Source organism: Podarcis liolepis, assembly GCF_965112155.1.
Source record: "Podarcis liolepis genome assembly, chromosome: 14".
NCBI classification, from domain to species: domain Eukaryota; kingdom Metazoa; phylum Chordata; class Lepidosauria; order Squamata; family Lacertidae; genus Podarcis; species Podarcis liolepis.
The window spans coordinates 32,204,187-32,276,275 of NC_139569.1; the positions used below are offsets into that span (position 1 = coordinate 32,204,187).

Genomic DNA, 72,089 nt, shown 5'->3' on the forward strand with positions numbered 1-72,089 from the left:
AAGCACTCTATCTCGTGTCCACAAGTTCCAAGGGAGAATGTGCTCTTATTGCCCCGTCTCCATTTGACTGAAAACTCCCATTTCTTTCTCCTGTTAATTGATTTTCATGATCCTTTCTTCCTGCCATGAAGAAGCCAACAGAATTATCCCAAGGATAATTCAAAGAAATTAGTTTGTGTAAAGCACATTGGCCTCTGCTGCACAAGAGGTGATGTTTTCAATGCGTCATTATCATGATTGCTAAATGGCTTCCAAACACCAGCAAAACACTGTGACCCTTTTTTAAAAAGAGGGGGGCAGACTGCTTCTGTGTCCCCCCCCCCCGTGCTGGAGCCTTTTGTGGAAGTGAGAAAATGAAAAGTTCTCAAAACTGAGGAAGCTCAAAAATATATTTTGAAATGTCAAGCATATGTCGTAGGTGAATATATTCTTTTTCGGAATAAAAGCACAGTGTACCAAGTACATCAGCTGCTGTCGAGGTGCAGCAAAATGGCCAAGGACATGATCTCTCAGCCAGAAACTGCCTCATTCAGATTAGTGCTTTGCCAAAAATGTCAGCCCTTTTTTAAAAAAAAACAACAAAACCATTTGGCACCACTCAATGAGAAAAGAAACAGCATTTGAAAATTATCAATGGAGAGAGAAACTTCTGGTGAAATTTTCAGGGGTGGGGTGCAGGCTTTTTGGGCTACTTGCTTGACTTTCAAGATGCTGAGGGGTGCTTATGGATATCTTTTCTTTCATTCCATGAATCAACTCCCCAGTGTTCTTCACTGTGCAGCCTCCCTAGGTGCCCTCCCTCCAGTTAAAGCCTAGGGGAAGACATCATGCATTAACAACCACCTCTTGGCTCTAAGAGAGGGTGACGAAAAATTATGCTACAAGGCACAACATTTTCAAGCCTCCCAAACTGAATTTATTGCTATTTCCTCTGATTCAAAGGGATTGTCACTTTCACATTTCAGTTGTGGTCTGTAGAATGCTTGCTCTGGAGCAGTCGTCTTCACTTTAGCAGGCTTACTCCGAATTTCAACATTCATTGTCCTCTCCATGTCTGGGAGCAGTACAGTGGCTATGTTTTAGGCCAGGTGGTGGAGAACCCCAGGCCAAAGATGGCCCTCCAGGCCCTGCTAACTGGCCCTTGGAACTCTCCCCAGACCATGTCACTAGCCCTGAGCCAAACCCTCTTCCACCGCTTTTGCCTGGTTGGAATGTGCCCTTGAATAGTAATAATGCTTCTTGCTTGGCTGGAAGACAAAAAGGTTTATAGATATGTGGTGACGTCTTCCTTTTGCTCGACAGGAACGCAGCCCATGGTACATCCATTGCTCTACCTATTTTTGCCTCTGGCCGCACCAGAGAGTGCAGCCCTCAAAGATTGTCAGTGAAGGAATTTGGCCCATAAACTCTTCAAGGCGAAGCACTATTGGAATTAAGGCCGAGTCAAAAATCCACCTCCTAGTTTCTTGAAAATAAAACAGGGGCGTATTTTCTTCTTGGGGGAGAAGAAATTATTCTAAAAAATACTTGAGATGGAGTTGCTCCTTCCATTGCTAGGTCTTGCCCACACTGGAAGCTGTGGAAAGATACACTTTCCATATGCCACACTTTCCATAATGCCTTGCAGCCCGACATAATGTCTCTCTCAGAGGATTTCAGGAAGTGTATCCAGAGGGTAGCTGTAACAAGGAATGTGGAGGTGTAGTGGTTAGAATGTCAGACTAGGGCCTAGGAGATCAGGGTTCAAATCCCCATTTGGCCATGAAGTGAGTGTGCATGGGTCTGTCACTGCCTCTCAGCCTAACCTACCTCATAGGGTCATTGTGGGGGTTAAATGGGAAGGGGGACAACCATGCATGCCACCTTCAGCTCCTTGGAGACAAGGGGCAGATAGAAATGTAATCAATCAGTAGGAGATTTGCACCACTGTGAGTAGTGTGGTGCTTTGGAAACAATTTTCAAAAAGCAAGGAGAAATGGAAAATACTCAACCATCATAAGGTAAAGCAAGGTAAGTTGGACAGACCCACATCTTCAAAATTTCAGAGAAATTTCTTTCCACTTGCCACCCCATTATTTTAGGGTGAGGGTTTTATTTTGCCCCCATCTACCCAACAAAAGAAAATTTCAAAACTTCCAGCCCATCTGCAGTAGAAATGGAAAGCAGCAAAGGAGCAAATACACATATTTTCCCTATTAGATTTAAATAAAAGTTACCCTTTCTGGAGTCTTTTACAGCTGTCTCAAGAGACCGAAGAATTAACTAGTAACAGATGATTGCAACTTTTAAATTAGGCCTCCAGCTGAATGTGAATTAAGAAAGATAACAAGCTAAAATGAAAAGCAAATTAACAGCTAAATTCAAGCAGAGGATCAAGAACAGAGGTAAGATCTTGGCAGAGCATTCAGAGATTTAACAGGAACTTAAAAGGCATTCGTGGGATTGTTCAATTATTATTTCAGGTGTGAACCAAACCTAAGTGTTGTGCTTGTTCTTACATCCACCCCCACCAGTCCCTGCGGGGCAGAGGGAAGAATGGAAAAATAGCCTCTCCAATAAAGAGTCTGTGGTGAATAACTGTGTGCATGTGCAGGGCTAGGTTCCATCGTCAGTATCAACATCATCTCTGTCCATATTGCCACTCCTGTTCTTTAGCAGGGGTGAATGCACCCTGTGGAATTATAGGGTTTAAGGGAACTCTTAAGTCACCTTCAACAGGCTTTAGCTTGTTGGGGGGGAGTCATTGGGGCTGCCCTTTAGGCCTGCCTCATGCTCCTCAGTGAATGCTTGACAAAGGGTCCTGGGTGCACATATCCAAGGCTCACTTAGGAAGAAAGAGTTTTCTCCCAATCCCTGCATGGGGAGCCACAGAATGTGGCTATTTACATGCCTGGGGGAGTAGAGGGATGCTTCCTTTATCCAGTGGTACTTTGGTTTACAACCATAATCTGTTCCGGAGGTCCATTTGTAAACCAAAACAGGTTGTAACCCAAGGCACGCTTTTGCCAATGGGGCCTCCCAAAAAAATTTGTTCATAATCCCCCCCAAAATAGGTTGTTGTCAGGGGTTCAGGGACAGAGGGACAGGGGAGGCAGGAGATGGAGAGCGATGGGGAGGAATCCCAGGACAGCGAGGAAGAGGATGACAGTGGGTCGGAGGATTCCATGAGTCTCTCCAGCGAATCTGAGGATTCCCAGGAGGGGGCGCCTGTGGTCAGAGCAAGGGGAGTCCCAGGGGGGACGCAGCGAGGGCAAGGGGCCAGCAGGGAATCCCAAAGTGGCAGCTGGGAGTCAGGACCAGCTTCTCCACCAGAGCGCAGCGAAGGGGGAGGAGGTTCCAGTGTGACGGGGGAAGCAGCTTCGGCAGCAGAAAAGGAGGGGAGGTCAGAGCAAGCCGTCCTCCCGGAAGGGGAGGGGAGTAGTGAAGGGAGTAGTGTAACTGTCAAAAGAAAGGTTAGAAGTTGGGCGTGCGCGCCAAGTTCAAATGTGCAGGCGCGCGGAAGAACAGGGAGCCCGGAGGAGGAGCCAGGTCCCAAAGCCCGCAGGAGGGAGGGAGAGCAGTCTGGGGATTCAGCGTCAGGGGAATCCAGGAGGGGCGAAACCCCAGCGGGCAGGAAGACCCTGCGGAAGAGGAGAGAAAGGAAGAGGTGGAGCAGCGCAAGCTTCTTAAACTGGTGCAGGGGAGGGACCGACTCAGAGGGGACTTCAACGGTCTAAGGCTAACAGACCCGGGGCTGCGCGCCTCAGTTGTGGAACCAATAATGAACTGCAATAAACATCCTTGTATATAAGAAGAACTTGGCGTTGGTCTTTTGTGAGCTGAGACCTGAGGCAGCCCTGACAGTTGTAATCCAAAAAAAGGTTGCAAACCAGGACACACACGTCTGGGTTTGACGTGTTTGTAACATAGCTGTCAACGTTTCCCCTTTTTTAGGGGAAATTCCCTTAGTCAGAATAGGATTCCTCACAAGAAAAGGGGAAAGTTGACAGCTATGGTTTGTAATCCAAAATGTATGCAAACCAAGGTACCACTGTATATCATCATCTGTAAATTCAACCCCACAGGCCTGTGAATTGGGACGTCCTATTTAATGATGATGGTGTTATTATTTATACCCCACCCATTTGACTGTGTTGCCATTCTGGGTGGCTTCCAACATATATAAAATCATACTAAAACAATAAACATTAAAAAACACCTTTCTTATACATGTCTGCCTTCAAATGTCCTCTGAAGTTTGTATAGTTACCTATCTCCTTAACTTGCGAGGTCTCATAGCTCCATATCCTCCAATATTTTTCCTATGAAAATAGGGACGTCCTAAGGAAACATGGGATATTCCGGGATCAAATCAGAAAGTGGGACAACTTCTGTAAATCCAGGAGTGTCCTTGGAAAATAGGGACACTTGAAGGGTCTGCATAAGCTGGTTATTGTTTGGCAGATCTTCTATTGTTATATTTAAATAAATATATGTTTAAATAAATATAACCCTGTAACCATTACTCGCTCTCAAGTCTTCTTCCATGGGGTGATGGCAAAGAGTTGTAATTTTATTTATTTTAATTTTATTTTTTAATAATCTTTATTTACACGGTAAAAATTACACAAAATCAGATACATTGTTCTGTTATGAAAGAAAAAAATTACACAAAAAGAAAATAGAAAAGAAAAAGAAAAAGTAGAAGAGAGGAAAAAAGATGGAAAAAATAAAAAAAAGTTTAACGAAACATCTTGTCACCAACATAGTTTTTTAGGAAATACAAACCATCATCGACATTATTTTAAACATATAATTCCAGTAAGCAGTCCTTTTATTTTCACCTTATTGATTTCTCCTCACTACTCTTACTCTCTTATCAGTGCCTATTCTCTGGTTTTATTCCCTGATTTGTTTAATTACTTCCTTCTACCACTATGCGTCTTAAAATTCCTGCGTCCATTCTTGAACAAGAACAAGAGCTGTAATTTTAACAGACCAGTCAGGCCACCATGTTTGGTAGAAGAAGTAATTACATTTAAGGAAACAGAAGAGTGGGATAGCATGATGACAGCAATCCAGGAATTGGTAACTTAAAGACTGGATTACTGCAGAGCGTTCTATGTAGAGCTTCCCTTGCACTTGACCCAGAGTGCAGAATACTTTGCATGATGGCTGGTAGGAGTGAGAACCTGTCAGTATATTGCATTGCTACTCAAGAGATCTGCACTGCCAATTTGTCACCAGGCCAAACTCAAGGGCTTACTATTAGTATAAAAACCCCCAGTGTCATTAGACCAGTTTACTTGCCTTGTATATGTCCATTGAACCACTTTAATCTGCAGAACTGGCACATTATCAAATGCCACAAAATGTTGCAAGGAGTCAATCCTTTAGTGTAGCGGCACCTTCTCTCTGGAACACCGTGACCATTGTTATTAGGCAGGTGCCTTCAGTCCATTGTTTTCAGCCTCAGCTAAAGGCTTTTCTTCTGCGTGTTTTATATTATATTATGCTAACCACTTGGTAGGCTTTTTGTTGATTTTGTTGATTAAAACTTCTTAAATAAATAGATAAAACAAGTGACACTGCTCGATAGGAATGGGCCGATCTGTCCTTTCTGCATCAGTTTGTGATGCACATGTCTCCTTGTGAAAACTCGTCAGTATTTAGTGCTAATTTCTCCTCATGTATGCAAGGTTGTAGCCAATTTAGCTTTAACCAGTGTAGACACTTTGAAATTAATGGATCTAAGTTAGTCTAGTCTATTAATTTCAGTGTGTCTACTCTGAGTAGGACTCACACTGGATGCAACCTACATTTCTGTGCTTGGTTTTGCCTAACAAGTATAGTTTTGCAAAGTAGTTTCCCCTGACAGCTTGCATTATTGTATGTTATTTTTAGTAATATATGGAATTCATGCACACTCTACCCTAGTATATGCATTTCTGTACACCTTACTTGGCTAGAGAACTGCATTGCAAAATTTGGAGAATGGCCAGTTTCAAAGGATTGCTGTGTTCTGTTTTGCTTTGCATATGGTTCTGAAAAGTGCAAATAAAGGTGGCTGTCCTTTAAATGCAATCTAAATTTGCATTCCTGTTGGATTCAAGACCCCCTCCTTCCCAAAAGCCCTACAACCTGTTCCTTAAGAAGGATGGAAATCCCTTCCAAAGCAGGTTGACACCACCCCTTCTTTGAACCAAGTAGGTTGATAGTACTTGAAGAGCTGACATGTATATATGCCCACAGAAACAAGGTGAGTGGATCTAGATCAGGGTTTCCCAAACTCAGCTATTTTTGGACAACAATTCCCATCATCCCTGAGCACTGGTCCTGCTAGCCAGGGATGATGGGAGTTGTAGTCCAAAAACAGCTGGAGACCCAAGTTTGGGAAACCCTGATCTAGACCATTGCCATAAAGGTGAGAGGGAAAGTTCCCATTTCTACCAGGAAACCAATCATAATTCTGATATTTGGGCCTTGACAACTACCAGTGTGAACTAAGGAGCAGGGTTTTTTGCAAGCAAAAAAAGGATCCACTGGGTCAGATAACGTGGCTGAAGGCAAGCTGGAGGAAGAGGCAGACAAAGACTTAAAATGGCCAGAGGCAGATGCAGGTTGAGTATTAGGTTCTGAAGACAAGTTCGGGAGACGAGGAAAGTCTCAGCAGTCTAATGGCTACCTAAGACTGCCAGCTATGATGGCTATGCCCTGCCTCTATGGTCCAAGTCATGCTTCTGGTTACCAGTTGCTGGAAGCCACAAGAATGGAGAAGGCTCTTGAGTCTGGGTCCTGCATGCGATTTTCCTTCAGGCACTGGATGCTGAACTAGGTGGGTCATTGGCCTGATCCAGCAGGCTCTTATTAGGTTCTTCATTAGGAAGACACAGTGCTCAGACTGAGAAGGGTTTTATAATGGCTGGTGCATTCTGCATCATTAGTGGCTTATGGGACCATGGATTATTCTTCAAGCTGATTCAAACCTCGAGCTAATATCCTTACCTTTATACTGCATGGCAAACTGAGCCATCTTGGTGAGGAACGGCACAATTTCTTTGAGACATTTTCCCCCTCTAACATAATTACTTTCTTCTACCAAACACGACTCTTTTAAATAACCTTCCTTTTTTTTTGGTCTCCTAGAAATGAAAAAGAGTTCTGCAATATTTATTTATTTATTTGAAAAAAAGGCATTTCTTCAGCCTCGGTGTCCTTGAATCAGCTCAAAATGTAAACTAGACCTTTCCAGCTTTCCTTTGAAGAGAAAGGGGTTTCAATCTTTCTCGGCGAACACGGCCCATTTAAATAAGGAGATGGAGTCCCATCTTTTCGATCAGCCCTCTCTTTGTTTGACTTGTCAGTAATAACACTTGAGCTGAAATTGTACAGGCGTCCTGCTAATTTAGTAATTATTGACACGGTGCCCGGCAAGAGATGATAGCAAACAGAGGGAACTGTTAACAGGAAATGGAAGAGGAGGAAAGGGGGGGGAGGGAAAGATCTTCATATCATTGTTGAATAACGGTCGAGATCATTTTATGCTCGAAGCAGGCCCAAGGCACCGTTTTCCATTTTCCCGACACATTTATAATTTATGCTTTGTAATAGTTCCAAATATTTTTTAGGACTCTGCACTTTGTTTGAGAATCTGGGAGGACTGAATGAGAATCACGGAATGCACACACACGGATGAGTGAGCAATATGACCTACCACATATTTAAAAAGCGACCCCTCATTTCTTTTTACTCTCCATTCTCAATTTACACTTGTATTTAGATTGGAGCTGAGGCTGGTGTACAGTTGACACCCACCCACCTATCCCAGGCAAAGAGACCATGAGAGTGCTTATAGAATCTGCCCCCAGAGATAAACTCATCAGGGCAACTTTACTTTGTTAAAATTCCTGCTTTGTGGACTGACATGAAGAGGTTTTCATACGCATATAGCTTGGAAAGGGCTTCTTTGGCAAATGAACAGAGGGCAGATATATTATTTCAAATGGCATAATCCATGGTAGGACTGTAGTTCGTTGGTGGAACATCTGCTTTTCACACAGAAGGTACCAGGTTTAATCCCTGGTATCTCCAGGCAGGGCTAGGAGGGACCCCTCTCTGAAACCAGACAGTGGTCTGACTCAAGTTTGAAATAGGAAATAAATAAAATTGAAGGAAGGTTCAAGTGTAATGTATGAGATCTGGTCAAGTATGTGCAGTTGCAGTTAGGGCTTATCCACACTTCCTCTTGTTCCTCTGCTCCCCCCCCCCTGGGAAAACAACTCTTTAGTGCTCAATCAGAGCAAATAGCAATCTGGGTTTTCCCTGGATTGCCATTTGTTGTGATCTGTCGCTAAAGAGCAGGGAAAGGGGTGTTAAGTACAGTCGTACCTTGGTTTTCAAGCAGCTTAGTTCTCGAATGTTTTGGCTCCCGAACGCCGCAAACCCAGAAATGACTGCTCCAGTTTGCGAACTATTTTTGGAAGCCGAATGTCCAACGGGGCTTCTGTAGCTTCTGATAGGAGCTTCCTGCAGCCAATCAGAAGCTGCGCTTTGGTTTCCAAATGTTTTGGAAGTCAAACAGACTTACAGAACGGATTCCGTTTGACTTCCAAGGTACGACTGTATAGTGATTTAATTTACTGACATTGGGACTGCTTAAATGCATGACAGTGTGCTTAATTCTGGAATGCTCCCCAGTAACTCGCGTGTGATTAGTTAACTCTGGTCACATCTTATTACATCCTCCATTTTGTTTTGTGTGTGGGTGACCTGACTGTAATGACTGCCTCTCCATGAACAGCAAAGAAGAGACAGTGTTAGATAACTCTCTCTAAATGCAACAGAAGACAAGAGTGCTAACATTTCTGTGTGAATGTATGTGACAGAAAGAAGTCCGGAAGTTGATGTTCTCCCAAAGAAGCAGTAAGGAGAAGTCTGATGGAAGGAGAAAGTGGAAACCTCTCAGAAGGAACTGCATGGCCTAACTGGGTCATGATCAAAAGGCTGAGTACTGGAAAGAGAGAAAGACACAGTTTGTTTGAATGTTTAAGGAAGAAACTGTAATCTTCATCTAAGTAAAGCTAAGTCCATGCATGTGAACGTAAATACTTTCCATATATTCTTCTTTAGCTATACATACAGTGGTGCCTCGCAAGACAAAATTAATTCGTTCCGCGAGTCTTTTCGTCTTGCAATGTTTTTCGTCTTGCGAAGCATGGTCCGTCGCAACTGCGCCTCTTCAAGCAGCTTTAAGAAAAAAGCGAACAAACTTGCAAGACATTTTCGTCTTGCGAAGCAAGCCCATAGGGAAATTCGTCTAGCGAAGCAACGCAAAAACCGAAAAACCCTTTCGTCTAGCGAGTTTTTCGTTTTGTGAGGCATTCGTCTTGCAGGGCACCACTGTACTGCAAGTAAAAACTTTTTGAGTATTTTAACAAATGTTTGGACATTGTTTTAATTTCAATAAAAGAGTCGGTATTGCACATGATGTTGGCTTCCTAGCTGCAATTTAGCTACTCTGCTAACAAGGGGAAAACAATTTGGACCTGTGCTTTCTAGCCACGGCACAAGCGGAGGTGTGGACAAGCCCTAGTAGCTGCTAGTGATAATATAAGATCCATGAAGCAAAAATAAAGGGCTCCTTGCCTGCATCCACATGGCAGTTTATTTCTTTTTCACGACGTTTCCCTACTTTAATTTCCACATTGAGTTTTCACACAATGTAAAAGCCACTTCCAGGAATACAGTGGAACACAGCACAAGTTTAGCTCTCATTTCCACATTACAGTATTTGCAAACATATGTTTTCTGGAAGCAAATTAGTACTATAGAATCATAGAATCATAGAATCATAGAGTTGGAAGAGACCACAAGGGCCATCGAGTCCAACCCCCTGCCAAGCAGGAAACACCATCAGAGCACTCCTGACATATGGTTGTCAAGCCTCTGCTTAAAGACCTCCAAAGAAGGAGACTCCACCACACTCCTTGGCAGCAAATTCCACTGTCGAACAGCTCTTACTGTCAGGAAGTTCTTCCTAATGTTTAGGTGGAATCTTCTTTCTTGTAGTTTGGCTCCATTGCTCCGCGTCTGCTTCTCTGGAGCAGCAGAAAACAACCTTTCTCCCTCCTCTATGTGACACCCTTTTATATATTTGAACATGGCTATCATATCACCCCTTAACCTCCTCTTCTCCAGGCTAAACATGCCCAGCTCCCTTAGCTATGCTTGCACTATATTCCCCAATAGTTCTGTAAGTGGCTTGCGCATCATGTGAAAGCTCAAATGCAATGCAGAGCTTAATAGGTAGAGGTTGTGAAAAGAGAATAAAGTGTCATGTGAATGAAGCCTTTGTTACTCAGGAATCGGTGTGTGTGTGTGTGTGCTGCTTATTGCACAGCACCAACAACAAAACATTACACCAGAAACCTTAGTTAGTCTTTCACCCCTATACCTAGGTGGTTTGACCACTTTCTACATCAGGACTGATACAGCCAAAATTTCCTAGGGATTTGGAGAATGCCACTGAGAAATGTTGCTAGCCCTATCAAAATGGTTTCATCTGCCTTCAGAATTACATTGATGTTTTGCCTGAAACATCAACCCCCCTCCCCCATTACTTCAAAAGCCACTTTCAATGAAATTTGGTGGCAGATCTTCACGGATCGCAATGACATCTGTGCCATAGATTGGTCATCCATCATCTGGGACCATGTTTATCAAATTGAAGACACCTAGAAATGAGTTGCAAGCCCTATGGCTTCTGTTAGCAGCGGTGATAAGTGAAATAGCTATCTGCATTGCTGGGTGGTTGCTCTTAACATAATCCTGTCAATTTGTGGAATGGTAACAGATTCAGCCTTAGTCCCTGAAGGCTCCATTTTGTTCTCAGGTTATATACGCATTTCCTAGAACTGTTTGCATACACCGTTTATGTGACCAGCTCAAAACATATCCCTAAGGACCATTTAAATCTATTTGCGCTCCAATCAACTGCTAAGAAGAGGCTGTTAGTGCAAACATGAATGATATACTTTAAAAGAAAAGAAACTGTTCCTGTATCAGAATGCATTTTACAGTAATGCTGTCCTCTCTTCCTTTTTCCTTGGGAAAAGCTGCCTTATTGAGTCGCAGCATAAGTCCATCTAACTAACGTGGCTTCCAGCCATGATGGTTTTGCCGTGCCTCCGCAGCTGGAAACAGTAATGCTTCTGAATACTGTACCAGTTGCTGGAAACCACAGGAGGAGGTCCTGCTTGCAGGTTTCCCACAGGCATATGGGTGGCAACGATGAAAATAGGATTCTGAACTAGATGGTCACCCTTTGGCCTGATCCAGCAAGTTCTTCCTAATTTCCTTTGGGTCCCATCAAACTCTACAGTTCTATGATTTTATGTTCTTAACTCAGACCCCATCTGTGTCACACGTTTAAAGCAGCATCATACCACTTTGAACAGTCCTGGCTTCCCCCAGAGATTTCTGGGAAATTTTAGTTTGTTAAGGATGCTGGGAGCGATGAGCAGATCCCTATTTCCTCTCCAGAGCTACAATTTTCAGAATGGTTTTACAATATGTTCTCCTTCCCCAGGGAACTGTAGCTTTGTGACGGGAATATGGGTCTCTTAACTCTCAGCACCCTTAACAAACTGCAATCCCGATTATTCTCTTGGGGGAGACAGGACTGTTTAAAGTGGTATGATACTGCTTTAGATGTATAGTGCAGATGTGGCCTCTGGTTCAATCCCCAGCACCTATAGATAGGGCTAGGAAATAATTCTTTCTGGAGCCCTGGGGAGAAGCTGCCAGTCAGTGTAGGCAGCACTGAGACCTTTTGCATGAAAAGCACGTGCTCTGTGACCTCTTAACCACTAACAAAGCCCATGCTAAAAATATAAGACAAAATGTGTTGGGAACGGAGCTACTATCTACGCAACCAAAAATGGTATATTAACTGTTGTGGGATATAGAATCAGAAAACAATATATGGGTGGCTTCATTCTGTGAGTCTCTTTAAGATTCCTGATGGTGCCTGACCCTCACCTGATGTGACATGTGATCTCAGGTGTGGGGTGGGTCAGTGCAGTTTAGAGAAAAATGACCTTGCGAGCCAAAATGAGACCTCTGTCAGGCCAAATTTGACCCGTAGGGTGTATGCTCCCCACCCATGCCCTAAACTCTGTGGGACAGGATATCTAAAGGTTTATCTCATCCCACATGGGCTCAAACGCACATCGGGCTCCCTGCTCCCCTGCCGTCAACAGCCTTTGTGTTGGTTATGCCATGATTATGGGACACCCTTCAAAGGCTGCCTGGCTTGGTCAATTGTCTTAGTCCCCAGATACCCTTCCCTACAGACCCTCTCAGATGTTACGATTGTCAGAAGGGCACCTCTTGGTAGTTCCACTGGCCTCAGAAGTTCAGGGGGGAGAGATGAAGACATTGTCTGGGACAGCCCCTAAGAATTCCATTCTCACAGAGTTGGGCCTGGCACCTTAATTTAACATTTTTCATTGTATGATGAAGACACACCTTTTTAGCTGGCTGTTGGGCACCGTGCCGTTGGACCTTACTGCCAAAGGCCGGGAAAGAAGTCTAAATAACAGTAATAACAACAATAACTGCTCAGCTCCAGGCAAGTGCTTCAAACATGGTTATTTGCCTTTGCTGCTTTGCATGTTTCTGTAGTCCTTTATTTTTTGATATTACTCCTAATATTTAAGCTGCTTTGGGGATCCTCCAGGACTAAAAGGCAGGGTATTAAATGTTGTAAATAAATAAATAAAATGGATGAATTTGCCAGATGGCTTGATGCAGCAAATCCCTCTCCTCCTCTCCCCCCGCTCCTTGCTGCCTTCCCCCCCCCCCGACTCTGCCCCTTGACTGTCATACAGGAATAATACAGATAAAATAATACTGACCTGTCTTATATGATTGGTCTTCCACAAATTTTGTACGTTATTTTGATGTAAACAATAAGTTTGCTATTGGAATACACGGACATGCACACACCCCATAAAAATTAATCTGATAAATTAATTGTAACTTCTGAAGGAGAGAGTGGGGAAATCCTACAGGCTTAATAAATGAAAACAGGACATGCAAGTCAGTCCGACCCTTGAAGAGAAAGGGGTTGGTGGCTTGCCCACTTTTAACTGTGCTGAAAATCACAGGTAAACAGCAGTGAGGAGAACCTTAAGGAACTGGCTCCTTTTTTCAACCCTAAGGATCCTGACAAAATACCATAATAATAATAATAAAAGCAAACAAACCCTTTCCGCACCAACCTCCAGCTCCCATGCTCAGACTGGGTCCTTTTAATCTTAATTTTGAACAGTTGCTACTCCAATTAAATTCTACCACCTAGCATTTTCAAACAGCTCTCAGTTGTCGTGGCAAACTCTTTTTAATGGACAGCTGTTTTTGACAGGTCTCTCTGATTTGCCAGCTCTCTGTCATCTGCCAGCACAGGCGGCCCCGTTTGGAATTTTTTTGCTGCTGGCATTGAGGGGATATGCAAATGTACACATGAATCAGTTGTCACCAGTACAGACGCGGTGCGGGGAGATGATGAGAATGTGTTGGGAGTTCAGTCGGCTTAAAGTGGGAGGGAGGGAGTTGGGGGGGGAGAACCCTTCCTGCTTAGATTTCTTGAAGTGATTCTTTTTTTAAAAAAAAAATACATTTCAAGTCCCTCCAGGTTCTCCCCCACTTTGTGGGGCCTTGTCAGTTTGGAGTTTGGCAGAGTCCAATCTGTTGCTTGCAAATCAAACCATTGCGGAAACTTATCTTTATAAAAAAAAAAGTTTCAGGAATTATAGAAACATTTCAGGTCCACAGTCTCTGAGCTTTGATTGTGCAAATGGATGGAACTTGTTTGTTTCCGGAGGGGGGGGCACACACACAAACTTTTTTGAATGGGCTGCCAACCGTCAGAAGAGACATGCTACAAAATAAACTTCTGTTTGGCTTTCCTGAAGCATTCTGGGAAATGCACCATCATGGCTGCCCCCAACAGATACTACTCAGAGCAGAAGAGAGATATGGCTATGACAATCAAATTTTAGAGTAGTAATGTCTGTTTGGTGTGGGAAGGTATTTTCACAATGTGTGGTCCATCAAACAAAACAGAACCTACTGACCATATATGGTGGCCTCCATTTGTTTCACAACCCCCTCATCCCATTTTTGCCAGAGGGCAGCAAAATCAGTTGGTGGCTGTGCTATACATTTAAAACAGTATCTTACATCTTTAAATAGCCATGTCATCCCCCACAGAATTATCAGAACTGTAGCTTGTTAAAGGTGCTGAGAGGTGTTAGAACACCCCCTAATCCAGTCACAGAGCTACAATTTTCAGAGTGGTTTAACAATCCCTCTTCTCAAGGGACTCTTGGAATTGTAGGTCTCTTGAGAGGAATGGGGACTCTTAACAACTACTCACGGCACACTTAATAAACTGCAGCTCCCATGATTCTTTGGGGGAAGACATGTCTGTTTAAAGTGGTGTGATACTGTTTTAAATGCATTAGTGCAGATGGGGCTGTAGAGTCAAACAGATCCAGAAGACCTTGGATCCTCCAGAAATTTGTATTGGGACCAGTGCTTTTTCAGTTTCTTCATAAATGATCTAGAATTCAGGTTGAGCAGTAAGGTGTCCAATTTTTCAGATGTCATAAAAATTTTCAAGAGGGTAACAAGAAAAACGTATTGTTAAGAACTAAAAAAAAAAAGACATCTCCAGTCTGGCTTACGGGTAACAAAATGAGAAACGTGGCTCAATGTAATTAAGTGCCGAGTGTTGCACTTGGGGACAAAAAATAAAATAAAATCCTAGCTTCACATATACACTGAAGAACTCTTGCGTTGGCAGTGACAGAACATGAAAGAGATCTTGGGGTCGTGGTAGATAGGTCAATGAAAATGTCGACCCGGCGTATGGCAGCTGTGAAAACTGCAAATTCCATGCTAGGGGTCGTTAGGGAATGGATAGAAAATAAAAATGTCAATATCGTAACGCCTTTATACAAAATCTATGTTGCAACAACTGCACTTAGAATTGTGTGCATGGGTCTGGTCACTGCATCTCAGGATATTTCAGAAGTGTTAAAGATGCAGACTACAGGACTACAATTTGACTACAGGGCTAAGGTAACTCCTCAATGAGAAAGGTTACATTTTGGGCTTCTGTCCAAAGGTGACAAGGGAGGCACATTATAGACATTTATATAATTATGCATGGTGTGGATAAAACAGATAGAAGTTTTTCTCCCTCTCCTATAGTACCAGAGACCAAGACCACCCAATAGAGCTGAGTGGTTAAACAGAGAAAATGAAGTACTTCTTTACCTAGCACATAATTAAATGATTGATTTTTCTGCTGCAACAGACCCTCCAAATGTCCCTATTTTCCAGGGACACTCCCAGATTAACAGAAGCTGTCCCAGTTTCTGATTTGATCCTGGAAAGTCCTACATTTTCTTAGGACATCCCTATTTTCATCAGAAAACTTTTGGAGGGTATGGAGTTATGCAACCCCTGACCCAAGGAGATAAGTAACTTTACAACCTTTAGAAGATATCTGAAGGCAGCCCTGTGTAGAGAAGGGTTTTTTAATGTTTATTGTTATATTACATTTATGTTGGAACCCAGTCTGATGGGTGGGGTATAAATGTTGTTGTTGTTGTTGTTGTTGTTGTTATGGAATAGGATGTCCCTATTTTCAATGAAGAAATGTTGGAGGGTATGCAACAAGATGTGGAGATGGCCACAAACTTAGATATTTTAAATTTAATTGTTTCTTTTCCCCCATGCTGAACTGTATTACAAAAGTACTATTAATAAAAGTATAAATGGAAATGGAAATTAACTCCTGCTTTATATATGCTCCTACTCTGAATGTAAGGTCATAAGAAGAGCCTTGCTGGATCAGGCAGGTGTTCCATCCAGTCCAGCATTCTGTTCTTATAGTGGGCAGCCAGATGCCTCTGGGAGGCCCACAAGCAGAACCGGAGTGCAAGAACAACTCTCCCCTCTTGGGATGCCCACAATTGGCATTTGGAGATACATACTGCCTCTGACAGTTTCTTGACCCGAACTCACTTCTCTCTGACTGACTTGACTATCTCAATTGATTACCAATCAATACAAAGGCTGGCCGATCTGTTCCTCATCAGCACGCTGTTCTTTATTGAAGCTTCCTTTTCTATTCCTTAAAAATATGAAAATAAAGCTGCAATCAAGAACAGAACAAAACAACAATAACAACCCGTAATTGCAGAGGGATCTATACCTATTTCTATATCTATAATATATAAACATACACACAAACAAAGTTATTTCCTGTAATGGAGATATTCTGTAGTTGCTCAGTGTTCTGAGAGCAGATCATGAAAAGAGGGAGGGGCACCTCTGATTTTAATCCAGAAATGTTCCTGTGCCCCAGCTATCAAAACCTGAGCTGTGCACTGGATTCAATGGAAGTCTGAATCGTGAATGCAAAAGGGCTTATTCAAGGGATCGGGTCTTGGGCCCAGTCACATTAAGCCCGCCCTGGGCCAGCCTAGTGTGATCTAGAGCTGTCAGAGAGTTAGGCATTTGGCAAGGAGTCTGCTTTCCCAGCATGTTCGCCTCAGAACTAAATCCTCTGTTTTAAAACTCCTTAAAAAATATACCGCAGAACTGATTTGAGACTGGATCTTAGTTGGGGTGGATGTTCGCTGGGGCAATTTGGGGTGGGTTGGCCCAATATGGGCTGGGCTGAGTACACCATGAATCAAAACTGTCACTCAGTTTATTATTATATATGGACTGTCTGGATGTCCATTTCAAATCACTGAGTGGCCGGAGTTGTAAATCCTTAAAGAGCTTTCAAGATGAAGAGACCTTTGCCATCCCATTTCCAACACAGCCTTATGACACTTTTTCCAAGTGAGGAGACAACTCTATTCTCAGACTTTTGCTTTGCCAGCATGGTGAGAGTTGCTAGAAGACCCCTCACAGTGTTGTGGTTCGCAGCACCCTTAGCAAACTACAGTTCCCAGATTTGGTTCTCCACTCAGCCAGGGACATCAGTGGTTGATCCTGCCTTGCCTACCTTGCAGGGTTGCTAGGAGCATGAAACGGGGTAATCATAAATCTCTGATTATTTCATGGGCATTGATAGGTAGTAGGGTTGCCATACGTCCGGAGAATTCCGGACATAGCCAGGATTCGATTGTTGGAAATAGTGTCTGGGCAGAAATTGCTGAAATGTCCAGGAAAGTCCAGACGTATGGCAACCCATGTTGGAAGTGTAGATTTTGGTGAATTTTGTTAAGATATTGCAATAAGATACTGCAAAAAAGCTCCGCAACTTTTGTCTAGATTTTCACTTCTTGAAATATAGCAACACTAATAGGTAGAGGATGCTTGTTTAAGTCAGCACTGATGGCATTTGAGATCTGCTGGCTGCAAATCTACTGCAGATCTACTGGACAGTCCTCCAACAGCTTAGATGGAGGCAGGGGAGCAACAGTTTGGCAACCGAAATATTGCCATTTGCTTCTGGAGAATTGGAGACGCTTTGCAAATTTGCGCTGCCTGCCTGAGTCTTTGCCTGCTTCCCTGGGCTAAGCCTGTATATTTGTAAATAATGCGACATTACAAAGTACCATATGCCTCCAGTGCTGTCTGCTCACAAGGCAAGTTGCCCTATAAAAAGGCTGCTCCCCCCTTTGCTCAAGAAAGCTGGGAGCTCTGAACATGACACAGTTTGCTATTACTATGCTATTTTCTGCGTCGTGGTTGCAACCCCTACTGTTCCTGATACTAGCGCTTCACTGGGGGCAGGAAAATCATCAAATAGCTCTTCATTTTGACAGTATCAATATGTTCTGTGCGTGTGTTTTTAGAATAAAAATAAAAATCAAATTGTTCATTCTTCACACTTAATTTTCTTTGAAATGGCAAAGCATCTTTGGGAAATTTAGCTGCAGGGGGTAGAGGGCAAAGGAGAGGCTATAGATGCATCCCCTTTATGAACAATACTGATAATTAGAGGAATAAAGAAGTAAGTGTGTTTGTTTGCTTAGTGTAAAGTAAAATTGAGGCTTATTTTATGCCGTGATGACTAGGACCTCTTCATCGATGTTTTTTTTTTTTTTTTTCCAAATGGCAATGTCAAGAAGCAAAGCAAAGAAAAAACTGAGAACAGGGAAAGGGATGATGGAGAAGTAGGGAGGGCAGGAATCCAAAATTAAGGAAAGGAAGCATTTAATAGCACCCATCTGTGGCAGCAGGCACATTTTGAACTTTGAGAAAATGTTTGTGGGTTGCCAGTCACAAAATGGCTGCCATGGGGACGTGGCATAACAGCATGGCTGCCGTGTGGGCATGGCGTAACACAAAATCAGATTTCTGCAGATCAATAGTGAAGCCACACTTGGAACACTTTGTACACCTCAGAAAGGATATTGTAGGGTTGGGAAAGGTTGAGAAAAGGGCAGCCAATGTGATCAAGGGGTTTGAACAACTTCACTCTGAGGAAAGGTTGCAACGTTTGAGTAAAAGGAGACATGATATTAGGGTATATGATTACACACAGTGTGAAGAGAGAGGTTTTCTCCCTCTCTCATACTTCTAGAACTCAGGGCCACACAGTTGGAAGATTCAGGACTGTTTAAAAAAGAAACACTTTTTCACACGGTGCATAAATGATGGAATTCTGTCCCACATATGTAATGATGACCCTCCAAGTGTCCCTATTTTCCAGGGACAGTCCTGGATTTAGAGAAGCCACCCCAGTTTCTGGTTTGATCCCCGAATGTCTCGCTTTTCCTTAGGATGTCCTGATTTTCATCGGAGAAATGTTGGTGGGTATGGAGTGGTCCCCAAGCCAAGGAGATAAGTAACTATACAACCTTTAGAAGACATCTGAAGGCAGCCCTGTATAACCTTTGTTATATTTTAATAGATGTTGGAAGCCACTCAGAGTGGCTGGGGCAACCCAGTCAGATGGACGGGGTATTTTTATTATTTTTATTTTTATTTTTATTATATTATCATCATCCCTCATTTAATCAGATAAATGTTGGAGGGTATGGAGTACTACTGCACTCAGGTTCTTACTATAGGCTTACTATAGGAATCTAATTGATCACTTCAAGAACAAGATGCTTGATGAGGTGGGCCTTTGGCCTGATTCAGCTGGGCTCCTCTAATGTTCTTACAACTCAGATTGGGGTAACGAAATTTCTAGTCCTCACTTAGGGCCAGGCTGGATGTGGCAGGGCACCCAGGTTTATTTCATGCATGCTTCTGGCCTGTTCATGTGTAAAACAGGGTGAGGCCCCCTATTCTGTACACGAAGCAGAAGTGAGCGAAACCCACTGCTCCCTCAGCTTACCTCACTGTCCTCCACCACATTCAGCACCCAAACTCACTTATTGCTTGGGAGGGAGGCTGTGGGAGAAAGCTGCTCATCATAAGATGATAAGCACAGCCATCTTGTCCTCACAATGGCCAGTCACGTGCCTATGGGAAGCCTAGGATCTGAGTGAAACAGCACTCTCCTCACTTGCCGTTTCCAGCAGCTGGTATTCAGAGATAATAATGGCTCCAATTGTGGAGGTAGAATCATGGCATTTGCTTAAGAATACGCTGCGTCGAACTTAGCGAAATTTACTTTTGAGGTGGCATGCACAGGATTGTGGTGCTAAGCAGTGGAGAGAAGCCAGGTCAGGTGGTGGCGTGAGTATTCCTCTCCTTCTCCATGTGAGCTTTTTGGTGCAAATAATACTCTCCACCCTGTTTTGCATGTGGCTGGAGCAGACATGTAGATGGCTGACTCTACTGAATTTACGCTTCCCAAAACAATAAGTGAACTACAAAATTCACGTTTCTCCAAATTTCGCATTGGATTTCTGCAGCCTGGTAACGTTTACCAAAATGCACTTACTGGAGGTAAAGTGTGCAGCATAAAAATGCACATATTAGTGAAAATAAAATACAAAAATTAAGGGAATTTTCTTTGCGGAAATGTGTATGTTGGGCAAAATTGCATACAAACGTATTGGCTTTCAGATGAAAAAAAAATCACTAAAAGGCTCAAAAAAATTATAAGGGCTTTTAAAAAAATTAAAAAGCCACAAACAGTTGTATAAATGTGGGCACCTGAACTTAAGACAGCAAAAAGGAGAAACGGAAACTGGCAGATAAGCCCGTTCCCACGCATCACATATACTAGGTATGGGGAACCTTTGGCTCTCCAGATGTTGCTGAACTTCAATTCCCATCACCCCCAGCTATTGGCTATGCTTCAATATTGCCAAAAACTTTATCTGGGACACCTTAAGCACCTGGGGGGATGACAACCAAGCTTTCTCACCCCAGTTCTGAGGCCCAATCTCTGGAGAGGTGTGCTCATCCCCGTCCCCACCATCATGAGGCTGATGTGAGTTGTACATCAGCAACATATGGAAGGCCAAATGTTTCCCATGCCTGACATATAGTTCATAGTCACATAGCAAGTTGAGTGAGCTTTGAACTGCTTGTTGTCTCACTGTGTAGCCTACATTGTGAGGATAAAAAGGGGGGGAGGGACTTCACATTAATCCTTAGAGGGTAGGTAGGAAAAAAATGCAACAAATAAAATAAGGCAGCTTATTCAATTCACTGAACTTGCTTAAAACGAACACAATGATATCTGACAGTATTCAAGAGTTAGAAGTCTCTGTAAGAATTACTTTGTGCGTTTCCACCAATGACTCCCTTGGTTAGCTTCGCACACACACACACACCAATTGCCACTTACTTGTAGTACTCAAACCATTGCAGAAAGGAAAATGTGAGCTGTTTAGACAGAATCTATAAGGCAGAATAGAGTGGTTTTAAAGCATTCTCAACAGGGGGGATGAATACAAGAGAAGGGCGGGAAGAAAAAATCTATTAAAAATGAAAATAACAAAGTCTTTTAATGTCTAAGGGGAAAATAGAGACTGATTTTGTGCAAAAACGGTACGACGTGTTCATTGATCTTTTCTTTTCTTTTTTTCTTTCCGAGAGACAAGAAGAAATTGGCTGGTGACTGAATAAAAGAAAATGAAGTCCCATTAATATGATCTGTCGAAAGAAAACTTGCGTAAATTGATCAATGCTATACAAGCCGTTCCTAACCTTTCCTCTCGTTTGAAGAGGATATTGTGTGTGTGTGTGTGTGTGTGTGTGTGTGTGTGTGTGTAGATGTTTCCCCCCTACAACAGCATAAACAATACACACCAACAATTTCAGGTTGCTTTTTAGACAGTTTCCCAGTAATATAAGAAATATAGAACTTCTGAAACTCGACCTGGCAATAGATTTCTCTCTCCACATTTGCCCACAGAACCAAAGTTTGAAGCTAGCTTTTGAAAAAGAAAAAGAACCTGATGGCCTTTTATTTTCTTCTCTGGGTTTATTTTGGATTCAAAACAAGAAGTTTATAGAAGCTATGTAGAAACTCTTAGGCTACAGGACATAGCTGCTGGGAGGTAGCACTGCATCATGGAGCTTGTGGTCTTAAAGCTGCATGAAGAAGACCCTGTGTAATGATTATTTATCATCACACCTCTGGATTGCAGACTCAGCTGGTGAATTCCAACAGGACTATATCAAAAACAAGAGTACAATGAATAATTATTATTGTTGTTATTAATTACCCGCCATTCAGCCTAAGTTCCCAAGTGGGATGCAACATTAAGAGGAAGACATCTCCATGCTCAGGGGAACACCAAGATTTGCAGACATAAAAAAAAAAACTTAGGGGGAAAATTCTAAGGAGATAAACCCCTACCCCCCAAAAAAAAAAATCAAAGAGGACTGAGTATGTTCAGCAGCTACAAAATGCATCTATTGGGAGGGAAACAGAAAGATGGAATATTCTGGAAAAGAGAACTGCTGGCTGGCCAATATATTGAAAAGGGCAACCACACAATGAAACATGTGTTTCAGTGGCCCGCTGTTATTTTAAACAAGTACTTCTGAGTGGGAAGTAAGAGAGCCAATGTAGGTAGTGTCTATCATGTTGGGCTTTCAAGTAAAGCAGGGAAATATAGGCCGTTAGACCTTTAAAATATCACCTCCTAAGTTTATTCCAAAGTTCCCCACTTCCCTCAGCATTGACCACATTTGGTAAATGAAAAATGGTTTACTTACAAATCCTTCAAAAGTCAAATTAATGCACTTTTCCATACAGCAGCAGGAAATGTTTAACTTAGATTAAAGGCAGTTTAACTTAGTTTCAAATTTGGTAAACGGCTTGCTAAAGCCACATGGTCTACATACTGGTAGGGTTCACATGGTAGAATGAGAGAGAACAAAGAGTTGCAACCTTTCTTCCCAAGGTGAGGGTGTGTGACCTAGCTAAGCCTGTCAGGACAGCTTATTCTATGGTCTTAACCCCTTCATTCATTCATTCATTCAAGTTAAGCTTTTTGGTCATTTGAGGCTGGATATATCCCACATTTAGGTCATTCTCTTGTTCTCTGGTCAATGTGTTCTCCACACTACATAGCAAATCACAGTCCAAAAGTATTGCTTTGACCAGGAGGTCCCATCCGTCTTGAAGCAGGAAAAACAATATGATAGTAAATATGTATGCTATGGAACTGCTGGCTCTTAGCTCTGGTTATGCAGTTTCCCCCTCCTTTTTTGTCATGATGGAAATCCAGCTACATTACCAGCTCTACATTGCTGTTAGACCCAGGATCCAATATACTGGTATATGTTCTGAGCATGCTCAGTGCTGTTTCCTTGAATGCCATATCTACACACTAGCAAAGCTCAGGGCCCAGCTTCCCTGACTAGCCTTGTTTTATTCTTTAGCACTTCTTTCACTGGTTGCATAAGTGAGTTCCACAGGAACCATTGTGAATCTCTTGTTTGCAAAATAAATGGGTTGGGGTTTAGTTTTGTTTTTATACCATTTTTAAAGGATGGCAAGATTGGGGTGTCAAAATATTTTTAATATTTCTTTTTGCCACATTTCCTGTAGCAGTTCATCCTCATGAAAATGCTAAGAGGGTCCTATACCCATCACAGAGCTACAATTCTCAGAGTGGTGTAACCAGTGCCAGATTTATGTATAGGCTAAGTAGACTGAAGCCTAGGGCCTCTATATCTAGGGGGTCTCGCCAACCTGCCCACCCCCCAGTGCCGCAGTCTCCCCTCTCCCAAAATTGTAAACCCAAGACTTCATGCAAGGGCAGGGCAACTCAGGCCCAGGAACTATGAGACTCAGGGCTAGCCAGTGGGGCCCAATTTGAAGCAGTGGAGCGCAACTTGAATTTTTTTTCTGTAGGTCCCCAGTTCACAGCCAAAGGCTGCAAAATCTTATAGATATAAATAAAATCCATCTAGATTGCCCTGGTGCAGGGGGGCCCTTAGGAACGGCACGTGGGGCCCAATTTGGCCAAATTGCTCCAATTGCCTTAAGGTCAGTCCTGATGAGACTGTGCAGGGGTTGGACTTACAAGCCATGCACCTTCTAGGTCCCTGGTGTCACTATTCAGAGTACAGACTCAAGGACTTGTTATGGAAATAAAGGGGGACACTTATTGGAAATCAGTTTTGTCACCTCTTCCCCCCCTAAACCCTGAGACAATGAGTCCAGCCACCTTTTATTCACAGTCACATAAGCACTACACAAACTCAATATTGCAACCTTACGTATTACTCAAGCCCTCTTACTGTGGCATTGTAGCTCTGTGCAAGGTAATGGTAGCAACTCTCAGAACCCATAACAAGCTGCAGTTCCCAGAATTCTTTGGGGGAAGCTGTGAGTGTTTAAAATGGTATTAAAGGTAAGGTAAAGGGACCCTGACCATTAGGTCCAGTTGTGACCGACTCTGGGGTTGCGGCGCTCATCTCGCTTTATTGGCCAAGGGAGCCGGCGTACAGCTTCCAGGTCATGTGGCCAGCATGACTAAGCCGCTTCTGACAAACCAGAGCAGCGCACGGAAACACCGTTTACCTTCCCGCTGGAGCGGTACCTATTTATCTACTTGCACTTTGACGTGCTTTCGAACTGCTAGGTTGGCAGGAGCAGGGACCGAGCAACGGGAGCTCACCCCATTGCGGGGATTCGAACCGCCGACCTTCTGATCAGCCAGTCCTAGGCTCTGTGGTTTAACCCACAGCGCCACCCGCGTCCCTAAAATGGTATTACAAAGCTTTAAATTTATGGTCTGAATGTGGGCAACCACTCCCAGTTGTGGTCCAAAACAATTGGAGGGCAATAAGTTGGCAAAGGATGCCATAACAGCTGTCTAAACTATACTAGATCCTGTCACCAGGCCTTCCTTGGAAGGACAGAGATGAGCTTTAAGTGTGTATTATTTTGCGTCTCCTTAGTGTCACCCATTTACTGTTCTTTGACATTCGTGGGTAATATTCTTTCCCCCTCCCCTTCCAAGAGTTTAATTTAATACCAAAATCCAATTATTATGTAAATACAAGCCTGGTTATAATTGTCAGAAAACAAGTTAGCATAACAATGGAAAGCAGGGACTTCCTGAAAGTAAAAGCCAGCTCTGATTTATGACAGTCTTTCAAGTATGATTGATAAAACCAGTTCTGAGAAAAAAGTAATGTGTGTGTGTGTGTCCCTGTAGTGTTTTCTCTGCCTTGCTGTTTCAGAATATTTCTCCAAAGTGTTTGTGCAAAGTAAAGTTTCTTTGGAAGGCAAAACTTCACCGTAAAATTCATTGTCTTGGTGGTTCATTTGTTTGTTTTTCCTTTTGTTTTGCTTAAAAGGCAACCCCCCCCCTCCTCCAGCAAACCACACCAAAGTCATTATTTAAAGTGCCTCTTCTCCGTTCCTCCCCTCAAATGTTCCTAGCAGATGTTTATTTAGAGAATGTGCTGGCTTTCTCTTGCAAGACACAGAAGTGACATTTCTTGAGGGTTTTAGCTGGAGAAATTTGTCTTCTTCATCATGTCTTTAAACATCTGTAAAAGGCAACGGAATCTTTATTATCTTGCTAACTTGAAGTGAAACCAAAAAAAAAAAAAAAGCAAGCAAGCAATATCTTAGCTCTGAGTCCAAAAGAAACTGTATTTAATGGGACTGACAGATGAGAAATATCTATCCTGAACGTTTTGCTTCAGTAGAAACTCACCCTCTGACCTCTTGACTTCTGAATAAGGCTGGCGCTTTCTAAAAAAGAACATTCCATTTCCTTCAGATGTGTTTCTTTTTAAAAGAGAAGATTTTTGTTGTTTTGCTTCTCTCCATATTTCTGTTATCTGCCTTAGGAAATAAAGCATTACCCAGAGGATTCAAAACTGTAAAAACAAAGAAGGGGTCTGATGCCCTAGATGGATCTGTTTATGTGGTGCCATTTTCCTGGGTTGTTCTACACAAACACACCACAACTGGGTTTCCTTTTTGACTTTAAAGGAGCATATTATTATTATTATTATTATTATTATTATTATTATTATTATTTCTTAATGAATGTTTAATATGTAGTACTTTTCAAGTCCCACCCCCGTGCATCCTGTTTGGCCTTAACGCTATTCATTTTATACCTCTGGTACCAATCGCAAGTGGGGAGAGGGAGTTGTTGCTTTCAGGTCCTGGCTGGAGGCGTCCCATGGAAATCTGGTTTGTCACTGTGAAAAGAGGGTGCTGGGCAAGAAGAGCTTTTGGTCTGATGCAGCAGGATTCTCCTTACGTTCTTACGGACTGCAGCTCCTGTAGGGAAAGCTGATTTAGGATATAGGAAATTATCTCATGCTAAGTCAACAATTGATCCCTTTAGCTCAGGATTGCCCCTGAATACTAGTTCTTGAGGATCTGGAGCAGGAAGAAGGCTGTTGTGCTCATGCTTTCTGTGTGGCCATCTCAGAGGCATCTGGTTGGCCACTGTGAGAGCAGGATACTAGGATCATCCTACTCGGGTGTAGGACCCTGGCAGAGACACATGCCCGACTGGCATGTTCTCTCCCTCCTGGTCAGTTGGGAGCTTCAAAAGCTTTCTCCAGCCCGAACATCACAGCGACTGATACCAAGAAGCATCAGCACACTTAGGATCCTGCAGAGTATTTGCAGTTTGCATAACAGAACTCAGTAGCACAGCATTTTGGCTAATCTACTTTATTTACATATAACACACTCGGAGCATTCTGACTTAGCTCCTTCCTCTTTCTCATCAGACAGCAAAGAGAGAAAGAACAAAAGACAATAGTCCCACTTCATGGAACACAGTAATACCAAAACATCCTGTCTCTGTCACTTCCCACACTGTGGAATGAAAACATACACTGTCATGTGATAGACAAGAATCTCATGACTGCAAACACGGAGCAAGAATCCTAACAGACTAGACTGGTGTTTGACTTGCTCCACTTCTTAAATTCTCATAGGAACACAGTTCCATTTTTGATGGGCTGCCGGTCATTTCCTTTATCCCAGATGCAATGCAGTTCCAGGTAATTGAGTACAATGGAAGGAACCACACTACATCTGGGTTATTTTTCAGGAAGTGAAATAGTGGCAGCCCAGCCAAGAAGATAGCTGGGATTCTGCTGAAGCTGCTGCTGCTGCTGCTGCTGCTGCTGCTGCTGCTTCTGCTGCCACAAATAGTGACAAACTAATTAATAAAAAAGTTTAAAAGAATATAAAAAGCCCCAGCCACTACTGCAAAGGTAAGCAATGATTTTTTGCCCACTTTACCACAGAATATGAACTTTTGTACACTGTGTGGCCAGGAACTCCATACAGACTGCCCAGGCTTGCACCCCAAACAGATCACTTCAGTGTTGCTAACACAGTGGTTTGACTTCACCTCCTGAAGCGCACTCCATTGTGTCTTAAGACAGATGGATGCTAACAACTTGACTGGAGAACTGCCTTGCAAAATTCAGAGAAGTGCATCTTCCAAAGGATGGCTGTGTTTCAGTTCATGCACTGTTTCGGAAAGTTTGAATTAGGTTGATTTGCCTTTAAATGTGAACTGAGTTGAAATTCTCCCCCGTTCCTGTTTCTGATCAGGTCAGTCATGAAGCACATCAGAGGCAAGCACCAGCCACCTCCAGTTCCCCACTGATGCAATAAAATAAAATAAAAATCACAGGTCTACAAAGTAATAGCCAAGTGTCTAAGCAATGTGCAGGAGTTATTTTTCACCCCACTGAAATCTCCAGCTTGTTTGTTTGTTTGTTTGTTTCCAGTCCAACGTTCAGTGAAGGCCTATTTAAAATAAAATAGACTCTTTGCCTATGCTTAACTCCAGGTCTAAAACCCTTGCAGCAGAGGGGTGGGATGAGTAAGGTCGAGGGAGTCAGAAATTTGGAACGCTGCTATGTGTTTGAAGAGTCTTCCCAAGTTATGCTTGGCTGAAGCACTCCTGATTTAAGGATTCATTCTTCCACAAAGAAGCATCCATTAATTGCTCATGTTTAATTCTACTCTTTCTGTGCCAGCTGGTAAGCTTGTTGTGCAACAGTCGTAAATATTTGCAATGCCCGAGTTTCGTAAAAAAGAAAAAGAAAGAAATCAGCACTCATAATTAATTCCTCATCCAGGGTACTCCTGACCGCCGGTCTTTCACCTGACTGATTCGTACGGCCGCTAACAGCTCATTACGTATTAATCATTTCCTCTGCAGAAGCAATCGCCAAGTGGCTTGGTTGGCACAGGTCCAGGGATTGGCCTATTCTGAGTTGGATGGTCATACTGGGATTCCCTTGGATCAGTTATGGGTCAGAGGAAGTCAGTGATGGTGTCTTTGCTTGGCTGCAGTTCCAAGAAAGTTGTGTGGTGGAGGGAGGATGGAGGGACCCACCACTTACTGAGGGAATGGGCAGCGTTAGCACTGAATGCAAACAAATAGCGGGGAACAAAAGTGGTGTACTGAAATGACTCTCTGTCCATTCACTTGATGCTGTCACCAGAGGCATCCTCTTAAGTCCCATCAAGGCCACCTTCCCTTTTCCATTGAGAGCCAGTGTGGTGTAGTGGTCAAGAGCAGTGGACTTGTAATCTGGTGAACCGGGTTCGATTCCCCGCTCCTTCACATGCAGCTGCTGGGTGACCTTGGGTTAGTCACACTTCTCCGAAGTCTCCCAGCCTCACTCACCTCACAGAGTGTTTGTTGGGGGGGGGGAGGGAAAGGAGACTGTTAGCCGCTTTGGGACTCCTTAGGGTAGTGATAAAGTGGGATATCAAATCCAAACTACTACTACTACTACTACTACTATTCTTCTTCTTCTTCTTCTTCTTCTTCTTCTTCTTCTTTTTCTTCGTCTTCTTCCATTGTAACTGTGGCATCTGTATCTGTCAGAAGCCACATGAATGCCATACATTTAAACCATGGCTTTTTTTAAAGCCGGAATTTGCTGGCACCTCTAATGGTTCTATAAAGTCCCTGTCACAGCGATCTGCAGTTTGGTGTCCTCCACATTTTCTAGACTCCACCTCCCATCTTCCCTAACCATGTTGAGTGGAGTTGATAGGAACTGGAGCCCAGGATATCTGTAGGGCATCAACAGACATTGTGGGGAAGGGGACGTTATTGTCTGTTCACAGCCTAAACAAAGGGGCAACATTTCTCCTGTGATTAAAAGGTAAAGGTAAAGGGACCCCTGGCCATTAGGTCCAGTCATGTCCGACTCTGGGGTTGCGGCGCTCATCTCACTTTATTGGCCAAGGGAGCCGGCATACAGCTTCCAGATCATGTGGCCAGCATGACTAAGCTGCTTCTGGCGAACCAGAGCAGCACACGGAAACGCCGTTTACCTTCCTGCTGGAGCGGTACCTATTTATCTATTTGCACGTGCTTTCGAACTGCTAGGTTGGCAGGAGCAGGGACCGAGCAACAGGAGCTCTACACTACACTTGATCTTAGCCAAAAGGCCGAGAAGCGATGGCCGCAATAAAACTTGAAACTTGAAGCAACAGGAGCTCACCCCGTGGCGGGGATTCAAACCGCCCACCTTCTGATCAGCAAGTCCTAAGCTCTGTGATTTAACCCACGGCGCCACCCGCGTCCCTCTTCTCCTGTGGTTACCAAATAACAACAACAACAACAACAACAACAAGAACAACAACAACAACAACAACAACAACAACAACAACAACAACAACAACATTTTATACCCCACCCATCTGATTGGGTTTAATATGATACATTTAAAGAGCTATGGTACCCCTGTAAACAGTTATGGCTCCCTCCAAAGAATTCTAGGAAGCATACAGAGCTATACAGGGCCTGTCCAAGACATTTTGACACCTGAGGCAAACCACAAAATGGCATCCACCACCACCAGGGAAGAAGAGGAAAGTGTGCATCAGGAACAAAGGAAGATCTACATGTGGTGCATTCCTTGGAGGCTGGATCAGCTGCCCTTGTGGATTCTGCCACCAAAGGGAGAACCAGCCCTTGAGCTATAATTCTCAGTGTTCCCTATGAAGGCAGATTGATTGATAAACCACTCCGGGAAGGGAACAGCGTCCTCCTAACAACTCTCAGCATCCTTAAAAAACAACAGCTCCCAGAATTCTTTGGGGGAAGCCATGCCCATCTAAAGTGGCATCATGGTGTTTTAAATGTATGGTATATATGTGGCCTTAGTTACTCCTCTCAGAATTCAATAAATCCACATAGTTAAGCAAAGAGACTCAGAGACATTGGTGTAAACCTTGCCTGTCACAGGATTTGATTATTGGTTGATCAATAGATCTCTCTCTCCTGCCCCCCACCCCTCACAATACCACGTTTGGAGCTTACAGGCTCCTTTTCATATATATGAAAGCCAGCTCTGTACAAAGCATGTGAAATACGTTAAGGCCACACATTTTTTATATTTATTGGAAACAGCCTAAATAATTAAACTCAATGGGTTTTTTTGGTGGCTTTGGGGCTCTTGCCTAGAGTGAAAGGTCACAACCTGACATACCATCGGCCTACATGGTCCCGATGATTGACAGGAAGAGGAAATAAGTTGATATCCTTCACGTGGGAATCACAGCTTGCAGCGCCTCAGAGTAAGTGGATCGGGAGGCAGCTTTGTGGGAAAAGTTAATTGTGTTATTATTCAAAATCTTCATTCCCAAAGTTTGGCTCAATGGCGATTTATTTACTTAGGCGATAAAACAGCTGTGTGTCATAATAAAACACAGGTCACTGGCTGTTATTTAATGTGCCGAAGTGGGAACCTTGAGCATTGTGTGGGTTACATTGGGATATATGAGAAGCTTTGAATTCTTGCACAGTTCTCGACGTTGCATAGGAAATAATTAAAGTTATTCTTTCGTGTTTGCTTGTTTTATTTTTAAAGGTACACACACTGGCTTGAACGATGTACTTTTTTGGCCCCACAGATTTCAGTGGGGACATTGGGCTGCCTCAGAGTAGACCAATTTAAGCTGATAGACATGACAAGCATAGGTTCATTAATTTCAGTGAGTAGGATTGGAAAAATCTGTCAGTTTTGCTTCTCCTCATTTCCACATAAGTTTGTAGGGGGTGGGGTTAAGGTCCTCATGAAAATTCATCAGCATTTTAATGCAAATTCCCATTCATATACTGTACACATTTTGGTGTGCGATTTTACCTAACACTCCCAATATTAAAAGGCAGCATTCCCTAATACAGTGCATTTTAAATGTTATTGTTGCTAATATTTTTATGCACACTCTGCCCTAATGTATATGTTTTGTATACATTATTTGGTTGGAGAGTTGCACTGACACACTTCTTTCTTTAAAAGCATTTATAAAGTTTTAAATAATTTGAGTTCGATAATATCTAAGCGGTGTACAATATTATACACACACAAACACACAGAGAGACACACAAAAATCACTGAAACAAAAATGTAACAAAATGCAGAAATATGAAACAAAAGTACAGTGGTACCTCAGGTTACATACACTTCAGGTTACAGACTCCCCTAACCCAGAAATAGTGCTTCAGGTTAAGAACTTTGCTTCAGAATGAGAACAGAAATTGTGCTCTGGCGGCGCAGCAGCAGCAGGAGGCCCCATTAGCTAAAGTGGTGCTTCAGGTTAAGAACAGTTTCAGGTTAAGAACGGACCTCCGGAACGAATTAAGTACTTAATCTGAGGTACCACTGTACATAAAAGAGCCTGCTGGATCAGACCACTGGTCTGACTGGTTCAGCCTCCTGTTCTCACAGTGCCCAAACAGATGCCTGTGGGGAGCCAGCAAGCATATGTAATTAAAAACAGAAATTCAAGGGCTTGAAACACGTAAAACAGAGTCCAATGTTGTGAGTCAGGGAAAGCCTGGCCAAACAGATAAGGCCCCATCTGAATTACAGATTTAAAGCAGCATCATGCCACTTTAAATAGTCATGGCTTCCTACAAAGAATCCTGGAAACAATAGTTTGCTAAGGATACTGAGAGATTATTTTGGAGAGCTCTATTCCCTTCACAAACCCAGAATTCCCAGAGTCCAGCCACTCTGGTATCATCTCGTTTTCTCTTCACAACAACCCTGTTAGGTAGTGTAAATCAAGAGACTGGTCCAGGGTCACTCAACGAATTTCATAGCTCAGCAGCGATATTAACTCTATTTTTCCTGGACTCACATGCTTTCTTCATGGCCTCAGACAAAGTTCAGTTGTTTATCAGGTGAGAACAGGCACGGGGTGAGCAGGAATGGCTGGAGAGGGCTGCTACAGCTTACCTGAGGTAGCCATTTCACTCTGCCTAATGGCAGAGCAGGCTCAAAATTACTCTATTTATGCAAATCTAATGCGCCATCGAATCTAATGCACACCTCAATTTTCAAAATCTTGAAACCAAAAAAAGTATTTGCTGGCACCATTAAATCTAATGTGCACCCTAATTTTTGTGACTTAATTTGGCCATTTGAGTACATTTGAGTAAATACGGTATGCCATGCTGCCTAATCCTGAGACATTGTGTTGCAGCCAATCACAGTGCCTGATGGTATGCTTTGATCCCGTCTGGATCAGGAGAGGGATCTGACGTCTGAGCACACAGAGGCCCATGTAGCTCATAAAACCAGCATCCCACAACCTCCCCCATTTTGGGGGGGACTACAATTCCCATCAGGCCTAGTCAGCCATGCTGGGAGGCTGTACTAGACTATGCCCCGCCCTCAGGCTGAAATGTTCCTGCATTGCTTTCACAACTTGGCCCCTTGGACAAGTTGTCTCAGGCCTCATGGCACTGCTTGACCTAATAAGATGCCCCCTTAACATGTTTTTATAATGGTTTGTTGAGGAAGATGCTTTTCTTCCTCGCGGTTTATCACTCCACCTGCTTTAATAGATTGTAATGATCTTCACGGAGACTTGCAATAGAATGAAATCCATGACGCCGCAGAACAGTGAAGTGTAAAGGGAGAAGACAAGGAGGGGAAGGAGAGAGGAAGGGGGGGGGACCTTTCAAATTATTGTTCTGGTGCCAAAGGTGCCCAATCACCTTACACCTGTGGATTAGTTCGTTGCCATGGAAATGCACCGTCGCTTTACAGGGCCATGATGCGGTGGTACCCAGATTACTGACTCTGAGAAACACAAAGGGGACGGAGGAATTGTGGGTTATTATTAGAGCTGCAGCTGGAGATTATGTTGTAAACCTGGGATTGCATGGAGTGGCAAATGGGTGGCGGGGGGGGGAGAGAAATGAATATAGCTGTAGCCTTGAAACACAGCAGAGGTGGGGAGGCAGAGATGGAGGGGAAGGAGGGGTGCTCTCCAGTGATTACTGCAGGAATTGTCCCCTTTTATAATTTCCCCCCACCCAGCCTGAATAGGTATTTTCCTGTCAGCCAGAGTGAAAGGGTGGGAGGTAGCCTGCTGAGTCTGCATGCCGGTACAAAAACCTAAGTCTGGAGCCTTTGTTTTTCTCCCTGAGGATGTGAGCAATATAGTAATACATTAGCAAAGTGTCCATTGCGCCTCTCTCTCTCTCTCTCTCTCTCTCTCTCTCTCTCTCTCTCTCTCTGTGTGTGTGTGTGTGTGTGTGTAGAGAGAGGTTAAAATCCAGAGAAGAGGGCACACAAACACTCATCAGGCACCACCCTGTGGGGTCTCTGGCTACAGAGGATGGAACACCCAGGGTCAGGGATGGAGCACAGGATGTGAGACAACAGCGCTTTCATATTCCACGTAGGAATGAAAAGCAGCCACTATCACTGGATTCCTCTCTCTGCTCCTAGCCGAAATGCTGAGCAGCTCACAGGCTCCTATTGCATCCATCTGCTGCTACTAATGGGCTCCATCGCTGGGTGGGTGAACAATATAAGAAAGGTCTCATTCAGCCAGGGGGTCCTGAAACCCAGAGCTATTAAGCTCAACAATGGGGGTTTACAAAATGCTGTCAGTATAGTTAGTCGGGACGCTGGTGGCGCTGTGGGTTAAACCACAGAGCCTAGAACTTGCCGATCAGAAGGTTGGCAGATCGAATCCCCGCAACGGGGTGAGCTCCTGTTGCCCGGTCCCTGCTCCTGCCAACCTAGCAGTTCGAAAGCACGTCAAAGTGCAAGTAGATAAATAGGTACCGCTCCAGCAGGAAGGTAAACAGTGTTTCCGTGAGCTGCTCTGGTTTGCCAAAAGTGGCTTAGTCATGCTGGCCACATGACCCGGAAGCTGTATGCCAGCTCCCTTGGCCAATAAAGCAAGATGAGCGCCGCAACTCCCAAGTCGGTCATGACTGGACCTAATGGTCAGGGGTCCCTTTACTTTACCTTTATACTTAGTCCTTGGCCCACAGAAGTATCCAAATGCATCATGTTACTGTGTAAATTAGTGGCTTCCATTCATATGATTTCCATCTGTAATGATCTAAATCAACAGTCACGAGCCTGGCAAACCATCATGCCCATCAATACTTCCTATGGTGCCTGCAAATGGTCTCAGCAAATACCCTGTTAAAAACCGCCCACTGTTTGCTCTTTCTGCTCACTTTCTGTTTGCACAGGTTCAGGATCTTCTGCATTGAAGATGCCCTTGTAAACATGCCCATGTTTCACTGGAATTTTATGTGGCCTCCCAATCTCTAGACAGGAGACCTGCAAAGAGCTTCTCTCTGTGAGCAAGTGGGGGGGGGGTGACTGATGTAGGTTCCTTTTTCCCAATGATGAGTGGGGTCGTGCCCACACAATTTTGTGGTCCTTTCTCTTTTCCTCCTCTTTTAGATGTGGCAGCCATTTTGTGTTGCTGCTGTTGTTGTTACTAAGTACATTCCGCAGCAACCTTCCCCCCCCCCCAACTTGCATTTTCTCTATAATTCCAAATGTTTGCTAGAGACAAATGATGGCTGCCTCCTGTCCTAAAGGGCCTTGGACCAGAATAGCAGAAAAATCACTTCTTCCTGAATAATCCTGCCACCTCCTTAAGATAACCATCTGAGACCCTCCTCTAGTACCATTCCCACATTCTGAGATTAAGTGGGTGAGAAAATAAAATGGAGGAAAGGAGACTGCTGCACGATACTGAGGGACTTGTAATTTTGTTTTATTTGCATATCTTGCTAGGGTTACTTTTGGTTCACCACATTTCTCTGATGAACCTAGGGACGTCTATTATTATTATTATTATTATTATTATTATTTTGTGCCCATCTGACTGGGTTGCCCTAGCCACTCTGGGTGGCTTCCAACATATATAAAAACATAATAAAACATTAAACATTAAAAAACCTTCCCTATACGGGGCTGCCTTCAGATGTCTTCTAAAGGTTGCATAGTTACTTATCTCCTTGGCTCGGGGAGTCACATAATTCCATACCCCCTCCAACGTTTCTCCAATGAAAATAGGGACATCCTAAGGAAAAGTGGAACATTCTGGGATCTGGTCCGAAACCAGGATAGCTTCTGTAAATCCAAAACTGTTCCTAGAAAATAGGGACACTTGGAGGGTCTGTCTGTATGATAGGGATGCAGAATAAATTCAATTTGGTTCACTTTTTAATGCAAACCTACCTAATTCACACTTCTTGAATCAAAAACATATCTAGCCTTTGAAATCTTCACTTCTGCATATTTTGCACTGCAATCCTCTATCCAAACAATGTGCAGAAAAATGCATATCTTTGCGGAAAATGTGCATCAAACTGATGTGGAAATGTGGTGCGTTGAGAAAACTAAGGAACTGAAATTGACAGAAACATTCAGCCCTAGTTAGAAATTGTGCTGCGAAGAGTTAACAAGAGTTGGCATTAAATAAGTGATGGGTTGGAGTGCAGCCAACGTTTTGTGCTATATTGAATGGTGTTATGGCTAATGGATAAAACAATAGAACGGAACTGCTTTTGTTATCTGGTCAAGTCAAGCCTCGTGTATCTTGATGCTGCCAGTTGCTGTCTGTCTGTCTGTCTGTCTGTCAGTCTATCTATCTATCATGTATCTATCATCTGTCTCCAACTTTCTATCACACTATAGTGTGACTACTGTAATGCCATAAAAAAATGAGAAGAGCCCTACTGTGTTTCACACAGATGCCTGTGGGAAGCACACAAACAGGACCTGAGTGCAGCAGCCCTCTACCCACTGCACAGAGGTAAGGACTGTATAGGATAAAGGGTGGACCCAGGGGTGGACCTTGGTAATGTGGCACCTTGCGTGAGCCCAAAATTTGACACACACCCTTGCGCTGCTTTCCCAAAACCGCCTAAGCAAGGTGTCAGGCTTTGGAAAGGAGGCAAAAGACTCTGGCGAGTTCCTAGAGACCTCCTATCTCCTTTCCAAAGCTGGATAAGCATTAACTAGGCTTTAGGAAAGAAGAGGGAAGACTCTCAGACCCTGTCAGAGTCATCATACCTCCTTTCTGATGCAAGGGCCCACTGGGCTTTGGGAAGGAGGCGGGAAGGCTCGGCACCCTGTGTGAGGGAACCATCACACTCTTGTGGGGCTATGCAAAAAATGCATTCATGCTCCTCAGTGGCTTGAGACAGTGGAAGCTATTGAATTACTGACCTCAACAGATGAGGATCCTGTGGTCAGGAGGTAGACCAGGCATAGGCAAACTTGTCCCTCCAGATGTTTTGGGACTATAACTCCCATCATCCCTAGCTAACAAGACCAGTGGTCAGGGATGATGGGAATTGTAGTCCCAAAACATCTGGAGGGACGAGTTTGCCTATGGCTGAGGTAGACCATGTCTCAGTTCAGAGCACAGAGAGATGCCCTGCACCCCTCCTTGCTCTCTGCAATCTCCAAGCCCTTCCTCTGCACACATTTTGCCCATCAAAACAACAAGCCTCTTGCTACCATAATAATTAGTACTAATCTGAAAGGAGGCCCCTTTGGCACTGTCAGTATACCCCCTCTGATGTCATGGACTGGTTGGGCATGAAGAAACGGTGGGAGGAACCAGTTAGGGAACCACCAAGGCAAGAAGGTTCAGAGCCCGGGGGGGCAGTGGTAGCAGGACGATGAGTGCTCAGAGGGAAAAGACTGGGAAGGGGAGGTGCCAGACGCTGAAGGGGTAACAGGTCTCAGTACATTGGAAGAGTCTGGGGGCAGAGAGAAGTTCAGAAACAGAGGCAGAAGGTGAAGCAGGCGAATAGAAGGAGGGAGGTCAAGAGGCAGAGATGAGTCAAGCTAGTGAAGAGTCATGGGTGCCCCCCCCCCCGTGTGACAAGTTCCCTCCCCATCCCAACTCCCAGAACCAGGAGAGGGATTAAATAGGTGGAGCAAAGACAGGCTGCACACAGGCGCAGTCTCCAATTGTTTGGAAGAAGCCCTGGAGCAGCAGAGACATAGATGGCTGTAGAGAGACAGGTACCTTTAGTCTTGGCAACTGATTTTATGGAGTGGGACCTACAGAGCATGAGCTGCTGTGTTCATTAGGCTATCTGTGAAGGTCATTTTTTCCTAAAAGTTATCTCCAGCTTTGAACTATGTGATTTACTGAGTGGCTTACTCTGCAGCACCTCAACAGTACTTTCCTCCTTTCAACAATATTTGTGTGATTGTTGCCCTTGCCATTGTGGGTCCTTAGAACCACCAGATAGCCAAACTGATGCCACACAGCTCATTACAGAATCCACAATAAACTAGGATTACCCACATGACTACTGTCCAGAAACACTGCCCTCCCTCTCAACTGGCTTTATGTAATCATGTTATCACATAACCAAGTCTAATTCACCTTGTTGCATCATGACATCATTCTGTTCCACTTGGGATCCCCAGTTGGATAGGCCTGCCCATGTGACTATGCCTAAGAACACTTGCTATGTAGATCGGGGTGGGAATGTGGTGCAGGGACGGACTTTGGTTTTTCAAATTACAGTGGCACCCTGCATGAAGCCAAAATTCAACACCACCACCACCTCTCATCTTATTTTCTGTGTGTGCACTATGTCATAGTTGCAACGCCTTGCAGAACGCCCCTCAAATCAGCACCCAGTGCTAGGGAACCAGTCACACTGCCTTTAAATCCACCTCTGATGGCAGTGAAACAGCAGATAGGGGAAAGATGGCAAAGGCATCGTTGGGGGAAAGCAGTTTAGCTGTTTCCCCATCCCTTCAACTTTGATTGGAAAACGGAACCTGGCGAGCATGCAGAACAACCCTCATAATAATACTAATTTTGCATTTTAAAATCAACTGTGTGCAATCCACTCCGCTTTCAGTGATTTGAGGACAAATGCAATTCAGAGCTTGGGGCTCGTACATTCATTTCTTCATGTATCCGTGCGAAAACACAGTGCATTGCTCCTGGGGCGAACATCTGCTCACATCCAGTACCACAGGCAACTTTCATCTGTCTCCTTCCAAGTACTTGCAAATGAGGGCTTATCACAGCCCTAGTGGCATCCGTCCCAATGTGTGGCGTATTGAAAAACACTTCCATCCTCACCATCGTCCAAGCCCTTCACCTTGGCAATGTTTGGAAGTGCCCTGGGAGCGTGGCCACAGAGTCTCTTCTCTCCCCTCTCCTTTCACCTCCCCCCCACCCCCCAATCTGCAGTGCTTGCCTTGCCTTTGACGTCAGCTTTGAAATTGCTCGCTGTGATGTGCCGTGGCTTTGCTGTGTTCCCTTTCTAGTCATAATATTGGTTCAGCCGTAACCTCGGCACTTTGAGGTATAATTGTCCCTGACAAGAGGGTGAATCAATGGTGGAGGGTTGATAAGCATTACATACAGATGACAGAAGTCAGGACATATCGGATTACTGCTGTGAATATAATAAAAGAGAGACGAAACATGTTGGCGGCTCAAAGACAAGCCATTTCATAACTCTCTAGTGGGGCTATTATCTTCCATTTACTGCCACTGATAACCAGGTTGCCAATGGTCTCCATAGGATCCAGTTACAATCCATTTAACATGTTGCTTGCCAGGCACAGCCAGGGTGGGGAGGCGATATTGACAATGATTTTTAGCTTCTTTGATTAGTTTTAGGAGGGGAGTTAGATCTGCCTTGACCCAGCTTTTCGATGAGATAAGACACCAAGCAGGTAATGCTTTGAACTTTTTTTGTGGGTTGGTGTGTGTTTGTGGGTATTAGCCTCTTAGGAGAACATAAAAGAGCCCTGCTAGATCAGGCCAAAGTCCCAACTAGTCCAGCACCTTGACATCACAGTGGGTAACCAGTTGCCTATGGGAAGCCTGCAAGAAGGATGTCCGTGGAACAGTCTTCTCCTCCCCACTAGAGATTCCCAGCCACTGGTAAGGTAAAAAGCAAAAGGACTCCTGGATAGTTAAGTCCAGTCAAAGGCGACTATGGGGTGTGGCGCTCATCTTGCTTTCAGGCCAAGGAAGCTGGCGTTTGTCCACAGACAGCTTTTCAGGTCATGTGGGCAGCATGACTAAACCGCTTCTGGCACAATGGAACATCATGACGGAAACCAGAGCGTGCATGGAAACGCTGCTTACCTTCCCACCGCAGTGGTACCCATGTATCTACTTGCATTGGTGTGCTTTCAAGCTATTAGGTTGGCAGGAGCTAGGACAGAGCAATGGGAGCTCACCCCATCCCAGGGATTCAAACTGCCATCCTTCTGATTGGCAAGCCCAAGAGGCTCAGTGGTTTAGACCACAGCGCCACCTGCATCCCAGCAACTGGTACACTAAGGCAATCCTTAGCTAGCTGAACTGATTCAGTGTGTGGCAGCTTACAAGGTACTAAATCTGTGGTGTATTTACAATGCAGTCAAACCAACAATGCACGTTTGCTAGATAGACACATGATAAGCGCTAAAGTTCAGAATTCTGTCAGTTTCCTAGAGAGGACTCCTGAGAGACACTACCACTATGACCTGTCAGTGGGAGGGCATATCCATACATATAATTTCCTCACCTGGCCAGGGCACTTCCTCTTTGCTCCTTGACCTTTCACCTCATTCCAGCAATGTGAGAACATCTGCATGTCAGACACCATTTTAAACTGGGCTAAAGTATGTCTTTGTAACTGGATGGCCATTTTAAGCCTGCCTGAACAAAGCTGCTGTATCTGTTGCTCTTCAACAAGTATGCTGAGTGAGTAAGTGCTATTTTTAATTTTTACAAGACTGTTTGCGTGGTTATTTTTTTATGTTGGAGAGACAGGGGAAATGCCACAAAAAATTAGTCTGCCTTAAAGCATCCTGGATTACTTAAACCAAAAGGCTAAAACCAGCCTATCAAAGCTTCTCTTTTAAATGGCGAAGGGATGCACTCTGCTGAACTCACAAAAATGAGGAAGGATAATACCTAGTATATCCTCTCCTAGTATCTAGCAAGAAAGAGTGTTCCCCAAACACTTCTCCCCCTCTCCAAATTATCCTCACAACTCTGTGAGGTAGCGTAGACTGAGAGACAGTGAGTGGCCCAAAGTCACACTCGTGATTCATGGCTGAGCAGGGATTTGAACCCAAGTCTCCCAGGTCCTGATCCAGCACTCTAATCATTACTCCACACTGGCTGTATATCCTAAAGACACGGCAGTCTCCACTGACCTTCATTCCAGGAAAACCAAACCTTAGAAAAATCACAGGAAGTCAGGGAGTCTCTTGCCGCTCAGAGATTTGGGTGCAACCAGCCATTGGGAAGGGCCATAGCTCAGTGGTAGAGCATCTGCTTTCCATGCAGAAGGCCCTAGGTTCAATCCCTGGCATCTCCAGGTAGGGCAGAGAGAGAGACCCCTGCCTGATACTCTGCAGGACCACTGCCAGTCACTATAGACAATACTGGAACAATGGTCTGACTGAGGAATAGGGCAGCTTCCTATGTTCCTAATGCATAGTATTCAGCACCATCAATGTGCGTTGCCACAAGGTGCTGGGTTTAGTCTGAGAGACAAGGGAAGGATGTTTATTGCTTTACACGAATCAGCTCTTTTGAGCCATTGTTGAAATGCTGAGCTTCTGAAAAGATGCGAGGTGCACACATTCATTCACAACATTCTTAAGTGTGGAAAACATGCATTCAGTCTCCTTCATGCAATTATGCCGACAGAAAGCAATGTTTTAAATGCTACATCAGAAGAATCTTTATTTGCATCAGCCACTAGCCATAGCAATAAAATGTACTAAGGATAGAGGTAAAAACTTAACTATGCAAAATATATTCTGGAGGGTTTACATCAATAATCAAATAATAGATCTTATTCTAATTACCCGTGCTAATTTTTTTCCAGTTTTTGCTGTCACTTGATTATTTTGATCTGCTAGAAGAAATAACACAGTAGCAAATGGTTGAGTGACCTGGTATGAATAGTAGTAGAGGGGCAATAACCTCACTCCTCAAATCTTTATAAAGAGCACAATCTGAGCTACTGATTCAATACTGCCATCTCCACATGGACACAACCGGTTTTCCAGCGGAATATTTTGAAACTGACCCTCAAGTACAGCTGAAGGCAGCATATTTAATCTTGTGTAAGTGAAAGTGCATCTTTATTTTGGAATTGTTAAATTTTTCAAATAGGGTGCCAACATGTCAAAATGACTAGGTGGAAAATAATCATATCATACAGAAAGTCACAATATGAAATAGTGGTATGTAAGTAGGGAGTTCTCCACCCCTTTGTGAGACAGAAGTACCTGAAATTCCACTCCAGGGTTCACTGGAGTCTCTTAGGAGCTGATACTTTACCATGGTGTCAATCATCTTTCATATTGATAGGTTTCAACTCTATATGTGGCGTATGTGAACAGCATGAGATCTTGTTTTCAAGTGTTTGGCTTCAGATAGATTTAAAGCATTAGGCCTGAAAGTATGCATGCTTTGTTTTGCGGGAGATAGTACCTCCTTAGAATTATTCACCTCTGGTACACAACCAGAGAAATCCAAAAAAAACCACACCAATGTATCTTGTTCTCCAGCATTGCACAGAGAAACGCACAGAGAAATCTGGAAAGATCAGCTTCATCATGACGAAAATTTCCTGTTCTCTGTGTGAAATGAAACTTTAGACTCTACTAAAATTCTTCTGTGTAAGAAGCATGCTATCAAGGCAGGGAAGCTCGCCGCCTCCCCAGCTTCCGACAGATGAGGTGTTTTAGATCCAAGACAAAAGCCCTCGCCATCTTTCCTGGGCTTGGGGATCAGAACCAGGCTCACACATGGGGCAGTGATCTGGAAACGCTTGGCCACAGAAATGTGCTTGGGTGCAAGCCAGCCTCAGCCCTAGGCAAATTCCCACCATGTGCAAAGATTCCTAGCCAAAACTGCAATCTGTGCGAAGTGAGGAAGTATGAAGTGATGAGCCTTTCCTGGGTCAGAGAGAACACGGACAAGGGAACATGCAAAAACACCCTCCCCAGCTAATTCGTTCCTTTATTTTTGTTTCCACTTGAGGAAGGTTTTGTTCACTTTCTGTTGGTTTCCTGATTGTAGCAGTTTACAAACTTTCTGCCAAGAAGCCCTGGTGATCAGTGAAAGCTTATCAGGAGTTCTCCGTGAGATAATTAGGAACAACGGACGGACATTTCTCATGGAATGCACACATACATGTGTGTGCATGCAGATGTATTCTAGGGCAAGTTTACACAAGACAATGGTTATGCCCCAGAGGCCTGTCAGGTACCTTGAGTGGGTGGTCTGAATAACACTAGGCTCAAAATCAACCAGGAATTACAACTTCAGAAATCCAATGCATTGTGCTCACCAAGTGCATATTTACCACCCCCATACACACACACACACCCAAAAATTGACAACAACAATAGCAGCCAAGGCAAAACAAAAAACCCTACATTGCTGGCTGGAGAGTACTGATTTGTTTCTCTCTCTTTTTGCCAATTATTTTGATAAAAATTCCAAATTATTACAAATTGTTGCCAAATTAATACAATTTAATACAATTTTCCAAAACCGGTTTCTTACTACTCTCCTTACAAGATAAATTTGTTTCTTCCTTCTCTGTGTCCCAACTGTTGGGAACAACAACAAAATGACATTTCTCTCCCAAATAAGGCTACTGAGATGAAGAAACCAAGCCCAGAATGGGATTTTGCATGAAAGGACCGTGAGCTCAGTTCATAGCTGGTACTGGAAACAAATTTCCTGGCTCTGAATGTATGCATGAGCTACCCTGCTCTTTAATTCCAAGTGGTCCTGGGTGTAGGTTCATTCCAAATGTGTTCTAGATATTAGTAGATCTTTTGGTCATGATGAAAAACAAAGTACTGTAGATCTGAAATCAGCCAGCTCCTGTTAAGAACATAAGAAGACCCCTGCTGGATCAGACCCAAGAGGGAGGTCCATCTAGTCTTCACTCTATTCCCACAGTGGCCAACCAGATGCCTGAGGGAAACCAGCAAGCAGGACTGAAGCCTTTCATAGGACAGAGGCTCCTCCTCTCCCCAGATGCTGCTTCTAGGGATGAAGTTAAGGCCTCACTCATTTCCTCAATCACATAATACCAGCAAAGTACTGGAAGAAGCAAAGATCACTAGTGTTGAAGCAATTGTTCTTCAACATCAACTTTGTTGGACTGGTCATGTTGTGCAGATGCCTGATTATCGTCTTCCAAAGCAACTACTCTTTTTTCAACTTAAGAATGGAAAGTGTAATGCCGGTGGACAACAAAAGAGGTTCAAAGATGCTCTCAAGGCAAATCTAAAAAAAATGTAGTATAACTGGGAAACACTGGCCTGCAAGCACTCCAATTGAAGAACAGCCTTTCCCAAAGGTGTCATGGGCTTTGAAGATGCTCGAACTCAGGACAAAAGGGAGAAACATGCTAAGAGGAAGGCACGTCTGGCAAATCCTCACCATGATCAATTCCTACCCGGAAACCTATGTCCTCACTGTGGAGGACATTTGGATCCAGAACTGGCCTCCACAGCCACTTACGGACTCATTGTTAAAACCATGTTTATGGAAGACAATCTTACTCGGCTACGAATGATTGCCAAAGAAGAAGATTCATTCATTCATTCATTCATTCATTCATTCACAAGATTTCTTCCTTACCCTTCACCATAGGGTCCCAGGGTGGGTTACAGTAGTATAGTATGCAATGAAAAAACCGGATAAAAATTTTCAGCTGCAAAGCAAATACAACCATTCTATATGGAACAGAAGATTATAAATTCAATAAAACAAATTTGTCAAAGACCAGGAGCTATGATGCAATATTCTCTTAACAATCTCTTCTGCCTGGTAAGTACTAGTACAAGAGCCCTCCTCAAAGAAATGTGAACTTTCAGAACACATCCCAGGATACTCTCCAATGTGTGTGGCTTCCCTCCATGGTACACTTGCATTGCAGTAGAGCTGGTAGGCCAGACACTGGTCTCCCTGCTCAGTTGGCCACTTGAGTAGGTGGGTGGTGCCACACACCTGTCCATCACCTAACATCACCCTAGCAGCAGGTGGTCCTTCTTTTTTCCTTGGAGTGCAGCTTGAGCACAGCTGATCCCAGAGAGCATCCTGTCTCTGTCGATAAGCTGATTGAAAGTGGCAGCAAGTCTCCCTTGCTAAGGAGTGTTAAGGCTCATGACTGCTCATTGGCAGCTGGGCCTCTACCTGCCCGACATCTGAAGTCACTTATTATGTCAGGTGTAGGGTAGGAGGTGGGATCTGGTTTGGGGGAAATGGTTCACAGGTCAAATTGGGACCCATGTCTGGCCTGATTAAGCCCAAAGGCCAGATGTTCCCCACATACTGTATAACACACTGCAGTAATCAAACCAATAGGATACTGGAGCACAGATGATCTTCTGTGCCACAGAGATCCCAAGAGCCTCAAGTGATAGCAATGGAACCAGAAGTACCCTCAAGCTGCACATCTGCTTCTTCCGAGGGAGTGTAACCCCATCAAGATCAGGAAACCTCCCACCCATCTGGTCTGGGGAACCAGCCACTCACAGTAGCTCAGTCTTATCTGGACTGAGCTTCAGTATGTTGGCTCTCATCGTCTATTACTGAGGCAAGTCCAGCACATCCATTGCCACACCTGCAGATGTAAAGGAGGAGAGCTGTGTGTCCTCAGCATATTGCCGATAACGTACTCCAAAACTCTGGATGAGCCCACTCAGTAGTTTCATGTAGATGTTGAACAGCATAGGAGATACAACACAAAGGAACCCCACACTGAAGGCTCCATGGGTGTGAAGAGCACATCCCAAGCATCACCCTATGGATATGACCATCCAATGCAATGCCACCCACCTGCAACTCAGACAGTCGCTCCAGAAGGGTACTATGGTCAATGGTATCAAAAGTTATTGAGAGGTCAAGGAGAATTAACAAGGGTGTATTTTCCCTGTCTCTCTCCCAACAGAGGTCAAGCAAGGCAGTTTCTGTGCCAAAACCTGGACCTAAATGCCACCAATACCCTGACCATTGTGCCCTCCACAACCATGGGCAGGAAAAGGGTGAACATGGATGGAGATGGATGCCAATTACCTTGAACACCAGTACCCTTCCCTGAATTCAGAGTATTCCCCCTGGGCTTCATTTCCAGAGGGGAAAGGGTTCCATAAACTGTTCCCTGATCCACCTCCATTCTATGCTGACCAACTAGGCACACTGTATGAATGCTAAGGAAGCCCTTCCCCAGTCATGTCCTCACAATGACCACCCAGATACCTGTGGGAAACCTACTAGCAGGACCTGAGCACAAGAGTGTTCTGCCCTCCTGCAGTTTCCAGCAGTGGGTGGGTATTCAGAATCATTACTGCCTCTCAACAGTGAAGACAGAACATAGGATAGTGGCCATTGATAGATAGCCTTATCTCCCGCCCCCGGTGAATTTTATCCAAATTTCTTCTAAAGTCATCCAAGTTGGTGGCCATCACTGCCTCCTGTGGGAGTAAATGCCATAGTTTAAGTTAGTTAAACTAAGTTTGCTTACCATAGTTAAGTAAGTTGAACTTAGTTTTCCATAGTTAATGCCCTGTTGGCTTTTAGATATCAAGAAGGTTCTACTACTGCAGCCTCACCTCTCTCCCATCTCCCACTAGGCATCAGGAGCTGACCTCCCTAGAACCAACTTCCCTGGCATTGGAGGTATGTCTTCTAGAGACCCAGGTCATGCCACCTTCTGCCAGTGCTGGGCTTGTTGCTTCGGCAACCATGGCAGTGGTGCCACTCTTCAGTGGTCATGGCCATCCTTCCTGGAATTTTGTAAAATTATTATTTGTTCAGTTTACGAGTCACCTAATTAAAGCAAATATATATTCTCCAAGCAACACACACAGTAAAACAGTCAAAATTAAAACAAGCCACACAAAAACTCAATAAAACTGTAAATCAATGCAACCAACCCAGCAGCTGATAAAAGCCAGCCATAAATCCAGGCACAAATCAAAAGCCCAGCAACCAATCCAGCAAATTGTATCCATGCCTGATTGCTGAGATCTTGGGAGGGAGTCTCAGTTCATGGACCCCAATGGTTCAGCTTCACAGCTTATCTCCACTGGGAGCCATGTGTTCCGTACTGTGGGTCGGACTCCTCTGAGTTTTCGGGAGAACAGCAGGTTACAGAATGTACTAAATTGCTTAAAATCAAAGGTCGTTTTAGTAGGTTTTTCATTTAATTTGGTTTTTTCTTTTATCATACTCTTCAGCCAAAAAGTGGGGGAAAGGCTCTTGGAATAGCTTACAAATGACAATCTGAAAAGACAAAACACAAAAGGGAAATGGATTGGGAGGGAGAAGGAAATAAGTAAACACACTGTATTGGATACCAACTGCGCAGAATTCTCCTGGGCTGGCAAGAGTTAAAATGAGCAAAACACAGGCTGCTCCACTCAGAAAGCCATTTTCTTAATTATTTTAGTTTAACACTCAAGTCAGGGTGTGCAGAGGTGGGAATTCATGTGTAATCTAAAACCCCCTGACATGGGGACAGCATCAGGCTGAGAAAACATTAGTGGTACGATTTCCATTACATTAAAAATTATTCCTATTAGGCCAGCCCTGTGGGCATTACATTCTGTCCGCTCCCTTCCACTGTTACATCAGTTGATGTCATTATCATGCTTTAGGAGTATAACGTTACCGTTTTATCACAGAAACCTTAAACACTTACATCCAAAGCACCGAATCGAGTTATTACCCGAGATGACCAAATCTCAGTCTATTATCATTTGATTTTTTTCCCATTTAAAGAACAGTGACAAACACCGGCGACTCCATTTTATTTAACATGAGAGGGAGACGGATGTGGTTTAGAGATGCATAAAGCTTGCAAAGGTGTGAGACAGTGGGCTGTATCAAGTTTTAAATCAGAGCATACCCATGGAAATCAATGGACAAGACTAACTTGAGCCCAATGGGTCTGCTCTGAGCACGATTTGGTTAGATGCAATGTTGTGATTTCTGTTAAGGATGTAGATGTGCCAGAATTCACTTGAAGCAGCAATAAGAGATGTGCATTCATACACATCTTGCTGGGCACATCAACAATTGGGGTTGAGATATTCCCCCTACCCCCCCAAAAAGGATGTATTCCTTTTAAAAAAACGTTATCAAGTGCTTCCTTGACTGCTGGAGAATGTCAGCCCTCCTGGAAAGGCCATGGCTCAGTGGAAGAGCATCTGGTTTGCACATTCAATCTCTGGCATCTCCTTTTAGGGCTAGGAATGCCCCCTGCCTGAAACCCTGGATAACTTCTGGGTTCTCCAGTGTACACCAGAGATGGAATGGGGAAACTGTTGCCCTCCAAAATTGGATTCCAACTCCCATCAGCCTCAGCCTGCATGATCAATGGTCAGGGATGATGGGAGTTGAAGGCTAAACACATCTGGAGGGTCACAAATCTCCCATCCCTGGTGCAGACGATACGGAGCTAGATGGACCAATGGTTTGACTTGGTGTGGGGTGAGTAAGAAGCAAAATGATAGAGGTTTATGTATGGCATGGAGAAAGTGGCTAGAGAAAAATTCTTCTCTTTCTCTCTTAGCAATAGAACAGCCCATGAAGTTGAATATTGGAAAATTTGGGACAGGTAAACAGAAACACCACACAGTTAAACTATGGAACTCACTCCCATGGCAGGCAGTGCTGGCCACCAACATGGATGGCTTCCAAAGAAGACAGGACAATGCATGGAGGAGGAGGCTATCAGTGGTCACCAGCCATGAGGGATAGGCTCTGTCTCCACAGTTGGAGGCAGCAATGCTTCTGAATACCAGTTGTTGGAAACGAAGTTTGTTCTGGGTATAAGCTTTCATGTGCATGGTATCTGAAGAGTTGTGCATGCACACGAAAGCTTATACCCAGAACACATTTAGTTGGTCTCTAAGGTGCTGGCGCTGTGGGTTAAACCACAGAGCCTAGGACTTGCCGATCAGAAGGTCAGAGGTTCGAATCCCCGTGATGGGGTGTATGAATATACAACTGGCTAGGACGCAGGCCTCCTATGATGCGTGTATGATGATTTTGGGGTGGTCTTTGGCTAAGGGGGCTGGGCAATGTCAAAGTCTTTAAAGGTTCCCGCACACTTTTGTTCAGGGTCTCTCCCTCCTTGGAAGGATGAGAGGGAACTCTGTTGCAACAGAAAAATAAATATCTGCCTTGCTTTCCGTTGTATCCTGTCTCCATCCATTCTTCTCTGACCGATCATGGACTTAGGGAACTCAGAGTCCCATTGGGGAGTTGGGCAGCAAAAGCCAAACTATTTTTTACATCACTACCACTACAGCAAACTTGAAATGTTTCTCTCCTACTGCAATTCCAACACCTCTCCTTTAAAAAAAAAATTCCTGTGATCAAGTCCTTATTTCATTGCAACAAAATGGACTCCTCTTCTAGAATTCCTCATTGTGTTGGGTTCACTGGAGTCCACACGCCATCTCAGAAAGGTGGCAAATGAACCAATCATGTTCTGGCACGTGCACAGAGTCTCCCTAGCAACAAAGATGACAGCTTTGTAACAGCAGCTGCTGCTTAATCGGGGAGTGGGGGGGGATACATGCTCTCATCTGAAGAGTAATGCATGATGGAGCCCTATTCATTACCTGTTTGAAAGAGTAATACACAAATGCTCAAATGAAGTCAGACACCTTACATGCATAAGTTAAGAAGTTTTTGGAAGTGGGGGGGGGGACTTTTAATAGTAATGCCTCATCTCTAAATTGCCACAGTCCCATCTCTCGCAGTTTGAGGTTGGGAAGAAATGGTTCCTTTCTGCATGTAGAATGGCAGGGGGGAAAAACCTCAACCCCTACGTGTTGGATAACAGTGTTTCCGCCAGGAACTTGTTCAATGAAAAAAGTGGCACATTTTGAAATTTACAGTCTGAAGTAGCCCTATTCATAGGAAACAAAGGGGAGCCCTGCAAGATCAGACCAAAGGCCCATTCAGTCCCATATTCTGTTCTCAAAGTGGCCAAGCAGATGCTTCTGGAAAGCCTGCAAGTGGGACATGAGTGGAGCAGCAATTCTCCCCACTTGTGGCTTCCAGCCACCAACATTCCAAGGAAATCCTGTGTCCTAAGTCCATGGGAGTTGTTGTAGTTTATAAGAACATAAGAAGAGCCTGCTGGATGAGGCCAAAGACCCATCTAGACCAGCATTCTGTTCCGGGGGCAGATCTATACTATGAAACTAATGAAGCTTAAGCTTCAGGATCCCTAATCTCAGAGGTGCCCCAGGAGCAACTTTAGTCCACGTTGCTTTACAAAAATGGGTCGAATTTAGTTTTGACTAAAGTGCAAGCATAAGGGATGTGGGTGGCGCTGTGGGTTAAACTACAGAGCCTAGGACTTGCCGATCAGAAGGTCGGCGGTTCAAATCCCCGCGACGGGGTGAGCTCCCGTTGCTCGGTCCCTGCTCCTGCCAACCTAGCAGTTTGAAAGCACCTCAAAGTGCAAGTAGATAAATAGGTACCACTCCAGTGGGAAGGTAAACGGTGTTCCCATGCGCTGCTCTGGTTCGCCAGAAGCGGCTTAGTCATGCTGGCCACATGACCCGGATGCTGTACGCCGGCTCCCTTGGCCAATAAAGCGAGATGAGCGCCGCAACCCCAGAGTCAGTCACGACTGGACCTAACGGTCAGGGGTCCCTTTACCTTTTAAAGTGCAAGCATACGCAATTGTCTCTAATATAATGCCTTTGTGTCTGCTGTTTTCAGGAATATGTTCAATTTTACACACACTTTCCCCACACTTCCACCATGATGCATGACGCCGTGTGCATTTATCAGTTTTGGTTCCTCTTCATTTCCCACCCTTAAATTTAATTCTCCAAATTGTCAGTTTGCTTTTTTAAAAAAAAATATATGTCCTCATGAAAATTTATCAGCATTTCAGTGCAAATTTCTCCACATATACACATTTCCCTATGCAATTTTGCATAATATATCCTGTCCCCTCCCCCAATACTAGTCTACGTCATTTTCGCTAATATATTCATTCTTATGCACACTGTTCCCTAATACGTGCATTTTTTTCTCCTAAAGGTTGGTTGAAGAAGCGCAGCACAAAATTTCAGTAAGAGTGGATCTGGAAGGACAGCTGTGCTTTGGTTCCCCAGAAAGTTTGACATTGCTAACATTTGGTGCTTAAAATCCAATTTCTCTTTCGTCCGGACTTGGAACTGTCCATCAACAGCACTTCGAGAGCAGACTGAAAGGCCCAAAGGTCAGTTGGTCACCGCCTTCCTTAGTATGGCAAGGAGTCTTGCATTTCTATCCTGATGATCACAGTTATTTCTAAATGTGCATCTATATATATAAATTAGCATCACATATACAGTGGTACCTCGGGTTAAGTACTTAATTCGTTCCGGAGGTCCGTTCTTAACCTGAAACTGTACTTAACCTGAAGCACCACTTAAGCTAATGGGGCCTCCTGCTGCTGCCGCATGGCCAGAGCACAATTTCTGTTCTCATCCTGAAGCAAAGTTCTTAACCTGAAGCACTATTTCTGGGTTAGCGGAGTCTGTAACCTGAAGCGTATGTCACCTGAAGCATATGTAACCCGAGGTACCACTGTACATTCTCATTTGTCCTCTGTTTTCGCCAGGCCAAGATGGTACCCTCTGATCCCTTCCCTTGTGCCTTTCCCTTGGAAAAGAAATTAAAGAAGTGCTAAGTGTGGCTGCTTAGCAAAAACGTTGCAAAAGGGGGAAAGGGTGGCACATGGCACATCCATGGCAGCTTCCTCAGGTTTACATAAATCACTGTTCACTTGCCCACGAGAAATATAGCAAGTGAGGCTGGATGGAAATAGATTCTGCAGTGACATTAGTTAATCTGAAATAATCCACTTTATTAAATGATAGTAATGTAGTAATGGCCATCACTGTATAAGCAATAAAGCTAAATTACATGGTAACTTGCATTAGCTCCTTGACATTTTATCCTGATTAATGTACAATTAATGTGTCACCTAATACTATACATGTGTTTGTCGATGGACAGATGGGTTAAATTTCACTGCACACATGCATTCCCACCCATTCATCACTCATGCTCTTTCTCTTCATCTAAAAAGGAGATTTCATTTTCTTCTAGCAGCAATGCGGGGACGGCACGGTAGCCCCTTCTCATAACATTTAGGCAGGTTTGCTTGTATCATTTCGCTGCCTTTCTCCGACTTGTGTGCAATGTGATATAGTGGTTAGACTGCTGGGCGATCTGGGTTCAAATGCCCATTCAGCCATGAAGTTCAATGGAGGGACATTGGACCAACAACTGCCTCTCATCTTAGCCTACTTTGCAGGTTGTTGGGAAGATAAAATGACAAGGGGGGAAGAACCACGTGAATCACCTTGAGTTCATTGGAGAAAACGGTGGATCAGCAATGCAACAAACAAACAAGCAAACAAATTCATCCTACGAGCTACTAGGAACAGAGAGAGGCATTTATTGTCATGTCAATTTGCCAGATTAGTACTTCCCAAGCCAATAACTTTAAGGCCCTAAAAAACGAAAAAGGTATTGCTGTTTCTAATCTGTGCTTTGTTGATAATCATTTTAATATGTACACTGATTAAGAGGTGTATACATTTCCTCCTAAATAATATAAATATATATAATATACTGACCGAAAAGTGCATATGCTCTGATTTAGGCAATTCTTAAGCTCTAAAATTTAAACACATTATATTTTATAATTATTATTTTTTAATGTTGTAAGCCGCCTTGAATCCCAACTCATAATAGTAGTGATAATATGCATCATAATAGGGAAATGGCTTGCCTCATCAAGTTCTCTGATATCAGGCTGACATCCCAGAGGCTGAGTTCAGAAGGTGCTTCTTCCATTCCTAGGCAAACAGCTTAGTCATTTCCCATGTGTGCGTCTAGGACGGAGGGTGGGGGTTTTATTTTCTTCAAAAGAAATTCATTGCGTAATGCCTTATGGTCTATTTTCAGCATTGGCTGAAAGATTTGGATCAGCAGGTGAAGCTAGCGGGCACTAGCTACGTGCATGGAAAACTACATTTGATCTTGGCTTGGAAAACCTAAGGGAGGAGCTGTAGCTCAGTGGTAGACCAGCTGCTCTGTGTTTGATCCCCAACATCTCCAGCCAAGGCTGGGAAACATCTCCAGCTTGAAACCCTGGAGAGCTGCTGCCAGTCAGTGTTGGTAATACTGAGACAGAATCATAGGATTGTAGAGTTGGGAGGGACCAAAAGGATTGTCCTGTGCAACCCCCTGCAATGTGGGATGCATGGCCCAATGATCTGCATTGTATAGAGCAGCTTCCATGCCCCTGTGTTAACACAGTTAGCTGATACTTCCTCCATTGCACAGAATGCAGTCCAAGCAGAGCTGCACGTTGGTCCATACAACTGAAAATGCTGAGCTACAATTCAGCTATGAGCCCTGTCAGATGCTCTGCAGGGACAGTGGGAGCGCCACCTTGTCTGCCACCTTGTCGCCCACCCTGGACAGCAGAATGTCTTGAATTACCTCTGCTGGCATGAGAATACAGTGGTACCTCGGGTTACATACGCTTCAGGTTATGTGCTTTAGTTTAAGAACTTTGCTTCAGGATGAGAACAGAAATCGTGCTCCGGCGGCGTGGCAGCAGCAGGAGGCCCCATTAGCTGAAGGCAGCCCTGTTTAGGGAAGCTTTTGATATTTGATGTATTACAGTATTTTAATATTTTTTTGGAAGCTGCCCAGAGTGGCTGAGGAAGCCCAGCCAGATGGACGGGGTATAAATATATTATTATTATTATTATTATTATTATTATTATTATTATTATTATTATTATTATTTGGTGCTTCAGGTTAAGTACGGACCTCCGGAACGAATTAAGTACTTAACCCAAGGTACCACTGTATAGGAAAGTGCTTTATACTAAGTCAAACCATTGGGCCATCTAGCTCAGTATAGTCGACACTAACTGGCAGTGACTCTCCAGGATTTCAGAACATTCCCAGCCCTACCTGGAGATGCTGGGGATTGAAGCTGGGTCCTTCTGCATACAAAGCAGATGTCCTATTACTGGGCTACAGATTAGCCCAGCCAGTCTCCAGCCCAGCCCAACCCACTCTGCATTTTGGGAAGGCCAACAAGGTTGGAGAGGGAGAGCATCATCACTTCTAGTCACTTCCTGGTGGTGCAGCAATAAAACTGCTAGTGCATTGCAAAGCGGACAAGGTCAAGAGTGGTTTCATATTGGATGGGGGACCATGTGTTAAGATTCCTGCATTGCAGAGGGTTGGACTAGATGACCCTCGGGATCCCTTCCCACTCTACCATTCTACGATTCTATGATTGTACCACCAGCTTGTTTCCTTCCCTAGGATGCCTTTTGGAGCTGTCACTCAGGCCCCTTTGTCAGCTCGGCAGGGGAAGGCAGGAGGAAATCATCTCTTTTGCTAATCACCTATCACAAGCAATGAAATCCCGCAGTCCGGTGCCAGCTAGGTACCGCTCAGAGGGGGAGAAGGGAGAGGGTGGGGGGAGCAGCCTGTCACTCAAAGTGGATATTTATGAAAGATGACAGTTTTCAAATATCTCAATCTTGGACAGGGCTGCTCCAGTGTCACAGAGGAGTGTTGCAAAATTGGAAGAGTCAGCAGCCAGCGTTTATTTCATCAGGAACTGTCCAATCTCTGCCGATCGCTTGACAGTCCTGGGATTGCTGGCACGAGCTCGCCTCCTTCCCATTGGCCCTTGGCTTGCTGTTTGCATGGATCAGTCTAAAGAGTTGTAATAAATATGTAAAAGAGAGGGATGGGGACTCTTCGGCAAAACAGCCAGAGACAGCGGCCTGGGTGCCATGCTACCCTTTTTAGCTATGCCAAATAGGAGCCATGGTAATTACATTCATATTGATCGTTATTGTGCGGGAACAAGGTGATTAGGCTTTCTTTATTTCGTTCCTGCAATGAGCTGCACATCCTCTCTCTCTCGCCACCTCAACCACTGCCCTCCCTTTGACTTAGAGGTGCTTAAAAACTGACTCTATGGAGAAAGTGATTTATAGGAGAGCCACCTTCCATCTTGCAGATTAGTACTGTGCTGAAACCTCTCCTGATCCCCACCCTAACTTCTTAAGGACATAAGAAGAGCCCGTTGGATCATGCCCCTGGCCCATCTAGTCCAGTATCCTGTTCTCACAGTGGCCAGCCTAATGTCAGTGGTACCTCTGGTTGCGAACGGGATCCATTCCGGAGCCCCGTTCGCAACATGAGCAGAACGCAACCCACGTCTGCGCATGCACAGATCACAATTCACCGCTTCTGCACATGCGTGTGACATCATTTTGACCATCTGTGCATGCGCGAGCGGCATAACCCGGAAGTAACCCTTTCCGGTACTTCCGGGTTGTCGTGGGATGCAACCTGAAAAGACGTAACCTGAGCCGAACGTAACAAGAGGTATGACTGTACAGGAGCCCTCTTCCTGCCTGTGGCTTCCAGCATCTGATATGCAGAAGCCTTGCTGCCTCCAAACTGTGACAGCAGAGCATTGCCATCCTGGCTACTAGCTAGGGTTGCCACACATCCTGAATTTGCTGGACACGCCCAAGATTTCAAGGATGAGATCAGTGTCCAGGCAGATTTGTAAACATTTTTTTAAAAAATGTCAGGGGTTTTGTTTTTGGTGCGCTGAGGTCACTGGCTGAGCAGCAGTGCTGTCACAAAAGGAAGGGGCAGCCACGTGCTGTCACTTCTGGTGGCCGTGTGTACGTCTGTCCTCCTTCCCTCAGTGGCCTCCAGGCCGAAGCCCCTGCAGACCCTGTGGCCAATGAGCCAATCGCCTGCCGTCTGCAGCTGCCACAGAGCCACCAAAGTGCCTGGCCTGCTGCTTCTCTGGAGGCAGCAGAGACCAGTTGTGGTTTGCAGTAGGACGGCCCAGCCTTCCAGGAGGCGCACCTGGCCTGAGCCTTGAAAATGATTCAGGAGGCAGAAGACAGCAAAGGTAAGAGAGGGGATGGGAGGAGGGGGTGAGCAGGGGGGCTAGGAAGGGGTCAGCGGGAGGGAAAGGGAGAGCGACGGAGATGCTGGGTGGTGGTGGGGTGCCCCAAATGTGTGGGGGAGGGGAGTCCGGGTTTTTGGTCTTTGGAATATGGCAACCCTACTACAAGCCTTTCTACTCCATGAATTTGTCCAATCTTCTTTTAAAGCCAGGTTGGTGGCCATTACTGCATCCTGTGGCAGAGAGATTTCCATAGCTTAACTATGTGTTGTGTAAATAAAGACTTTATTTTGTTATTATTATATTTATTAAATTTATATACCGCCCTATACACACAGGTCACAGGAGAAAATCACAATATAAAAACACAAAATACACAATCAAAATCTTCCAAAATTCCACTTAATTGAATGTCCACAAGTTTTTATGTTATGGGAGAGGCAGAAGGCCTTTTCCCCAAGCCACATTTAATTTCATAAACTTACGTTATGTCACCTCTTACTTTCCTTTATTTGTAGGTTTTCTTTCGCTGCAAAAGATGCGTACGGTTTTTTCAGCCTCATTTTCAGGGAAAATTGGGAATTTCTTTAGACTTTTGTTGGGTGAGGGGTTTTAGCAAGGGCAGCGGGTGTTTTTGTCTTTCCAGTAGATGTTTGTCCAATGCTTTGCAGCCTTTTTGGCTGTCCATATTTCCTGATCTGGAAAAGTTGTGTGTGTCTGTGTGCTGCTTTATGATGACTTCCCCTGGATTCCCCTGGTTCCAGAGTACAGGCCACTGGTGAGATGCTTTGTAGGCTGAAAGAAGAGACACAAGTACCCCTCAGCCCCTAAGCATAGGAGTCAGTGTGGTGTAGTGGTTTGAGTGTTGGACTAGGACCTGGGGGTCCAGGGTTCAAACCCCCACTCCTCACTGGGTGGCCTTGACTCAGTCACTGCTTCTCAGCCTGACCTACCTCACAGGGTTGTTGTGCGGATTAAATGAAGAAGGGGAGAACCATGCATGACCCACTGAGTTCTTTGGAGGAAAAGGTGGAATATAAATGCACTAAATAAGTAATAAAATAAAAATAAATCTTGGCTCGTTAATTGATGGAGAATGTTTTTTTTAAGTGGAGAAAATGTTTGGTATAGTACTAATCCACAGCCCATTATGGTGCTGGAGGAGACTCTTGAGAGTCCCATGGACTGCAAGAAGATCAAACCTATCCATTCTTAAGGAAATCAGCCCTGAGTGCTCACTGGAAGGACAGATCCTGAAGCTGAGACTCCAGTACTTTGGCCACCTCATGAAAAGAGAAGACTCCCTGGAAAAGACCCTGATGTTGGGAAAGATGGAGAGCACAAGGAGAAGGGGACGACAGAGGACAAGATGGCTGGATAGTGTTCTCGAAGCTACCAGCATGAGTTTGACTAAACTGCAGGAGGCAGTAGAAGACAGAAGTGCCTGGTGTGCTCTGGTCCATGGGGTCACGAAGAGTCGGACGCGACTAAACAACAACAACAAATCCACAGCCCAACTTCTTCGATCTATGGACTGGATTGGTATGAACAGCCCTCTGCCAAGAAATGGCGGGCATATATGTCAGAATGATGGATAAATAACATATCCAAATTCTGGCAATTGAGAAGTGGTATTTTTTCATACGCACACACCCACGGAGTAAGAATTAGAGACAAAATAACTTTTTTAAGTTTCTAGTCCTTATGGATGCAGACAGTTTGAAAAATGAAGGGAAGCTGACGGCAGGAGCAGACAGCAAATGCAATTCCCTGGCACGGCAAATGGAACCGTCCAAAACATGACTGCACTTGTTATTCTCTCTCCCTTTGTAAGGGTGCCTGCAAACTGCCGAGGGAGACTGTGATTTAATTAGCTGCTGTGACAGAACATTGTTCTTGCCAGCGCCTACTACCCTGTAGATGTGCATGCGCACTGGCGCATTGCACATGGGGCTGGAGGATATCTATAATGCAAATGGAGTTGGATTATGTTAGCAGAATACAAAGCTGATCCTCTGTTGTAGGTTTTCAGCCATTCTATTGAAATGGGTGATGAATTCAATTAGAGGCCTTGTTCATCTCCTCTTTGTGCCTGAATATCTTAGAGCCCTACATAATCTAAGCAAGCAACATCACCCAGCCAGGCTGTCAGGGGGGAAGCCTTACTTTTTCCTGCTAAAAGGTTGGGTGAGAGTGGGCCATCTTGCAGACCATTCAAAACAGAGATGGGTAAAGGGAGCACAGAGAGGGTTAAATATCTGTGGATGGAAATAAAATAAAATAAAAACCAACATGTTCTCACCCCCAATATGGTCTTTGTCTGGCTGGCAATTCCACCATGTGCTTCCTAAGAAATTGTTCAAAGAATGTCTTCAAGAGTCAAGTAGCCTTAAACAATGTAAGTCACAATTTTGGATGTATAAACTGTGGGATGAATATAGATTTGTGGAGAAATTGAGCAGCTGATATCCATAGTAGAGGATTTCAGAATTCAGAATTTGACACAGAATTTTTCACATTTTGCCTGAATCTTATTTTATTTCACATGTTTTATAAACCACTTGTTTGTAAGGAAAAACCTCAAAGCAGTTTACAGAAAGGCCAAAACAATAAAACTGGCAATTAAAAAAAAAATACAAAGGGCTATTTGAAATCTTCAAATAAAAATAAAACTCAAAGATGAACTAAAAATAGATTAAAAGGCATGTCAACCTACTACACAATTTAGCAGGTGCTGAAATAGTACAGTTGAAGGCGCCTGCCAGATTTCAATAGGCAGGGAATTCCAAAGGTTAGGTGCTAGTGAATCTTGCTGGTGAATCTTAAGGGAATTGCCCTATGAGTTGGCTTGCCATAATCGGTCCCTTTCACACATTTTCTTTTCCACAAAATCTCTAAATCCATTTGTAAGTTATGAAGAAACAGTATTCATAAGATGGCTGCCTTATACTGAGTCAGAACATCGGTCCATCTAGCTCAGCAGTGTCAGGCAGCAGCTCTCCAAAGCAGATGTTCTACCACTGAGCCACAGCCATATAGTACTGGGGTTTTATTTCAGACCATCATGGTCACAGTGGCATGCCCAAAACTTGGATAGTCCTAAAGTGGATACCCCAATCCTAATTTTACTCCTCGTCTCACCTCCCTTTTGGCTTCAGAAAGCAAAGGAATTCCTCTTCTTACACAAATATCTTCATGAAAGGCCCTTCTCTATATCAGAGGTATGGATAGGGGAGAAATCTAGTTAGCATTTTATTGCAAATCTACCCAGTCTGCCCTTCCTGAACAGAAAGGCAGCTGTCCTTTGAAATTTGTACTTCTCCAACCAAGTAATGAGTTTGTGGGGGGAGGGAATTAAGTGGCTTATGAATTTCATGAAATAAATAACCTACAAACATGCATAATATTGGGGAAATTGTTTTGGAAAAATGTTCATGTTAGGCAAAATTAAATGCGAGAAAATGTTTATATTAGGAGAAATGTCCACTAATAACATGTTTCTGTGAGGAGTTTGTTGTTGTTGTTGTTGTTGTTGTTGTTGTTGTTGTTGTTGTTGTTTTAAAAGAATTCACAAAACAGTGCAGAAATGTGGAGATCTAAATGTAGAGCCAGGGGAAATGAGAAACTTGAGAGAAATCATAATTGACAGTGGGCAGTTACCAGGGAAAGGGTCTTTTCAGAAATGGTGCATTGACTCTGGAACCCTCTCCCAAGAGATGCTCAGCCAAAGACTGTTTGGGTGTCATTTCAGTGCTTGCCAAAGACCTGTGGCCTGCAAACCACCAGTGGTCCCTGAGCTTCATTCAGATGCTCCATGGCATATCTGTGAAGAATGGTGGGTACAGTGGCTGTTCTGTCATTCTTAGAGTCCAGCATTCTGCCTGGAATTTGAGTAGGATGGATGGGGAGTGGCAGGGTGAGTGATGCCCTTGGAAGCCCTTGGAAAAAGTGGAGAGGATGCACAGCAAAGCAAAATGGGAAGCTGTGAAGAAAAAAGTTTAAACTTGCTTCTGAACAAATTTACTGGGATTTTCTATAGAATTCAGATTGTAATACAATAAATAAAATGCTCTTGGATCTGATTGTTATAAGGGCTGTGATCTTGGTTGTTTCTTCGTCTTGCAAAACACCTTGTGTATAGTATTATAGAAAGGCAGTATACAGATTAAAAGTGAAATGAAATGAAAAATGCACATTAGAATTGTACAGCATCTAGCATAGCAGGGAGAGAAATCATTCAAAGATCCGCCAAGGCCCTTAGCAGTAATGGGGAATAAAGTTTGAGAACTACTGATATAGATAGCATGAAAATTTGGCTTCTGGGTTGTGTCTTCCGGGAAGTAACCTCTTTCCTCTTAGAGGTCTTACCATATCCTTTTCTGATCAGTCTGCCATCCTAGCAGGACATCTTCAGCTGTGGAATGAATAACAGATTAATCATTCTGCTGCGTGCGACACCGGGCCCCTCTAATGTCCCTGATTATGTTATATTGAATAAATAGTGTTGTTAGGTTGATATGTTTAAGGCAAATGAGATGCTTATTGGTATCTAAGAAGCAAGTTAACAAGATCCATTTTCCTCCATTGACTTCTACTCATGTATTAATGAGGTTCAAAAATATATTTTCCCCATGTATCAGATTAAGCGGCCCTTTGTTATTCCCAGGAAGCCCAGAAACATTTGCTCCATTTATGTTTGTATTAATGTGTCGGGCGAGCTAAATCTTCAGAAAGGAAATAAATACCATACCCATTAAGCCGCTTAAAGACAGCAAGTCCTTTTCAACGTTTTGTGTCATTTTATGTGGTGCAGCAGTTACCATAGCAAAGATCCATATTTAAGGAACTGCACCCTTCAAATCCAAAATCAAAGAGCCCTCCCCAAAAAGGGTGTTGGATGGGCAAATTTATCCTCAACACTTACATCTTCAGATGAAAATATGAACTTAAGCAAACATATATTTAACCTGATTACAGTATAACTATTTTCATTTTTTGTTTCACAAAATTTATATACCACTTGACTGTAAAAGAAAAACAAACAAACCTCAAAGTGGTTAACAAAAAGAACAGACCTTCCAAGTGCCCCTATTTTCCAGGGACAGTCCCAGATTTACAGAAGCCGTCCCAGTTTCTGATTTGATTCCAGAATGTCCCTCTTTTACTTAGGATGTCCCGATTTTCATTGGAGAAATGTTGGAGGGTATGAAGTGATGTAGGGATGTGGGTGGCACTGTGGGTTAAACCACAGAGCCTAGGATTTGCCGATCAGAAAGTCGGTGGTTCGAATCCCCGCGACGGGGTGAGCTCCCGTTGCTCGGTCCCTGCTCCTGCCAACCTAGCAGCTTGAAAGCACATCAAAGTGCAACTTCAGTTGACTTCAAAGCTATAGCTTAAATTAAAGGGGGGAAACTGGATGTACATTTCCAAAATGTAATATAAAAAACAAATGAAATAAAACCTACATATTTTGTTATGTGAAAATGGCTTTAGATACCTATTAGGTCCATAAATTTCCATATAGCATATATTCAACACACAAAAAGGCGACAATTTGTTGTTGACAAAGGACAGCTGGACATATAAAGGGCCCCATTACCTTCAGTAGCTTAGGGCCTCAACAAACCTAAATCCGGCCCTGAGTTGGAGTCCAGCAAATATGGAGGGCCACAGGTTCTCCCCATCCCTGAAACTGAGGAAGTGTTGGACTAATCCAAGGTGAAGATTGATGTGCAGAGCTGAACATTTTGGGCTTGAAAATGTGTTTTCCAGGGAGCTGAATTGCCCCCTCCCCCAAAGCCAAACTCTAAAAGCATTACAGCTGCTCTCAAAACATTGCATCTGTCTCCATTGTCACTGCAAACTGTGCACATTTTACAAACAGCATTACAAGACATGTGAGAGGTGGGATGTGGCTGAAAGAAGCGAGCACCTGGCGCAAGCCATTAATTGTGCTGTATGGCAGCATGCTAAGCCCATGTTGCGCCATTAAAAGCCAAGGCTGCTGCTGCCTCTTGCAACCTCCTTTCTTCACCAGTGACTAGGGTTACAGAAGCTGCCTTTGAGGGAGTGGTGCCGTCTAGGGGGCCAGCTCCACACAGTGCCAGCATCTTTTCAGTTTAACATGATTCTTGCATGGGGGTTATCACAAAGGCCAACCAGATGTCCCTAAGGGAAGCCCACAATGAGGACATTTCTTTCACACAAAAAAGCAGGCAGGGTTGCCTCCACTGGACAGAAGCAATAGGTTTCAAGAACAGAGTTCATGCTAGATCAAGAAAGTGAAGGAGGTATGCAGCTGAAGAGTGAAAGGCAAATGAAACCGCAGCCCTGTGGGCAGGCAGGGGTTGTATCTGGCCACAGTCATCCATGTGACGGTCATCTCCAGGCTTGACTACTGTAATTCGCTCTATGCGGGGCTGCCCTTGAAGCTGACCCAGAAACTCCAGAGGGTGCAGAATGCTGCAGCGAGGCTCCTCACGGGGTGTCTGCCATGGGAGCATATTCGCTCAGTGCTTTTCAAACTGCACTGGCTCCTGGTAGAGTACAGGGTCAGATTTAAGGTGCTGCTTTTGACCTTTAAAGCCCTTCACGGCCTAGGACCCTCGTACCTACGGGACCGCCTCTACGTATGCCCCACGGAGAGCCTCAAGGTCCATAAATAGCAACACCCTAGAGGTCCCGGGTCCTAAGGAAGTTAGATTGGCTTCAACCAGAGCCAGGGCCTTTTCAACTCTGGCTCCGGCCTGGTGGAATGCTCTGCCTCATGAGACCAGGGCCCTGCAGGATCTGATTTCTTTCTGCAGGGCCTGTAAGACAGAGTTGTTCCGCCTGGCCTTTGGCTTCCAGCCAATTTGATTCCCTCCTTCCCTCTCTTTCTTTTTTCCTTTCCTTCTCCTCCTGCGATGAGGCTACATTTTAATATTTTAATGTTTCAATATTTTAATGTTGTATTTTAATTTTGTTTTTAAGTTGTAATTCAGCTTGTTTTTATTATTGCTTGTAAGCCACTCTGAGCCCGGCCTTGGCTAGGGAGGGTGGGGTACAGCCCTCAGGATAACATTTTGGGAGCATAGGTGCTACAAAAACCAGACGCCCTGCCCTACACAAACTGAATCACTCCCACTAGCACAAGCATTGGATACAATGAGGGGTGGATGCAGCTATATGTTCAGTTTCTCATTTTCCCTTTTTTCAGTTTGCTACATTTCTGCAGCAGTTTGACATTTATTTATTTATTTATTTATTTATTCATTCATTTATTTAAGGTCACCCAAAAATTCACTGGCATTTTCAGTGTACGTTTCTCCTAAGCAAATTTCCCCAATATGCAGCATTTTAATGCTATATGCACACATGTTTGTATACATTTTTTTTCTTGAACTGTTTTGCAACATTCAGAGAAGTGGATAATTTTTAAGGAAATTTGTTTCAGAAAGCGTGAATTAGTTAAATGAATTGAACTGAATCCTTCACTGCCCCTAGATACAATCCCACATCTTTGCAGCCAGCTAAGCAGGGAGCAGAAAGCTACTGGCTCTCTGGCCTGAAAGAGTCGGCAGCAATAATTATAGCCTGCTCAGGAGCCATGGCCTACTCACAAGTAGCATGGTGAGGCAGAACATGAAAATTGGTATAGAATGTGAGGATTGAGTAAATGGAGGGAGAAGTCAGAGTGGGATGACCTCCAGAGCTTCTCTCAATGCTAGATGAAACATTGGAAATGAGTGTTGGCAATAGCCAGTATCCCCATCCATGGGGATTCCCATCACCTGTAGAGGTGATGGCTGAAGCAAGAGGAAAGCCAGTAGTCTCAGGGTTCCATACAGCCAGGATGATGAGGCAAAGCAAGATCAGCACCTTGGAGAGAGACCAAGGTGTGGCTTCCAAGATGCTACAGCTGAGGCAAAATGTTGTCTTGGAGCAACTAGAAGATATTTCTAGCCTGGACGTGACATTCTTTAATTAGAGGCTCCACACCCTGAATGCTGCGTCTGGACACCTTCCTGTCCAGTTGTGCAGCTGTTCACTTATTCTAGAACCTGGAGTTAACAAATTGTTGGGATATCATCACAAGGTTCTCCTGCTCTAGTGGATGAAGTGTTTCCTCTTGATTAGGGGTTGAGCTGCAGGCTTCAGCTCCCAGGGGCCACATGTGTTGGACCAGGAAGCGACTCCATCTCAGAATGTCATTGGATGACTCTCCTTCTGAGGATTTGTCTGCAGTCATGAGAGCCAGCCCCCTTATCTCATTCTGAGGCTTCTGGCAATTTGTTAAGTCAGAGGTGGGCAACCTTTCTGAGCCAAGAGTCACATTCTCTTCTAGACAGCCTTCCAGGGGTCATATGCTTTCAGGAGGAATTTGAAAACATGCCCAGGCATTCAGTGGCTGAAAAATGCTGTTCCTGTCAACCTCGAGATCATTGGCTGGAAGAATGTTTTTAAATTGTAATTGCTTTTAGAATGTGTTAATCTCTTTTTAAATTGTGTATCTGTTTGCTGCTCTGGGTTCCTTGGAGTGGGACAGCAAGATATAAATTCAGTAATAAATAATAATCTAAAATTCAGCATTAAAAGTAGTTAAAGTCGAATGGCAGTTGCAAGAAGAGGGTGCACCAGTCTTACCCTGTGTGAAAATTTCAGTCCACCCCAAAAATTGAGGGCCAGATTTTGGTGCAATCACTTAATCTGAAACTGGGCAAGGCTTCAAATCTTGAAACAAGGCCCTGACTGTTTCCGACTGGGTTCTCTAATACATACAGAAACTACCCTCTCTAAAGGCTGCCAGCAAAGAATAAAGTATAAGCTCTCCCAATGTGGTTTTTCAAAAAATGAATTATGCCATTAAGTGCCAAGAAGAAAATTAGCTATGAGCTTTTAAATTTGAAACGATCCCCTTTTTAATTGTAAAACAGTGCCACTTAACTGCTATTGATCCAAGGGAAACACATTAGGGAGCAAGGTCACCATAACTGTTAATATTCACTGCTTAGTGAAAGAGCATCAAAGGACATTTTAATGTCACTGACTTTCTTGGGGAGTTTTTACCGAAAGCTTTACATCGGCCAGCCTATGAATGAAAAGGACATGTAGCAGACAAATGTAGAAACAAATGGGATCTCAATTGTCTGCTAATCAAATCGTAACACAGGATTGATTTTTGAGGCAAAAGTTTATGTCATGGATTTCCAAGCTCCGCCGACATTTAAAAGTCAAAATATATCTTTTCTGCAGACGGACTCTTCCCCCCCCCCTTCCCTCCTATTTGTTTCTGGAAAGTTTTTGCAAGAAAACGGAAATGCTTACTCTTATTTGACTGAACTGCTCCTTTGCCATTCAAATGAATCTTCAGGCCCAGAAATCAGGAAAAGGATAAACAGCAGTGGAAAGGTTAAGGTGATCAGCCTAATCTGGAGCAGGTTTCACCAAAGCCACATTGGCACTATACATTTAAAGCAGTATTATACCACCTTTAACAGTCACGACTCCCCCTCCCCCTGCAAAGGATCCTGGGAACTGTAGTTTGCTATGGGTTCCCCTAACAGCTACAATTCCCAGATTTCCCTAGGAAGAGACATAGATTGTGAGGGGAATAAGGGTCAGCTAACACTCAGCTCTCCTAACAAACTACAGTTCCCAAGATTCATTGGGAAAAGCCATGACTAATGTGGTATGCTACTGTTTTAAATGTCTAAATTCCCATTGGGCAGGGGGCTTAGTTCAATGAAATTTACTATCAAGCAAGCAATTTATAATTAAGCAGTACATAAATTTTGTTTATAATTAAATAAAAGAATGTGCATGGGCAGTGGCGTAGCGTGGGGGGTGCAGGGGGGGCCGGCCGCACCGGGCGCAACATCTGGGGGTTAGCGTTAGGGGGCGCAAATCCAAGGGTTAGGGAGCGCAAATTACTTGCCTTGCCCCGGGTGCTGAGAACCCACGCTACGCCACTGTGCATGGGATTGCATCAGATTAACCAGTTCTTATGCTTGGGATAGCCTAGGGCTTACCGATCAGAAGGTCGGTGGGTGAGCTCCCATTGCTCGGTCCCTACTCCTGCAGTTTCGAACCTAGCAGTTCGAAAGCACATCAAAGTGCAAGTAGATAAATAGGTACAGCTCTGACGGGGAGGTAAATGGCATTTCTGTGCACTGCTCTGGTTCGCCAGAAGCGGCTTAGTCATGCCTGGAAGCTGTACGCCGGCTCCTGTGGCCAGTAAAGCGAGATAAGCGCCGCAACCCCAGAGTCATCCACGACTGGACCTAATGGTCAGGGGTCCCTTTACCTTTACCTTTATGCTTGGGATAGCCTAGTTTCTGTTGTCTTCACTGTTGCAACCTCTAGATTAGATTACTGCAATGCATATTACCTGGGACTGCCTCTGAAGATAGTTTGGAAACTGCAGCTGCTGCAGAATTCAGTGGCCAGATTGTTGGCTGGAAGACTGCACTGCTCATCAATTAGTTTCTGAGCTCAACTCAAAATGCCAGTTCTGATCTATAAAGCCTTATGTACCTCAGGGTCCCAATGCCTTAGGAACTGCCTCTTTACACAGGAACCTTCCCAGACCCTATGCTTGTCGGATCACGCCATTTGCATGCCTTTCCAGTGATGGCTTCCCCAGTTGTGGAATGCTGTGCCTTGACAGATGCATGATCAACATTTAGGCACCAGCCAAAGACTTTCCTGTTCACCTAAGATTTGGCTCTTAATAGGAGTCACAGGGTTTGATGACACCCAGGCCTGCACTGGCGTTCAGCTTTTAGCAGGTTGGGGTAGGATTTGTCCTCCTTTTGCTTTTTCAGGATGAGCACTTTTGGCCAATTAATGTTCCTTTGTCTTTCTGATGTATTTTAAATTTCATGTCATGTACAGTGGTGCCTCGCAAGACGAAATTAATTCGTTCCGCAAGTTTTGTCGTCTTGCAATTTTTTTCGTCTTGCGAAGCACGGTGTCGGGAAAGTTTTGGAAAAGCTTCAAAAATCACCAAAGTCTTTAAAAACCTCAAAAAAGGCTACCACACCGCGTTCTATGAGTTGCTCCTCAAAGTCAAGTCGCAACTGTATTAACGGTGTTAAGAAAAAGGAAACAAACTTGCAAGACGTTTCCGTCTTGCGAAGCAAGCCCATAGGGAAAATCATCTTGCGAAGCAGCTCAAAAAACAAAAAACCCTTTCGTCTAGCGAGTTTTTTTGTCTTACGAGGCATTCGTCTTGCGAGGTACCACTGTATGCTTTTATCCTTGCAAGTCCCGTTTTAGTAGTAAGTGGCAAAATAAGAATAAGAATGAGAATAATGCTTTTGAGCTGAAGGTAGTACTTCTGGCAGGTTAACCTAGCTAACTCAGTCTCATCTGCAGAAACAAGGAAGAGTCATGGACCACATCAGTGACCCAAACATTATTGTAGCATGCACTTGTTTTTTAGGGTGAAGGAGATACTGGAAAAGACACATACATAGTTTCAGTGGGGAAAGAGGCAGCCCTGTGAAATAAAATGAAAATATGGAAACACACCCTCCAATAGTCAAGGCACCATATACTGTAGCAGTCAATGGAAGTCAGTGAAATACACTCATAGATTTGGGCATGCCCAGCCTTCGGAAGTCTGCTGCTGCTGCAATTTGCATGGCACCTCATCTTCAATAACTGCTGTGTTCAGCAACTCCACCACTCTCTGGCTCCCTTCAAGCCAAAAGAAATTGTGTCCAATCTGTCAATGAGCTCCAGTTTTGCAGCCTCTCACTCCACAAACTGCCCCAAGTCCTCTTTTGCATGAGCATGGTTACTGGTTGTTCAGAGATAGGATGAACTCTCCCTTGGGGAGAATAAATAAAGGTCTGATGAGCAGGTGCCCACTTGTATCTTAAACTCCACCAAAACAAAAACAAAGAATTTGATCACAGACAGAAGCAGGTGCTTCTTACTGGTTCTCAGACACCAGGCAAAGTATTAGTCTTTGTATGGCATGTCCAGAACAATGGACATCATTCCAGAATCCTGCAAACTGTAGTTCAACCCCCACAAAACAACAATCCCCAGAAAGCATAACAAACTATAGTCCTCAGGATTCTTGGCAGGTGTATGCACTTTAAATGTATGGTGTGTATACAGCCTGAATAACCTTTAGGTGAGCTGAAGATAACACAGAGCTTAATGCAAGAATCAGTGCATATTTCACATCAAGAAAGTTCAGTTTTGTATGGGCACAGTTCAAATCTGTAATTAAAGAACTATCACCATCCTTGTCAGTCCTCTCCCCCCCAAAAAACAAGAAAGCAGGATCCATTCAACTGGCAATCAAAACCAGCCTCTTAGCATTTATAGAGTGTGTTTCAAGCCTCCACAGCTGGAACATGCATTTGCTCAGTAATCTTTACAACAACCTTGCGAGGTAGACATTCTTTATCATCTCTATATTGCTGTACTCAATTGCTGCACAGTTCGTGTTTATTTGTTTACGGGTAGCATTTTTATCCTCCTCTTCAGCCACGGAGCCTCCTGGAGCAGCTTACAAATTTCAGTAATATCAGTTATAATAGGACAGTAATATATTAGTAATAATAATAAGACAGTCCCTGCTCTCAGACTTACAACTGAAAAGAAACAACACAAAAGGAAATGTTATTGAGAGAGAGGAGAGGGGGAAGCAAACATAGACACTAGTTCTAATTTACAGAGTGTTTGCAATGCCCCCTAGAATGGAAACCGATCCAGAGAAGTCAAATGGTGCTGATCTTTCAGCAGAGCCGATGAAGTGGTCCTGTTTCCCTTCCACCCATCTTTGCTGCAGCCTGATGGAATGGCACCTGCCGGGTAGCAGTGGATGAAGAGAAGAACTCTATGGATTTGGTATTTCAGCAGAGCTGATGATAGCCCTGCTTCCTTTCTCTTCTTCACCCACAGCCCAGCAGAATGGCTTTACCAGTGGAAAAGGTTGCATTTTGCAGGATCGGAAAGTAAAACCATTGTTTGTGTCCCTTTTCCCTTGCCCAAGCACTTACTGTACCAATCAGGAGGAGAATCCATCGTGCTGGGAATTGCATAGTGTGGATTCTGTCTATAAAGTGGCTGACAGTTCATCACCCTGCTGCATTGACCCCCTGTGTAGGGATACCCTTGGACCTGATCCAGAGGCTTCAGCTGGTGCAGAATGCATCAGCTGGGCTGTTGATGGGGACAGACTATTGCCAGCACATGATTCTGGAGCTTAATAGGTTGCATTGGTTGTCCATCAACTATTGAGCCAGGTTCAAGATGCCTGTATTAATTAGCAAGTATCCAGGATACCACAGGGGCTGCCAGACTCATTATATCCCTGCCCAGTCACTGAAATCTTACTGTTAGTGGTCCCTCATGACTTGAATACACCAGGAGCCATGAGGTCTCAATATTATGGAATGCCCTTCCAGTTGAGTTCTCTCGGTTGAATGCCTAGCATCTACTGAAGACTGTTTCACTCCAGCAGACATTTTAAATGACTTCTGATGTTATAGTTTTAACTTATGTTGAGTTACTCTTAACCACTTAGAGACTATTGTTGTTAAGCAGCCTATAAAAATTGTTGGAATTCATAAAATTAATGACATATCACCCAAATGTAGGGCTGCCATACGTCCAGATTTCCCCCGATATTACCAGGATTTCAAAGGCAGAATTGATGTCGGGGGGGGGCGATTTCCTAATGGTGGCACTTTGTTCTGGATCTTAGGCAAGGCAATCAAAAAAATCATGGGGGTTTTTGGCTCAACAACTTTGGGGTTTGTCTTTAAAAAGCTCAAGAATTTTTGGGGTGTCCTGGTTTTTACTTTTTGAAATATGGCAACCCTACCAAAATGGGAAATCTCTTCTCACAGAAAGCAAAATGTTTTATAAAGGAAAATACAGTTTAGCTTGGTCATAGTGAGCAACAAAAAGGATAATGGTGTGTTCATTCAGAACTTAGTGTTCTTGTGACTCAGGTGAGATTTCAACCTAGGACTTCCAATCATACACTTTTAGCCAGCCCTCTTGCTCCATCAGCTTTTCTTTTCTTTTCTTTTCTTTTCTTTTCTTTTCTTTTCTTTTCGTTTCTTCTCTTCTCTTCTCTTCTCTTCTCTTCTCTTCTCTTCTCTTCTCTTCTTTCAGAAGGGAGTCTCCTGGCAGCAGTACCCTCATTTTTCATACAGTAATGCTAAATTATTGTTTCCATCTCCCTCCGAACAATTTCATAAAAGGGATTGCAGGGCTTAATGGATAAAGAATATAGCTGGATGTTTTTTGGAGACAGAACTAGTATTGATTTTATCCTGCCAAGAGGTCATCTTGAGAAAATGGCATCAACTCTGAACGGGAAAGGTGATGACTCCACACCGCAATTTTTGATGCAACCGTGAGGCTTAGCCAAAAAAGGGGGAGGATCAGAATCCATTAATTGTGCAGACAACTTTAATTTGTTTATTTTGCTGACTTCACAGTCCAGGCGATGTCTAAGAGTCAACTTCCGGAAATACCGTTGTTGAAAGTGTTTGCATCCATAGAGCTACTGGGCCTGTCTACAAGATCAGTTATTCTCAGATAGGCAGCCCTTGACAGTCTAACTTAGCCTTCAATTGGTTTTCTGTGTCTAAGAGTTAAACCAGAGGTTGTCATAAACTGAACGCCATTCAGCTCAGTGCTAGGCCAAAACATGTTCTCCAGTTTTGCTAAAGATTTTTTTCCCCTCTGTGAAGGAAACTTACACTTTTCTGCCTGTTTCTGAGGATTTTTAAAGAATTTTTCTTAAGGGGATGCAGGTTTTGAGCTTGCCTTATTCTTGCAATGTGGCCAAGGGCAGTGTTTCTCTCTCTCTCTCTCTCTCTTTCTCTCTCTCTCTCTCTCTGTGTGTGTGTGTGTGTGTGTTGTTTTTATTTCCAGTCAACATTTCTCTAGCACTTTGCAGCCTCCCTAGCCGCTCACACTTCCTGATCTGAAAAATTCCTGGGCAGGAGCAGTTAATCTCATGAGATCTTTCCCTGGATATTAATTGAAGCCTCAGAAGCTGGGAAACCTGCAGAGCTTAAATGTATACTATCTATAAAGAAACTTGCAGACCAATACAGCTACTGTTCAGGAAAGCAAGCGAAACTAATTCTTCTCTGGCATTAGTGCAATTTTCACATACATATGTAACAGAAGCCTGCCAATATATTTTTCAGGGCCCAAACCATATCAATTTTTAAACAGTCATGGCTTTCCACAAAGAATCCTGGGAACTGTAGTTTGCTAATGGTGCTGAGAATTATTAGGACACCCTTCTTCCCTTCACAGAACTACAGTTCCCAGAGTTCCTTGGAAATAAGGATCTGTTGTTAATCCATTGTGGGAATTGCAGCTCTGTGAAGCGAATGGAGGTCTCCTAACATCTTAACAAACTACAGTTCCCAGGATTTAAAATGGCAAGGTGCTGCCTTAACTGTATCATGCCAGTGGAGCCTGAGAAAGTTCTGGGGAACACTTTGTATCATATGAAACACCTTCCCTTTGGAAGGAGGAAACAAATGGAACTCTGCTGGTGTGTGGAGGAATTGGGAGGCATTGAGAGCCACATATAATGGCATCGGGGTCACAGGTTGCCCACCTGTGCCTGAAAACAAGCCTCTCCCTTCTCTCTCCCCCTATGCCAAGCCCTTCTGAATTTGATTGAGGGCAATTAGCATGTTCTTTCCAACCTGGGGCCTGTGTTTGTGTGTGCACAGAGCTAATTGTCATGCAAGAGAAATTACTTCCTGCAGTTCAGGGGAGACAGCTGGGGGGGGGAGAGAACCCTTTTATCTGCCAAGTCCTTAAAACAAGAACTTTGCATGAGGAAACGGGGGCCGGGTGGGGGGAGGGAAGCTTTTATCCTGGAAGAGTGGATTTGATAACTAAGCTCCATACCTCTTTCACTTGTGGGCTATTAGGTCTGGCTCTTCCCCTCTTGGGACCTGTAGGAGCGTATGGCGTGTGTATGAACAGATAGCTCCTGTCTGCCTTGCAAAGACAGCGTGGTTGGAGGAACCCCCCTCGGGACCCGTCTAACGATCAGCGCAGAAAACGCGACTGTCTCTCCTAGAGCGGGAAAGCACATCATTTAATGAAAATGTTGTCCGTTATTAATAGAGTGATGGGTGGAAATAAGGAACAGCAGGCCGGAGGCTAAGTGTTTCTACTTCGTCTCTCTCTCTCTCTCTGTTCCGTACCCTTCTCATTCATTCCCTCTCTCTCACCCTGGAAAAGAGCAATTCCAGTAACCTGAAGGTGCTCATGCAATCAAAAGGATGCCCAGAGCAAAAGAGGGAGAAAGGAAAAAGGTCCGTGTTGTTTTCAAGAGAGGTCATCTGTAGTTCACAGTGCAAAGTCAAGTGGATGAGAGAGACCGCTTCAGGCTGTATGTGCAGTCAATATCACTAAAAGTTAAATTTCCGAGGGTTTCATCTTCCGCCCCCCACCCCCACCCAACCGACATTTCAGCACATTTCCCACTTGCCAGTTATTATAGTGAATCTTATTAGCCTCCTTGTTTGCAGCAAGCAAAATTGTATCGTCTGACTCAAGTGAATTCCCCCCATTGATTGCAGGCTGGGATGCGGCTCCCGCTATTAATGAACTCAGGTGAGGAGTGCCAATAGAAATTGAGCCACTGTGGAGTGACTGGGGAACAGGAGAGAAGGATCAGCATGCTTGGGGGAATCCTGGGGTTTCCAGAAGTACTAAAGATCTTTGCCACGAGGGCAAGGGGTGGGAGAATTGAGCATACTCTGTGGCTATGGAATGCTGAGTGTAAGGCTGCGTTTCACATGGCAGTTGATAGCATTTCCCCAACCATCAAGTTCTGCATTCTGTTTGAGCTTAACTTAAAAGCCACTTCTGAACTTAAAAGCCACTTACGGAAAATGAATGGAGTATAGTGCATCTTAGGGACGTGGGTGGCACTGTGGATTAAACCATAGAGCCTAGGGCTTGCCGATCAGAAAGTTGGTGGTTCGAATCCCTGTGACGGGGTGAGCTCCCGTTGCTCAATCCCTGCTCCTGCCAACTTAGCATTTCGAAAGCATGTCAAAGCATGTGAAGCAAGATGAGCGCCACAACCCCAGAGTCGGTCACGAGTGGACCTAATGGTCAGGGGTCCCTTTACCTTTATAGTGCATCTTAGCCCAAAAATGGAAGCAACAGGAATTACCAACAATTGAAGAGTGGCAGACGAAGATGATAGAATACACAGAGCTGACTGGGAAAATCCGTAACCTGCGTGATCAACCTTTCCAAAACAGCTGGGGTGAATTTGTATAATATTTGAAGGACAATTGTAAACAATTAAAAATGCTAGTAGGACTGACTTAAGAAGACTTATAATGATGAAAATTCTACCTTTTTATATATTCTTTTAAAAAT

The 72,089-nt window shown here is 44.0% G+C and overlaps 1 long non-coding RNA gene across 1 annotated transcript; it reads right to left on the minus strand.

Annotated features, from left to right (window-relative positions):
* Positions 1 to 21,411: 21,411 nt before the first annotated feature.
* Positions 21,412 to 51,601, minus strand: LOC310693333. The gene is made up of 3 exons (XR_014519095.1): positions 51,522 to 51,601; positions 25,522 to 25,687; positions 21,412 to 21,597 (listed from the first exon to the last, which is right to left on the minus strand). It is a non-coding gene; the product is annotated as an uncharacterized lncRNA (long non-coding RNA).
* Positions 51,602 to 72,089: the final 20,488 nt, after the last annotated feature.